Source organism: Myotis myotis, unplaced genomic scaffold, assembly GCF_014108235.1.
Source record: "Myotis myotis isolate mMyoMyo1 unplaced genomic scaffold, mMyoMyo1.p scaffold_m19_p_11, whole genome shotgun sequence".
Lineage (NCBI taxonomy): Eukaryota > Metazoa > Chordata > Mammalia > Chiroptera > Vespertilionidae > Myotis > Myotis myotis.
The window spans coordinates 77,286,844-77,358,932 of NW_023416315.1; the positions used below are offsets into that span (position 1 = coordinate 77,286,844).

The following is a 72,089-nucleotide window of genomic DNA, read 5'->3' on the forward strand; positions in this document are numbered from 1 at the left end:
TCATTCGGTCCCTGTACAGTTTCAGTTACCTTAGACAAATTGGTGGGTTTCTGCACAGCTGCTCGGATTCCCGTCAGCAGAGTCTGGCGATACCGATCGAGAGCTCCTTACCTGGCTCCGTGTTGGGGTCCCATGAGGGGCGGGAGAGTGGGAAGATAGCCTTGAGCTGAGCCATGCTGACTCCAAAGAGGGTTGGCCGTCGGCGCCAAGAACCAATTTCCTTCCCTCCGACCTGACTTGCTCTCTCTCCTCCAAGGTGAAAAGGGTCTGGAGAAGCTGTTGGCAGTCGTCCCAAGTGGGCAGGTGGGTGAAAAAGACAGACTCCAAGAGGGAGATTAATCCCTGCGGATTCTGAGAAAAAGAGGGATTCTGATTCTTCTAGTTGTAGAGGTCACTGGTCAAAAAAGGGACGTAAACCATAAAAGGCTGCTCTCCCCCATTGGGGGCGGCCACCTGGCGCAAAGGCAACATCGGGGATCCAGAGGAGTCCAAAGAGGGGGCTGAATGTGGGGGTTGGTACTCTGCCACACTGCGGGTATGAGATGGACTCAGAGGATCTTCAGGGGGAGCCTCCATTGGGGCCGATGGATATGGGGGTGGCTCTACCAGGATGGGGTCCTCTGGCAGAGGTGGGAGGACAAGGGGCTTCCTCTCAGCCTCCCTGGGAGGTGAAGTGAGGAGGACAGTCGGTCTCTGTCCCAATTTATTTTTCTTTTCTGAGGGTTTTTGGCAATCCTGGAGCCATTTAAGATTTTCAGTTAAGACATCTATCCAAATTTGTATATACACCATTTGGTCTGGGTGCCCAGGGTTTCCAAAAATTATAGCCTGGACCTGATAGGCTAAACCCAAGTCAATCGACCCCTCAGGAGGCCACTAGATCTGTGGGAACGTTGGCCATTCACGCTCACAGAATTTCTGTAAATCAAAAGCGTTAACAGGGGCTCCGTAGCCCTCAGCTCTTCACTTGAAGTCCTGAAAATTTTCAAAAAACATTGAAGGGGGGTACAGACAGTACATGAAGCTGACTGACCAATTCTGACAACAAAAAACAAATTGGATACAACAACAGACACAAACAAGAAGGAAAAAACAACAAGACTCAGAAACACCAGGCACCGAGGTGCACCGGGATCTGGTCTCAACAGAAGTAGTGCTGCATCCAGTCTTCTGGAGACCTCTGACCAGCCCACAGAACCAGAATCAGGACACAAAAGAATTGAGTCTTCTTACCGGTAAGAATCAGATCCTGATGGCTTCAACTGAAGTCAATTAGACAATTTTCGGGCAGACCTGCAAAACTCTATTGATCCCGGGGCTGAGGAACATCTCTCAGAGATCTCCCCCTAGGCCAGGGAGTTTGGATGTCTTCCCTGGACTCTGGTCATGAGACTGGTCAATGGCCAGTTATCTCGTTGAGGGCCTCCAAATGTTGTAGAGCGCGAGTGACAGAATGACCAGAATTCCAGACTGATTAAAATTTAGAGAGCCTTTATTGACTGGCCAGTGTCTGCTCCTCCACTCAGGAAGCCCAAGAGAGAAGCGGCACGACCATCTGCAGAGTCCAATGTTTAAAAGGAACAACTACATCCGAGTTCAGGTTCCCATAGCAAGCAAAGCCTGGTTACCAAAGCTAATTGTGTAGTTTTAGCCAAGCTATTTATCATCCTCCTGTTATTCATTTCTGGGTAACTAAAAGGTCAGGACTATTCTTAAATTTAATTTTTTTCTCCAATTGAAGTACAGTTTGGGTGTGTTTTGCTTCCTTCTCTTCTAATTTACTAATTCGGTCCTCCACTTCTCCTAGTCTACTGTTAGTACTTTCAATGGTGTTTTTTATTGCAGCTATATCACTCTTCATTTCTTCTTGGGTCTTACTTAAGCTGTTGATTTTTTCATCTGTTTCTTCTAGCTTCTTGTATATGTTGTTGATTTTTTCCTCCATCCGGTTTATGCTCTCTAGGACCCTTATTCTGAATTCTTTTTCTGTCATGTTGCATGCCTCTGTATCACTTAGCTGCTTTTCTGGCGAGTCCTCCTTTTCTTTCCTTTGGGGGTTTCTTTGTCTACCCATGTTTGATCTCACCAACATATATAGATATTGAGTCATTCAGTGGCTGCTCCCTGGGTAGCAGTGGCTCCTCGGGCTGTGGTTGCTCCTTGGGTGGTTGTGGTAGCAGCTGCTCCTCCGTTGGTAGCAGGTCTTCTGATGGGTGCTGTTCACAGCTGTGGTGGCTCTTCTGGCTGGTGGAGGGAGGCTTCACACACAGCCACTCTTCGGCAGACAGAGCGTGTGGTGATCAGGAGGCTGCAGTTTCTTGGATCTTCTCTGTTAATTTAAAGGCACAAAATACAACACAACAAGGCACAATGTACCAGGCACTGAACACAAATGTATTTACGGTATTAATAACCCCAAATAAAGGTGGCCACCTGAGCTAAGAGAGTTGGGGGGTAAGGAAGAAAAAACAGAAAAAGATAGAAGAGAAAACAAAAGGGAAAAAAAAGTAAAAGAGAAAAGAGAATGAAGTAGAAGAGGGGAGGAGACTATTCATATGAGGAGAAAACCTCCATAGAACCGCCACTAATCCCAATAATTTCCAGGAATGGATCCCTGGAGATGAATACAAACTACAAACAACCAATAATATCAAGCGAGACAAAGGAAAACAGAAGCACAAAAATAACCGGGGGGGGGGGTGTGGGGGTGGGAGTGGGAAACAGAAAAATAAAAAGAAAAAGCAGAACAACCTCACAAACAATCCTTAAAAAAACCCCAATATACTCAACAATCAAGCAAACAACAACAAAACAATAGAGAAAAGAAGAAGAAAAATTTGGATAGTGGAGAAGATAAGGGAGAGGTGTATAAGGATTTAGAGCAGGTGATTGGAAATAGGATATATAAATAGGGTGAAATTTAGACGGGGTAAAAAGAATAGGGAAAATCTAAAGCAGGAATAGGGTAAGAGAAACAGGACAGCAAATGGGGAAAAGTGGGGAAGAGGGTTTTAGCGCAGAGGCAAAATTGACGTAGAGGAAAATGATGTTAAAGGAATGATGAAAATAGAATGGAGAACACTAGTCCCAAAATAGAATAAAGAGAAAATAAAATGACACTTTAAAAAATGGCAAAATGGTAGCAGTAATAATACTGGTTAAAAATAAAAATGTAGTAATTCAAAGGGAAAAATCAGGTGATGAAAAAAGAAAAACAAAGGTTTCTTAGTTAAAAGGTGAAAAAATAATAATAAAAAGAATAATTAAAAATGTGCAGTAATGAAGGTGCTTCAGATCTTCTACTCTTCTTTTTGGCCCTACAGGTATTCAGGAGAATGCTGAATTTCCCTCTGATATACTGTTCCTCCGTGTTGTAAGCCACAGTCCTTATTTTAAGGCAGGCGGTATTGGTTCCCCAGACTGCCTTTATCTGTATTTACAGAAGAGTCAGTTCGTGGCTCTGCCTCTGGGTGGCAGTGTGTCGGGATTGACCTCTGAGGCTATAAGACCTCTCTGACCAGGTGTTCTCTATTGTCCCTGAAACTGGCTTGGGAAAGTCCTCTGCCTAGAGCTGGTTCCCCAGTCGTCACTCCCCGCTCTGTTTCCCAGGGTCCCCAAAAACCACCTTCCCCTAATGGCTCTGCGAGTGACCCCAACTGGGTAATCCCATGCACTGGGTTCAACAATCAAACACACAGATTTCAGAGGAAGTGTAAAAACAAGAGCCTGGGAAGCTGTGTGAACAGGGCTCCACCTTCCAGATCTGCGCGGAGTCTCTGTGCACGCTCTCTGGCCCCTGGCACCAAGTAGCCAGCAGACTGGCAGAATCTGAGGCTTCCAAATAGCATCCAGTCCAACTGTGGGCTTATTTACAGTGTTCCCTTCTGCCAGGAGCCCTGGGGAGCCCTTCCACACTCGTGGGTCACGCTGGCCCCAACGGCCGCGGACTTTGTGGGGCGCCGATCTCCCCCCTGCGCATCTTCCACTCTCCAACCTAAATTGCAAACCGCACCTTTGGGGGAAGTCTAACCTTTCTGTGAGGAGAACCAGGGCTCCTCTGAGTTCACTTAGTCGCGCTGCTTGAGAGCTGTTGCTTCCCATTAGTAGCTGATCTCTGGATGCTGGTAACAGCCACTCAAGATGGCGTGGTCTCCGCTGCTGAGCCGGCACACCAGGAGAGGTTTCACCCACAGTCTCCAACCATCCTTTTTTTTCTGGGATTTCTCTGTCTTTCCCAGCTGCAGACTGTCTCTCAGCTGAATCTCCTCTGCTTATTCGGGCTGTATGTTACCCGTTTCCGCTGCCCGCCCTTATCTGCTCCGGGACAAGATACCGACACGTCCGTCTAAACCTCTGCCATTTTTTTCTCTCCTTAATTTTGAACTGTCTGTTCTTTGTAGGCTGTTGCTCAGGTGTGTTGATCTGTTTGTTCTTTGTAGGCCATTGCTCAGGTGTGTGAACTCAGTTCCTAAAAACTTTGCACAGGCTGTCAAGCTGCTGAGGTGGCTAGGTAATTAAGCAGGATTAAAAAATTTTTCTACTTTGTAACAAACACAAAGAAAGAACACATTGGAAGGAATACATAGCAGATTAGGGGAAGCTGAGGATTGAATCAGTGAATTAGAAGACAGAGTTGAAAATATCACTCAATCAGAGAACCAAAAAAGAAAAAAAAATTAAAAAGTAGGAGGACAGCTTAAGGGAGCTGTGGAACAATGTTAAATGTAGCAATATTAGAATAGCAGGTGTGCCAGAGAGGCAGGAAGGGAGAAAGGCATAGAGAAGGTGTTTGAAGAAATAATAGCAGAAAACTTCCCTAACCTGATAAAGGAAAAAGCCACACAAATTCAGGAGGCACACGAAACCTCAAAAAGAAAAATACAAACAGGACAATGCCCAGACACATCATAATTAAATTGCCAGCAAGTAAAGACAAAAAGAGAATCTTAAAGACAGTAAAAGAAAAGAAAAAATTTACCTACGAAGGAGTTACCATAGGCTGACACCTGATTTCTCATCAGAAACTCTACAGGCCAGAAAATAATGGCGTGAAATTCTTTGGAAAGTGAGGATCTGAGATCAAAGTCACTATATCTAGCAAGAAAATCATTCAAAATAGATAGCCAAATAAAGAACTTCACAGGCAAAAAAAAAAAAAAAAAAAAAAAAAAAAGGTTAAAGGAGTACATCACCACCAAGCCAGCATTAAAAGAAATGCTAAAGGAATATCTGTAATAATAAGAAGAAACAGAGAGAGAAACCTAGGCATTCAGAATAAAAATGGCAAGAATTACCTATTAATAATAACCTTAAATGTAAATGGGCTAAATGCTCCAACAAAAGGCACAGGGTAGCTGAATGGATATAAAATCATGACCCAACTATATGCTGTCTACAAGAGGCCCACCTCAAAACAAAAGACACGGTATGAAACTAAAGGGATGGAAACAATTTTTCCATGCAAATGGAAAAGAAAAAAAAAGTTGGAGTAGAAATATTCATATCTGAGAAAATAGACTTTAAAATGAAGGCCATCACAAGAGATAACAAAGGTCACTACATAATACTAAAGGATTGATCTAATAAGAGAATGTAACCCTGGTAGACATATATGCACCATATAGAGGTGCACCTAAATATATAAAGAAACTTTTAGAAGACTTTAAAGGAGAGATTGGCAACAATACAGTAAGAGGGGACTTTAACACCCCTCTGACTTCACTGGATAGATCTTCCAGACAAGAACTTAACAAGGATACAGACACTCTAAAGGACACACTGGATCATATGGATTTAATTGACATTTATAGAACATTTCACCCCAATGAAGCAGAATATACATTCTTCTCAAATGCACATGAGTCATTCACAAAGAAAGACCACATGTTAGGACACAAAACAAGCCTCTACAAATTCAAGAAGATTGAAATCATATCAAGCATCTTCGCAGAACACAGTGGAATGAAATTAAAATCAACTAGAGTAAAAACACCCCAAAACATTCAAACACCTGGATGCTAAATAGCATGTTATTAAACAATGAATGGATTAACAATGAGACCAAGAAAGAAATAAAAAACTTCCTGGAAATAAATGAAAATGAACACACAACTCAAAATCTCTGGGACACAGCAAAAGCAGTCCTGAGAGGTAAGTTCATAGCACTAAAGACATGCCTCAAAAAAAGAAAAAAAGAAAAATCAGCAATAAAGTATTTAACCCTACAATTTAAAGAATTAATAGGAGAACAGCAATAAAGCTGAGAGTAAGAAGAAGGAAGTAAATAATAAAGATTAGAGCAGAAATAAATAACATATAGACTAAACAACAACAAAAGAAACAAAAAACAATATAAAAATCAATGAAATCAAAAGTTGGTTCTCCAAAAGGATAAACAAAATTGTTAAGCCATTAGACAGACTCATCAAGAAACAAAGAGAGAGGACCCAAATAAATAGAATCAGAAATTAAAGTGGAGCAGTAACCACTGACACCACAGAAATACAAAGGATTGTAAGAAAATACTATGAACAACTACATGCCAACAAGCTGGACAATGTAGATGAATTAAAAAAATTCCTAGAGAAACCAATCTCCAAAAACTGAATCAAGAAGAATAGAAAAACCTGAATAGGCCAAAAACAACTGATGAAATAGAAGCAGTAATAAAAAACAAGCAAACAAAAACCAAAACAAAAAACCCCAAAATACTCCCACCAAACAAAATACCAGGTCTGGATTGCTTCACAGGGGAGTTTTACCAAACATTCAGAGAAGAATCAACACCTAAACTCCTCAAACTGTTTTGAAAATCTAAGAGGAAGGAACACTTCTAAACTCTTTTTATGAAGCCAGAGTTATCCTAATTCCAAAACCAGATGAAAATTACAAAGAAAGAGAATTACAGGCCAAATCCCTAGTGAACCTACACGCTAAAAACCTCAATAAAATATTAGCAAATTGCATCCAAAATTATAATGAAAAGATCATACACCATTGACAAGTGGGATTTATTTCAGGGATGCAAGGCTGGTATTCACAAATCAATAAACATGATATATTTCATAAACAAATTGAAACACAAAAATCACATGATCATATCAATATTCGCAAAAAAAAGCATTCAACAAAATCCAACACCCATTTTTGATAAAAAAAAAAAAAAAATCTCAGCAAAGTAGGAATACAAGCAGCATATCTAACATAATAAAGGTCCTATAAGACGAGTTTGCTCCGCAACACCGGTCCGCGCCTAGTGGAACACTGCCTTCTGCTTGTGCACTTTGCGGTCATTGCCACACCGCTCCTTTCTCACCTTCCTCAGCGTCGCTGTCACTCACCACCACCACCACCACCATGAACGGGCAGCTCAACGGCTTCCAGGATGCGTTCATCGAGGAGGGCACCTTCCTCTTCACTCAGAGTCCGTGGGCGAAGGACACTCAGATACGATTTGTGACCAGATCAGTGATGCTGACCTTGATGCTCACCTTCTGCAGGATCCTGATGCCAAAGTGGCTTGTGAAACTGTTCCTAAAACTGGAATGATCCTTCTTGCTGGGGAAATTACATCTAGAGCTGCTATTGACTACCAGAAAGTGGTTCGTGAAACCATTAAACACATTAGATATGATGATTTTTCCAAAGGGTTTGACTACAAGACTTGTAATGTGCCAGTGGTCTTGGAGCAACAGTAACCAGATATTGCTCAAGGTGTTCACCTTGACTGAAATGAGGAAGACATTGGTGCAGGAGATCAGGGTTTGATGTTTGGCTATGCCACTGATGAAACTGAGGAATGCATGCCTTTAACCATAGTCTTAGCACACAAGCTCAATGCCAAACTGGCTGAACTGCGCCATAATGGCACTTTACCTTGGTTACGCCCAGATTCTAAGACTCAAGTGACTGTGCAGTATATGCAGGATCAAGGTGCTGTGATTCCCATCAGAGTCCATACAATCGTTATATCTGTTCAACATGATGAAGAAGTTTGTCTTGATGAGATGAGGGATGCCCTGAAGGAGAAAGTCATTAAAGCCATTGTACCTGCAAAATACCTTGATGAGGATACAATCTATCATCTACAGCCAAGTGGCAGATTTGTTATTGGCGGGCCTCAGGGTGATGCTGGTTTGACTGGCCGGAAAATCATTGTGGATACTTATGGCAGTTGGGGAGCTCATGGAGGAGGTGCCTTTTCAGGAAAGGATTATACCAAGGTGGACCTTTCTGGGGCTTATGCTGCTCGTTGGGTGGCAAAACCCTTTGTTAAAGAAGGTCTATGCAGAAGGGTTCTTGTGCAGGTCTCTTGTGCTATTGGAGTTTCTCACCCATTGTCTATCTCCATTTTCCATTATGGCACTTCTCAGAAGAGTAAGAGAGAGCTATTAGAGATTATGGAGAAGAATTTTGACCTCCGCCCTGGGGTCATTGTCAGGGATCTGGATCTGAAGAAGCCAATTTATCAGAGGACTGCAGCCTATGGCCACTTTGGTAGGGACAGCTTCCCATGTGAAGTGCCCAGAAAGCTTAAATATTAAAAGTGTTAGCCTTTTTCCCCCAGACTTGTTGGCTTAGGCTACAGAGAAGCCTTCAAGCTCTGAGTGAAAGGGCCCTTCTTCCTAAAATTTCCTGTCTTCTTTCAGCTCCTGATCAGTTGCAGTCACTTTAGTCAATGACATGAATTTTAGCTTGTGTGGGGGACTGTAAGTTCCCTTGCTATTCTGTCCCTAGGATTTTTTTGTTCACCATTATAATGAATTTAGTTACCATAGGTGATCCATGCAACTGCCTAGAAGCAAACCAACAACACTGTAGTAAATAATGCTTTGAAATTGAACCTTTGTGCCCTATCATCCAACCCCCTAAAATTCTAATTGCATTGACTTTCTCACCAAATGCTGAAAATGTCCTTGTAATGTGCACATAAAGTACTAGTAGTTCCATTATAGCTTCTATCTGGCAATTCCACAGCCCTGTCAGCATGAATTTGTAATGTCTCCAGCTCTATTTTGGATGTGAAGCTTTTCCTTATCCTCCCTATAACATGATCCATTTCTAATTATGTAGCTTTTTGTCAGGGAGTGTTCCCTATTCAATCATTCTTGCATGTAATGCAAGTTCCAGATGGAGCTCTAGCCTGAAGGAAAAAAAAGAAGGCAGTTATGGTTAAACCATCTCCCTGGTGCTTATGCTCTTAATTGCCATCTCTTAAACAGCACCAAATCAAATCTCTCCACTTACTCAGCTGTCTTGGAGGACATACATAATAAGGTTTTATTTAGTAAACCAATCTTATGCATGGTTTCAGCACTAGCCAAACCACCAACTCCTAGCTCTAGAAAAACAGGCACTTGGCAACCTTGTGATATCATACAGAGAAGTCATAGGACAGTACCTGAGGGTCTGTAGGTTTGGTACCAGATAATGGGTTTTTTTTTTTTCTTTATAAGAAAGACTAAGTACTCCACACTGCACAATAATTCCTCCCAAGGTTTTAACTTTGTTTTGTTTTCAAAACCAGGTCCAATGAGCTTTCTGAACAACTAATGAAAGGGCGAGGGCTATGCCCTCCATCTTGCCCCAGATCCTCCATTTTTGGGCAGCAGCCATTAGCCATGTGCTCAGAAAGGAGCTTCTTCCTGGAAGCCCAAGCCTCTGCTAGCCACACCTAGGATTTCTTTAAACTAACCAATGATAATCAAGGGAAGTGCATGCCATAGACACAACCATATCCTGTGACACCGACTTGCACCTGGCCAATCGGCAGGGCCCACAGTCCTCTCTCCTCCCCTTACTCCAACCCCCCTATAAAACCCCTCTCCACACAGAGCTCTCTCTCTCTCTCTCTGCCTCCTGCCGCTGCGTCGGTGAGTGTGGTGGACAGGGAGCTTGAGCTAGCTCGAATAAAGACTCTTTTGCTTTTGCATCGGACTCGGCTGGCTTCCTGGTGGTCTTTTGGGGATCCTGAAATCTGGGCATAACATTGGCGTAGCTACAGAGAAACCAGCTTCCTTCAGACAGCAATGCTTTTGGCAGGGAGGAGGAAAATCCCTTCATACTTGAACATTTTCTAATTGCTTATTTATTGTATTCTGGGGTATGGCATAAGTACAGAGAAGCCATCACCTCAGATGGCAGCTTTTAAAAGATTTTTTTCCCTCAACACCTTGATTCCTTTAATATGTTTCCAGCATTCCCAGGTAGGCCAAGGTGTCCTACAGGAAAACCTTGGGTTAGGACCTACAGGGGTTCTGGCTGGTGCTAACAAGGGAGGGCAGAGCTGGTGTGGCTGGCCATGGAGAAAGCTGACTGGCTGGTGTGGTACAGAGAAGCCAGCTTGTTTACATGCTTATTCCATGACTGCTTGCCCTAAGCAGAAAGTGCTTTTCAGGTTCTATTTTTGGAGGTTTATTATGTATGTCTGGTTCTCAATTCCAACAGTTTAATGAAGATCTAAATAAAACACTAGGTTCTACCTTGAAAAAAAAAAAAAAAAGGTCGTATGGTAGTATATGACAAACCTAAAGCCAACATCATACTTAAGGGGCAAAAACTAAAACCATTTCCCCTAAGAACAGAAACAAGTCAGGGATACCCACTTTCACCACTCCTGTTCAACATAGTACTGGAAATGCTAGCCATACTGATCAGAGAAGTAGAAAAAATAAAAGAAATCCAAATTGAAAAAGAAGTAAAACTGTCATTAGTCACACATGACATGATATTGTACATAGAAAACCCCAAAAACTCCAACAAAACACTGCTGGACTTAATAAATGAATTTGGAAATGTTGCAGAATACAAAATTCACACCCTGAAAACTATGGCTTTTTTTATACACCAATAATGAACTCACAGAAAGAGAAACTAAGAAAAAAAACAAAACAAAATAAAGATCCCATTTACCATTGCACCAAAAAAAAAAAATTAAAATACCTAGGAATAAACTTAACTAAAGATGTAAAAGACTTGTACTCAGAAAACTATAGGATATTGAAAAAAAGAGATATAAACAAATGGAAGAATATATCATGTCCATGGATTGGTAGAATCAGCATAATTAAAATCTCCGTACTACCCAAAACAATCTACAGATTCAATGTAATTCTCACTAAGATACCAACAGAATATTTCACAGACCTAGAACAAACTGTCCAAAAATTCATATAGAATAAAAAAAGACCCTAAATAGCCTCAGCAATCCTGAGAAAGAAGAACAAAGTTGGAGGAATCACAATATCAGATAAGCTGTATTACAAAGCCACTGTTCTCAAAACTGCCTGGTATTGGCACAAGAAAAGACATATAGACCAATGTAACAGTACAGAGAACCCAGAAACCAACCCAAGTCATTATGCTCAATTAATATTTGACAAAGAAGGCAAGAGCATACAATTGAGTCAAGACAGTTGCTTCAATAAATTGTGTTGGGGAAATTGGACTGATACATGCAAAATAATGAAACTAGACCACCAACTTACATCATATACAAAAATAAACTCAAAATGGATAAAGGACTTAAATGTGACCAGAAACTGTAGGGAGCGGCTATAGAGTTAAGCCTCAGACTGACCTGTGGCAGGGCCAAAAACAAGTCCCAGCTTGGAAGGCAGAGCCCTCCTAACATAATTAAGCTTGACCTGTAGCCATGCCTAGTTCCTTCATAGGTAGCTAATGGGCTGTGGGAGGTACAATAAGTGCTGCTAAAACAAGGTGAAACTCACAAGAGTATTGTAAACATATTGACCACTTCCCTTTTTTTGTTTTGTGCGCTCTGAGTATAAAATAAAGCTTTGATTTTCAGGCTGGGTCTTTCTGTGTCCTCATCCAGGCACGGGAGATCCACTGAGCCCCAGATGTATTCTCTTGTCTGTCTTCTTTAATCCTTCACCGCCCCTCCTCAGGCTCACGGAGCCTGGCCCTGCTGGCATGGCACATGTGGTGCCCAAAGTGTGGCCTGAATACGGGGGAACTACAATTGCAAGATGAAAGGATGCTCCAGTGAAGAATGTGCAGAAAGCAAAAAGTAAGGTAATGAGCACAGTTTAGTAATAGCTAGGCGTAAAACATAGGAAATTCAGGATTTCAGGAAAGGGATCTCTAAAACAATGCTCAAAGAAGTGTAGTCAAATTCCTAAATTTCTTAAGGTGTCAAAGGGTACTCTCTTAAATTAGGCTTAAGGAAAACGAGTGCCCTTGTCATCTTTAATTATGTGGGCTCTTGTTTGAACTGCATTATGCCCACTTCATATTGAGGATCAAAAGTATGTAACACCTGTTTCCAAATATTACCTATGGTGAATTGTGCTGCTATGAACATAGGAGTGCCCATCAATAGATGAGTGGATTAAAAAACTGTGGTACATCTACACAATGGAATACTATGCTGCGGTAAAAAAGAAGGAATTCTCACCATTTGCAACAGCATGGATGGAACCGGAGAGCATTATGCTTAGTGAAATAAGCCAGTCAGAGAAAGATAAATATCACATGATCTCACTCATTTGTGGAATATAATGAACAACATAAACTGATGAACAAAAATAGATCCAGATACAGAGAAGCATCGATCAGACAGTCAAACCTCAGAGGGAAGGTAGGGGAGGGTAGGGGTAAGGGGGAGAGATCAACCAAAGGACTTATATGCAAGCAATGGACACAGACAACCAATGGACACGGACAACAGGGGGGGTGAGGGCATGAGTGGGAGGGATGGGGGGTAATGTGGGGATAAAGACATATGTAGCCCTAGCTGGTTTGGCTCAGTGGATAGAGTGTCGGCTTGCAGAATGAAGGGTCCCAGGTTTGATTCCAGTCAAGGGCACATGCCCAGGTTGTGGGTTTGATCCCCAGTAGGGGCCATGCAGGAGGCAGCCAATCAATGATTCTCTTTCATCATTGATGTATCTATCTTTCTCTCTCTTTCCCTTCTTCTGTAAAATCAATAAAAATTCATTAAAAAAAGACACATATGTAATAACTTAATCAATAAAAAAAAGTATGTAACACCTAAGGCCCCGGATCCCCCACCTCTAGTGTGGGAAGGCTCAACAGCTAGAGAAAATGGGGCTAATAGCCATTTTACAAAAGGACTCATTAATACTTTGTGTCTGAACAATAGCATATGATGTCTTGGGACTGGCAGATTTTAGCTAAAACAACTTCAGATGTCAATCAGTGCTATGGAGAGCAGAATATGATAAGATCTGTAAACAACAGGCTGAGATCTAGGCTGCATTCTGGCTGTAAGTCCCAGACAATATAAAAAACATCTGAAAGATCTATGAAAAGAACTCTGATTTATTAAGTCTTGCCTATGTGTTATGGGTGCTTGTCTGTTGATTTTTGTTTTGTCTTTGTTGTTTGGTTTAATTTGTTTATTGTTAGTCTATTAAGCATGCCTTTAATTTAATTTTAAAGAAACAGTAGATGGCCATACCATTACTAAATTTCTCCAGAGCAAACAGAATGTAGGGATGGAGATAAATAATATAAACTGAAAAAGCAGACAGAGGCTGAAAACCAGGACTACAGGCTTTATTAGAGGAGAAGGACCTACCGGGCTGTCTCGCAAGGAGAGAAGAGCAGCCCATGCAGGGGTGGGCACGCCTTTTGAGGGGCGGAATGGGAAGGGGTGGGGGGCTTAGTGTACTCAGTGCACACTGATTGGTGGCTTATTGCATTGTCCACATAGGACAAGGGCTTAGAGTATTTGGCAGGTGTGGATTGGTGGTCCAATGTATAGTCCATATAAGGTACCTGGTTAGTCACTCTGGTATTTCTGGGCTGCAGGTTACGTCATACTCCGCCCACCAGTTGGGGGAAGGGAGGCTCTATCATAAACAATACAGATGGCTGATGACACAGGTTCTAGGAAAATTCTCTAGACAAAGGGAAGTAACTAAAAAAGGCCCCAGCCCATTAATTACTAGGTCTTTGGTGATCCTGTAAAATGGATGCCCACTCTCAGGAGTGTTATTAAAAGTCTCATTTTGGCCATGTTTTTATTTCCCAGTTTTTCATTTGAAATTTGGTTAGATGAGACATTTCTCACAATTTAGCGATGCATCTGGGATTTCTATACCCATGAAGAGAAAAAGACTAGCTTAAGAGAAGGTGCGCCCTGCCTGATTTTGGCTGGCCTCCTGGACTGAGCCCCATCTCTTCACAGATGCTATAGAATAGCCCCCAGACTGCTTTTCTTCAAAAGATGGCAAAGATGACACAAAGAAAATATACAGGCTGGGTTTGGGCAACAAGATTAGTGTTTCCATAATAATGGGTAGTTCTTGAATAATAATGGACCGCATTCCAAGATTGCATCACAGGTCCTGGGGCACTCCTGGTTTTATAAAGGAAAATAAAATAAAATAATACTTTAACATTAAAGCCACTGAAAGTCAGTAAGTTATCTCTGTTACAGAATTTGCCAAAGAAAATGCCTTGGATAATAATAATTTGCTTTAAGATCTCAAAATTGTTAAAACATAAATACATGTAATTAAAATGAACGAATTTGTAATAAAACTTTTTTCAGTAATAATTATAAATATATTAATAATGAAAGTCCAGTCACTCAAGAGGAGACTGACTGCACTGTCTGGACCAGTCACCTTTCTCTCTGTAAAAGCAGAAAAAACACAGCAACAATCTTAGATGTTATCTCTAAGGAAGAATGTGACAGTTTTAAAATTCAAGCAGCTTGGAGGCCTGCTCCCTCTTCCCCCTGCCTTTTTGCCATGCCTATACATAATTTTCCAAAGTCCTTGGTAACTTAAATACTTTAGAACATTGCTAAATTTAATAATAAAACTTATAAATATCTAGGTATTTTAAAATAACAAAATACTGAAATATCAATCTGAGTTTGCCTCATATGAAAAATGTAGAGGATAGAATTGAATCTATTAATTAAATATGCCTTGCATTTTATTTGAAATATATCCTTAAACTATAAATATATTACTAATCTGAGAAATGTTAAGTATTGAACTTGCCAGCTAAAATTTAAGGCTTCTAAGAGTTTAAAGTTCAAATTAAGTTGGGTGAAAATATATAGTTGTGATAACAAGATGAATAAAGTATAGGAATTCATCTTTAAGAAAAATAATTCTTGTATTTTTTCTGGAGAAATTAGTAGTTCAAAATATATTGTAGTCCTTGTGTGTAGTACATGTGGTAAAATTTCAACCTAGGGATATAATTCTATGGTCTGAACCAAATTTTTAAAACCAGTTTAAATTTAATTGATATCTTTTAAAAATAATTTTGAAAAGTGTATAATATAATCTTTGGGTTATGTATTTTTAATAGTCTTTCCAAGTTAAATTTCAAGACTTTAACCAAGAGATAGCTTTGGGACATTTCAAGGGCCCTGGAATGATTCAAGAATTTATTCTCTCTTTTTAAAAGAAATATTTTTAAACTAAATTAGGCCAATCTGCCATAACTGGTTTGGCTCAGTGGATAGAGCATCAGCCTGCGGACTGAAAGGTCCTGAGTTCGATTCTGGTCAAGGGCATGTACCTTGGTTGCGGGCACATCCCCAGTGGGGGGTGTGAAGGAGGCAGCTGATTGATGTTTCTCTCTCATTGATGTTTCTAACTCTCTATCCCTCTCCCTTCCTCTCTGTGAGAAATCAATAGAATATATATTTTTTAAAAAGATTAATCTTTACTCATGTCATTTTATTTTTACTGGAGTGACAAAATGCCCAATTCTGGAAATGGCCTCGTTATTGTCAACATGTGCCTCGGGTAAGTTTCCCGTGCATTTGGGTGCATTCAGCAAACGGACACACTTGATTGCCTTGTTCTTTAGGAGACAGGAGTGGGAGGGTTAGAAGAAAAAGATATACAGTGCAACAGTGCTCGACAGACAAGACATTCTGCGTGTCGGATAATTGATTACAAAACCATATATTTGTTAGTTATACATACTATCTTTGAATTGTTTTGCACCAGGAGTCAGTGCAACAACACTGCAAAAAGTTAATAGGTAAGAAACCTATCAACCTTTTATAAAAAATGCCATGGTTTATATTTATTTATTTTTGCAGCCTTGTGATGGAGAATCAAAAAAATAAAAAAGCAAGATTGAATGATAAAGGATGTGGAAGTAGCAGTAGTCGACCCTTTCAAGACATATGGACCGAGATGTATGGGATTGTCCACGGAAACAACAGATCATTGTGCATACTGTGTAATGAAACAGTAGTAAGCAGAACGTGGAACGTAAAGAGACATTTTGAAACTAATCATTGTCAGCTCTTGAAAAAAGTATCGATGAAAGGAAGGAATACATTTCTAGGCAGCTACACCTCTATAAAAGTCAATCAAATTCTACCATTAAATTTGTAAGATGCTCCAAAAATTTAACATTAGCAAGTTACTGTATTGCTCACTCCATAGTTCAGCATGGAAAAGCCCTCAGTGATGGAGAATTTATTAAGGAAACATTTCTAAGATGTGAACCAGCTCTATTTAACAATATGAAAAATAAAGATGATATTATTAAAAGAATTTCTGAGTTACCACTCAGTAGAAATACTATCAAAGACAGAATAATAGATCTTAACAAAAACATACAACATCAATTAAAAAAAGACTTAAATAGTTGTAAATATTTTTTGATTTCTCTTGATGAAACTACTGATGTCACATCAAATGCTCAGTTGGCCATTATTGCTAGATATTCTGAAGGTCTCACAATGAGAGAAGAGTTGATAAAGTTAGAATCAGTGCCAATAAGTACATCAGGGAATGAAATATGTAAGGTTGTTATAAAAACATTCAGTGACCTAAACATTGATATCCCTAAAATTGTGTCAGTCACGACAGATGGGGTACCAAATATGGTGGGAAAAAATGTGGGGTTCCTGAAATTGTTTACAGAAGCTATTAGACATCCACTTGTACCTTTTCATTGCATTATCCATCAGGAGGTGTTGTTTGCCAAATCAGGATTCTCAGAATTAAATGAATTAATGTCAGTTGTAACAAAATGTGAATTTTATAGCTTCTGGACCCCTTCACAAGCAAGAATTTACTGCACTTTTACAGGAAGTTGATTCAACCTACAGTGGACTACTGATGTTCAATAATGTGAGATGGCTGAGTCGAGGTAAAGTACTTGAGTGATCTGTGGAGTGCTTTGAAGAAATTAAGGTATTTATTGAGAATAAGAATCTGGCAAACTTTCCTCAGATCAATGATCATAAGTGGGTCAGCAATTTGATGTTTTTTACAGATCTCTCTGTTCATATGAATGAACTGAATTTAAAATTACAAGGTTTTGGCAAAAGTATTGACATTATGTTTGTATACATCAAATCTTTTGAAAGTAAACTTAAAATTTTCAAGTGAGATATTGAAACTAAAACTTATAAGTATTTTCCTCAGATAAAAAAAGTATTTTGAGAAGGCCACTACAATGAGCGTAATGGAGTCCATACTTATGTACCAGAATATAGTAAACTCATTATTTGAACAGTTCAACAAAAGATTCAACCAATTTAGAAGCCTAGAACAGACCATTAAAATAATTAAGTATCCAGATGTAGTTTTTTACAGTACTTTGGAATTAAAGGATTTCCAATGGATGCAAATTGACAATTTAGAGATGCAACTTGCAGATTTTCAAGGTAGCATTTGGACTCATGTGTTTGTCGACTTAAGGTCGAAACTTGAAAATATGTAAAGAAATCGTTTGAATAGCCGAAACCGGTTTGGCTCAGTGGATAGAGCATCAGCCTGCGGACTGGGAGGTCCCAGGTTCGATTCCGGTCAAGGGCATGTACCTGGGTTGCGGGCACATCCCCGGTGGGGGGTGTGCAGGAGGCAGCTGATCGATGTTTCTCTCTCATCGATGTTTCTAGCTCTCTATCTCTCTCCCTTTCTCTCTGTAAAAAATCAATAAAATATATTAAAAAAAAAAGAAATCGTTTGAATAATGAAGAAGTGTGCAACTATGAACAAGAAATTTTGAGTGCTTGGAACAGAGTACCTGACACTTAGCGATATAAAAAATCTAGCAATGGCTTTGCTAACAATTTTTTCATCAAAATATTTTTGTGAGACTTTGTTCTCAGCATTAAATTATATTAAAACGAACAAAAGAAACCGGCTAACAGATGAAGTTAGTGGCGCTTGCTTGGCCGTGAAGTGCACCAAATATGAACCTGCAATCGAAGAATTAGCAGACAAACTTCAGCACCAAAAAAGTCACTAATTTCTAGTTTTCATACCATTTGATTATCATTGTTTTTATTTATTTTTTTTTCCTAAATGTACATTGTTTTTCTGTTTTTGTTCATTTTATACATATTTTTGGTTGATTTTCCTTTGTTAAATGGCATTTAAATATATAAAATAAATGTCAAAAATATAAATCTTTTTTTACTATGGTTGCAAATATAAAAAGAAATTATGAATATTTCTATATTCATAGAAAATAGAAAATAGACACGGCACCAGAGTTAAGTTAGGGTTTTTCAAAATTTTGACACTCTGAGCTCAAAAGGTTCACCATCACTGGTTTAAGTCCTTTATTCATTTTGAGTTTATTTTTGTGTTTGGTTTAAGTTGGTGGTCTAGTTTCATTTTTTTGCATGTATCTGTCCAATTTTCCCAACACCATTTATTGAAAGACTTTCTTGACTCCATTGTATGTTCTTGCCTCCTTTGTCAAATATTAATTGAGCATAGATGCCGGAGTCCATTAATTGTCTTCATTAGCTGAGTTTAGACAGTGACCCCCAAAAGCTAGTAGCCCTTGAGAGTCCTGGCAAAAGTCAGGGCTTGAAAGTCCTAGCAAAGGTCAGGGCTGTGCACCACCCAGTTAATTAAGACACCACCCAGTTAATCTAGCTAAAGCATCATCCCCACTTTAGTTCACTTAATTCCTTAGATACTTGTGTAGATCCTTGTTGATTATTGTTGATCAGATAATTCTACCCATTCCTGGAAATCATCTATTGATGAGCTAATCAGATACCCTGCCTATTTCTGGAAATTGTCTACAGATGAGCTAATCCATGTGTCATTGAAATCCCCTTACCTCAGGCTACCCCAACCTCAATAAAAGATCAGAGCAGCCTGAGCATCAGTGGAAGTCCTTTGGGACTTGCCCGCCTGGCCCCACGATATTGCAAAATTATCTTGTGTCTTTTCTTTCATTTGTGTGCGACCCATCTTTCAGATACTGAACCCTACTCCATACAGGACGTGGAGGGAGTCCAACGCAACACATAATGGCTTGGGTCAATTTCTGGGTTCTCTGTTCTCTTCCACCGGTCTATATGTCTCTTGTTGTGCCAGTACTAGCCAGTTTTGAGGACAGTGGCTTTGCAATATAGCTTGATATCTGGTATTGAGATCCCTCTGACTTTGTTCTTCTTTCTCAGGAATGTTGTTGCTATTTAGGGTCTTTTTTTATTCCATACGAATTTTTGGAGAGTTTTTTCTTGGTCTGTGAAATATGTGGTTGGTATTTTAATGAGGATTGCATTGAATATATAGATTGCTTTGGGTAGAATGGACATTTTAATTATGTTGATTCTACCATTCCATGAACATGGTATATTCTTCCATTTGTTTGTATCTTCCTCTGTCTCTTTTTTCAACATCCTATAGTTTTCTGAGTATAGGTCTTTTACCTCCTTCATTAAGTTTACTCCTAGGTGTCTTAAATTTTTGTTGTAATGATAAATAAGATTTGTTTTTAATTTATTTTTCTGTGAGTTCATTATTGCTATATAAAAAAGCCATAGATTTCTGGGCTTCACCTGTTAATTTTGTATCCTGCTATATTGCCGAATTCATTATTAAGTCTAGTAGTTTTTTTAATGGAGTTTTTAGGATTTTATATGTACAATATCATGTCATCTGTGAATAATGGAAGTTTTACTTCTTCTTTTCCAATTTGGAAGCCTTTTATTTCTTTTTCTTGTCCAATCATTATGACAAGCCCTTCCAGTACTATGTAGAACAGGATTGGTGAATGTGGACATCCCTGTCTTATTCCTGTTCTTAGGTGAAATGGCTTTAGTTTTTGCCCATTGAGTATGATGTTGGCTATAGGTATGTAATATAAGGTTTTATTATGTTGAGGTATGATCCCTCTATTCCCACTTTGCTGAGAGTTTTTATCAAGAAAAGGTGCTAGATTTCTGAATCAATTAATATGATCATGTGATTTTTGTCTCTCAATTTGTTCATGTGATGTATCATTTTTTGGTCATGGTGTATGATCTTTCTAATACAATGCTGGATTTGATTTGCTAGAATTTTTTTTGAGGATTTTAGCATCTATGTTCATTAGAGATATTGGCCTGTAATTCTCTTTCTTTGTAGTGCATTTATCTGGTTTTGGGATTAGGGTAATATTGGCCTTATAGAAAGAGCTTGGAAGTGTTCCTTTCTCTCAAATTTTTTAGACTAGTCTGAGGAGAATAGGTTTTAGTTTCTTTGAATGTTTGGTAAAACTCCCCTGTGAAACCGTCTGGCCCAGGGCTTTAGTTTGTTGGAAGTTTTTTTGATTACTGCTTTAATTATCTCCATAGGTATTGGCCTATTCAGATTTTTTTATTCTTCCTGATTGAGTTTTGAAAGGTCGTATTTTACTAGGAATATGTCTATTTCATCTACGTTGACCAGTTTGCTGCAATATAATTTTTAATAGTATTTTTCTTCAATCTTTTGTATTCCTGTGGGGTCTGTTGTTATTTTGCCTCTTTCATTTCTGATTTTGTTTATTTGGGTCCTCTCTCTTTGTTTTTTGGTGAGCCTGGCTAGAGATTCATCAATCTTGTTTATCTTTTCAAAGAACCAGCTCTTGGTTTTATTGATCTTTTTTACTTATTTATTTTTTGTCTCTATGTCATTTATTTCTGCTCTGATCTTTATTATCTCCTTTCTTCAGCTCACTTTGGGCTTTACTTGCTGCTCTCTGTCTCTTTAAGTTATAGAGTTATATAATTTATTACCAGTTTTTCTTGTTTTGTTTTGTTTTTAAATTTTTCCCTTTATTGATTAAGATATTACAAATGTGAAAATGTGTTCTTATCCCCCCAATGTCCCCTCATCCCCCCAATCCTGCCCTCAACCACTGTTGTCTACATCAATTTCTTATGCTTATATGCATGCATACAAGTCTTTTGGTTGATCTCTCCCACTCCTCCCACCCTCCCCTATCTTCCCTCTGAGATTTGAGCATCTGATTGATGGATGCTTCTCTGTCTCTACATCTGCTTATATTCATCGGTTAATGTTGTTCAATATAATCCACAAATGAGTGAGAGGATGTGATATTTATCTTTCTCTTACTGACTTATTTCACTTAGCATAATGCTCTCCAGCTCCATCCATGCTGTTGCAAATGGTAGGAGTTCCTTCCTTTTTACAGCTCTATAGTATTCCATTGTGTAGATGTGCCAAAGTTTTTTAATCCACTCATCTGCTGATGGGCACTTAGGCTGATTCCAAATCTTAGCTATTGTAAACTGTGCTTCTATGAACATAGGGGTGCATATATCCTTTCTGATTGGTGTTTCTGGTTTCTTGGGATATATTCCTAGAAGTGGGATCACTGGGTCAAATGGAAGTTCCATTTTTAGTTTTTTGAGGAAACTCCATACTGTTTTCCACAGTGGTTGCACCAGTCTGCATTCCCACCAGCAGTAAACGAGGGTTTCTTTTTCTCTGCATCCTTGCCAGCATTTGTCATTTGTTGATTTGCTGATGATAGCCATTTTGACAGGTGTGAGGTGGTACCTCATTGTCGTTTTGATTTGCATCTCTCAATGATAGTGACTTTGAGCATGTTTTCATATGTCTCTCAGCCTTATGCATGTCCTTTTTCAAAAAGTGTCTATTTAGGTCCATTGCCCATTTTTTGATTGGGTTGTTTATCTTACTTTTGTTAAATTCTATGAGTCCCCTGTAATGTTGGAGATTAAACCTTTATCAGAGATATCATTGGCAAATATGTTCTCCCATGCAGTGGGTTTTCTTGTTGTTTTGTTGATGGTTTCTTTTGCTGTGCAGAAGCTTTTTATTTTGATATAGTCCCATTTTTTTATTTTCCCTTTAGTTTCCATTTCCCTAGGGCAGGGGTGGGCAAACTTTTTGACTCCAGGGCCACAATGGGTTCTTAAACTGGACCGGAGGGCGGGAACAAAAGCATGGATGGAGTGTGTGAACTAATATAAATTCAAAGTAAACATCATTACATAAAAGGGTATGGTCTTTTTTTCAATAGTTTTATTCATTTCAAATGGGCTGGATCCGGCCCGGGGGCCATAGTTTGCCCACGGCTGCCCTAGGGGTTGTGTTAGTGAAGAAATTCCTTCTGCATATATCTGAGATTTTGCTACCTGTAGATTCCTCTAATATTTTTATGGTTTCCTGTCTTATGTTTAAGTCCTTTATCAATTTTGAGTTTACTTTTGTGTGTGGTATAAGTTTGTGGTCTAGTTTCATTATTTTGCATGGGTCTGACCAAATTTCCCAGCACCGTTTATTGAAGAGACTGTCTCGACTCCATTGTATGTTCTTGCCTCCTTTCTCAAATATTAATTGAGCATAGTGGTTTGGGTCAATTTCTGGGTTCTCTATTTTATTCCATTGGTCTATATGTCTGTTCTTGTGCCTGTACCAGGCAGTTTTGAGAACAGTGGCTTTGTAATACAGTTTGATATCTGGTATTGAGATCCCACCTACTTTGTTCTTTCTCAGGATTGCAGCAGCTATTCAGGGTTATTTTTGTAGTTGTTGTTGTTTTTTTGTTTGTTTGTTTTTTTGTTTTGTTTTTTTTTGTTTTTTTATTCCGGATGAATTTTTGGAGAGTTCTTTCTAGATCTGTGAAATATGCTGTTGGTATTTTAATGGGAACTGCGTTGAATTTATACATTGCCTTGGGTAGTGTGGACATTTTGATGATGTTGATTCTACCAATCCATGAACACAGTATATTCTTACATCTGTTTATGTCTTCCTACATCTCTCTTTTCAATGTCCTGTAGTTTTATGGGTAGAGATCTTTTACCTCCTTAGTTAAGTTTATACCTCGGTACATTAATTTTTTGGGTGCAATGGTAAATGGGATTGTTTTTTAATTTCTCTTTCTGTAAGTTCACTATTGGCGTATAAAAATGCCATAGATTTTTTGGCTTTAATTTTGTATCCTGCTACATTGCCAAATTCATTTATTAGGTCTCATAATTTTTTGATGGAGTCTTTAGGGTTTTCTAAGTACAGTATCATATCATCTGTGAATAATGACAATTTTACTTCTTCTTTTCCAATTTGGATGTCTTTTATTTCTTTTTCTTGTCTGATCACTTTGGCTAGCACTTCTAGTACTATGTCAAACAGGAGTGGTGAAAGTGGGCATCTCTGTCTTGTCCCTGTTCTTAAGGGAAATGGTTTTACTTTTTGCCCATTGAGTATGATGTTGGCTGTAGGTTTGTCATATAAGGGTTTTATTATATTGCGCTATGATCCTTCTATTCCCACTTTGCTGAACGTTTTTATCAGAAAAGTGTGTTGGATTTTGTCAAATGCCTTTTCTTCATTATTCAATATGATTATGTGATTTTTGTTTCTTAATTTGTTTATGTGATGTCTCACGTTTCTTGGCTTGTGGATATTGTACCAGCTTTGCATTCCTGGATTAAATCCCACTTGGTCATGGTGTATGATCTTTCTAATGTAATGCTGGATCCGGTTTGCTAGAATTTTTTTGAGGATTTTCGCATCTATGTTCATCAGGGATATTGGCCTGTAATTCTCTTTCTTTGTGGTATCTTTATCTGGTTTGGGGATTAGGATAATGCTGGTTTCTTAGAAAGAGCTTGGAAGTATGCTTTCCTCTTGAATTTTTTGAAATAGACTGAAAAGGATTGGCTATAGTTCTTCTTTGAATGTTCGGTAAAACTCCCTTGTGAAGCCATCTGCACCAGGGCTTTTGTTTGCTGGAAGCTTTTTGATTAATATTTCAATTTCATCAGTAGTTATTGGCCTATTCAGGTTTGTGTTTCTTCTTGATTGAGTTTTGCATGCTTGTATTTTTCTAGGAATGTGTCCATTTCATTGAGGTTTCCAGTTTGTTGGAATAGAGTTGTTCGTAGTATTTTTTGACAATCCTTTGTATATCAGTAGGGTCAGTTGCTACTTCACCTCTTTCATTACTGATTTTGTTCATTTGGGTCCTCTCTCTTTGCTTCTTGGTGAGCCTGGTGAGAAGTTCATCAATCTTGTTAATCCTTTCAAAGAACCACTTCTTGGTTTCATTGATCTTTTGTATTTTTTTTTTTTTTTGGTCTCTATGTCATTTAATTCTGCTCTGATCTTTATTATTTCCTTCCTTCTGGATACTGTGGGCCTTTCTTGTTGCTCTCTTTCTAACTTTTTGAGTTGTAGGGTTATATCATTTATTACCAGTTTTTCTTGTTTTTTTCATGTAGGCCTTTAGAGCTATGAACTTCCCTCTCAAGACTGCTTTCATTGTGTCCCATAGATTTTGGATTGTTTTGTTTTCATTGTCATTTTTTTCCAGGATGCTTTTAATTTCTTCTTTGATCTCTTTGGTAACCCAGTCATTGTTTAATAGCATGCTATTTAGCCTCCAAGTATTTGATTTTTTTTCAATGTTTTTATTGTAGTTGATTTCTAGTTTTATGCCATTGTGATCTGAGAAGATGCTTGATATGATTTCAATCCTCTTGAATTTGAAGACACTTTGCCTGTGTCCCAATATGTGGTCTATCTTTGAAAATGTCCTATGTGTATTTGAGAAGGATATATATACCGTAGCTTTGGGGTGAAATGTTCTGAAGATGTCAATTAATTTCATAGGATCTGGAGAGTCATTTAGGATTGCTGAATCTTTGTTGATTTTTTTGTCTAGAGGATCTATCCAGTGGTATCAGGGGGGTATTAAAGTCCCCTACTATGACTGCATTGCTATCAATCTCTCCCTTGATATATTCCAGAAGTTGTTTTATATATTTGGGTGCTTCTGTCAATAACTGAATCTATAAATCATAATAAACAAACAAGGAATCTAATGAACAAAATAATCTGATGCATAAAATAGAACCAGAGGCATGGAAACATGGAACAGAGTGAGGAATCTCAGAGTTAAGGGGGGGTGAGGGCCTGGAAGAGATTAATCAAAGATCTTATATACATACTAGAGCCCCGGTGCATGAAAATTCATGCATTCATGCACTGGAGGAGGGGTTCCCTCAGCCCGGCCTGCTCCCTCTCACATTCCAAGAGCCCTCAGGGGCAGGAGTTAACCCAGTGATCAGGGGAAGGTGCCCCATCACACCTCTACTGCTGCCACTGCCGGCAGCACAAGCCTTGGCCAGCCCTGGTTACCTGAGCCTCGGGTGGCCCTGGGCGGCTGGGTAGTTGCCATCTGAGGCTTGCCTACAACTTGGGCTGGCCCTTGGTGTCTGGGGGGCTTAGGGGACAGGGGGACTCTGGAGACAGGCACATGGAGCAGCCGGGCCTGTCTGGGGACGGGCCTGGCCTTGCCACGAGCCTGCTGCCCTGGTGGGTCTGGTGGGATTGGGTGCCGCCATCTTGTGGCTGTGGGCACCATCATATTTGAGGGCAGGGCAGTCAATTAGCATATTCATCTTTATTGGCTGTGGGCACCACCATATTTGCAACAGCATGAGGGTCAATTAGCATATTCCCTCTTTATTAGATAGGATATGCATTCCTATGGATACAGACAATGGGGTGATGAAGGCCTGGGATGGGGAGGGAACCAGGTAGAGGGGGACAGTGGAGGAAGAAAGGGGAACATTTCTAATACTTCGAAAAATAAAGATTTTTTATTAAAAAACAAAAAAAACTAATGCCCAGAGGTTGTTATTAGGAGGTGCTCCATTAGCAGGTTCCTTGTTACTGAGATCTGTGCTCTTGTAAAGAGGCCCCAGAGAGCTGGCTTGTCCCTTCCACTGAGGACACAAATGGAAGTTGTCAGTCTGCAACCCCAGGAGAGCCCTCACCAGTACCGTAGTTTGCCCACAGCTGATCTAGTTTGTTTTCTTCTTCTTTATAAAATGATTTTATACTGCCCTGACCAGTTTGGCTCAGTGGATAGAGCGTCGGCCTCCGGACTGAAGGGTCCCGGGTTCGATTCCGGTCAAGGGCATGTACCTTGGTTGCAGGCACATCCCCAGTAGGGGGTGTGCAGGAGGCAGCTGATCGATGTTTCTCACTCAACCATGTTTCTTACTCTCTATCCCTCTCCCTTCCTCTCTAAAAAATTCAATAAAATATATTAAAAAACTATAAAATGATTTTAGAAAAAAGAAGGAATATGGCTGCCAATGAAAAAACAGGCTGCAAGATAGTGTGTGAGTGAGAGAATGAAAGGAGAGAGTATGGATGTGAGGGGAGTGTCTGTTCATGAATGAGGGACAGCTATATTCCAAGGGACTGTTGGGGACAGCGCGACTGGGCTCCTCTGACCGAGCAGCCTCTATTGCTGCTGAAATCTCTCCGGGTACAGCCAGCTCTACCACAGAGAACGTGCTATCTTGAAGGGGAAAGTGTCTGTGATTGGAAGCCCAGCCTTACCTTCAACCGGGAAGAACTTGGATACCTCCCGGGACCCTACAACCACAACACCCAGGGACCAGCTGCGAACCCACAAGCACTGGGTCCCAAGCAGCATGAATACCCGAACGCAGATGAGCCCTGAACCTTCTCACAGAAAGGTCAGATATCGCCTAGAGAAAGATGAGGGCTGTGATCCAGGCAGGAAGGAGAAATGTGCACAGTGGGATCTAGAGTTTCAGAAGAAGTCTGTACCCCACAAAATCCACGGCCATTCGAGTCAGCATAGTCCTTGAATGTGGAAGGGGGTCCACAGGGCTGCTGGCAGAAGGGAACTCTAGAAATCAACCCATTGCTGGGATGGGCACAGAAAGGAAGCCTGAAGCTTTACTAGTATACCAGCTGCGTTGTGCCAGGGGAAAAAGATGTGCTCAGAGACATGTGTAGAGTTGCACACAGTGCCAGGGAGAAAAAGTCGCAAGTTGCGCTTACTCTGGCTCTTTTTTTCTCTTTAAATCCTTGCTTTTGATTACTAAGTCCAGTAAATATGATCTCCCAATTAAAAAAAAAACCTCTCAGAGACTGTAGAGAAAAGTTGTTTTTGTGGAACATGGGAATCAGAGCTGGGAGAAATGATCAGAAAACCAGCTCTGGGGCAGTCCATTCACCCAACCCAGTATTAAGTGCGGCAGGGAAAACAAAATCTAAATACTTGTAGCCACAGATGTCAATACAGAAACACTTCCACCCAGGGGTTGAATCACAAATTGACTCTTGTGTAAATACAATTAAAGGCTGGCTGAGAAACAAAGAAATACCGACTGCTTGAAAACAGGATTGTGGCTTATGACACAGAGAAGTGGTGGAATACAGGGAACTTCAATACTGTCCTGACTACATGACAGGAAACAGGCCTGCCAGGTAGAACAGTAGTGGAAGTGAATGACCTTCACTACTGCACATTTTTATTTTTTATTCAATAAATTATTTTTTCTTTTTTTTCTCACTTGATTTTATCTTTATAATTATTATACTTTCATTAGTATTATTACTACTATTTTACATTTTTTAAAAGTTACATTTTATTTTATTTTGTGATTAGTGTTCTACATTCTATTTTCATTTTTCCTTTGGCATCATTTTACTCTATCTCAACTTTACCTTTATGCTAACACTCTCTTCCTCAATTTTCCCCCTTTGTTGTCCTGTTTCTCTTACCCTATTCCTGATTTAGATTTTCGCTATTCTTTCTTTTTACCCCCTGTTAAAAATTCATTCTAATTCTATATCTAATTTCCACTCCCCTGCTCCGAGTCCATACAGAGTTCTCTCTTCTCTATCTTTACTATCCAAATTTTTTCTCTCTTCCCATTTTTCTTTTTCTTTTTTGTTTTATTTTGCGCTTTTTTCTCTCTGTCCTATTGTTGTTGTTTGTTTTATTGTTGATTAGTTTAGGTTTTTTTGTTTGTTTGTGTGATTGTTTTTCTATTTTTGCTTCTGTTTTTCCTCTCCTTGCTGGTTATTAGTTGTTTGTAGTTTGCATTCATCTCTGGGTGTTTTTTGTTAGCATTTTTTTGGATTAGTTTTTGGTATGTTGGAGTTTTATCCTCATATAAATTGTTTTTCCCCTCCTTTTTTATTCCCTTTCCTTTTTATCTTAATTTTTTCCTTTTCTCAATATCATTGTTTCGCTATTTTTTTATCCCCTAATTCTCTTTTCTCTGGTGGTCACCTATATTTGCAGTTATTAGTATCATGAATACATTTGTGTGCAGTGCATTGTGTGTTGTGCCTTGTTGTGTTGTATTGTGTGCCTTCAAGTCAACACAGGAGAGGGAGCTACATAATGAGACACCTGGAGAGGAGCTATCATGGGGAGACAAAAAAATAACCCTCATACAAAAGAAAAGGAGGCATCACCAGAAATGGAAGTAAACAAAATGGAGGCAAGCAATATGTCAGAGAAAGAATTAAGAGCAAAGGTTATAAGGTAGCTGAAAATGATGGAAGCAAATTCAACAATATGTGTAAGAACCAAGAGGAATTAAAGAGGAACCAAGAAGAAATGAAAAATGACATCGTTGCAATAGAAAGCATCAACAGTAGACTAGAAGAGGTGGAGGACCACATCAGTGAGCTAGAAGACAAGGTAGGAGACAATAACCAACCAGAGCAGCATCCAGGAAAAAAAACAAAACAAAAAAAAAACCTTAAAAAAACAGGAGCAGAGCCTAAGGGAACTTTGGGACAACACACACAAAAAGAAACAGAATCTGCATAATAGCGGGACCAGAAAGACAGGAAACTGAGCAAGGAATAGAAAACCCTTTTGAAGAAATAATGACAGAAAACTTCCCTGATATAGGGAAGAAAAAACTCACACAAGTCCAAGAAGCTTACAGAGTCCCAAACAAAATGAACCCCAAAAGACTGATGCCAAAGCACATTGTAATTAAATTGGCAAACACCAACGACAAAGTATGAATCTTAAAAGCTGCCAGAGAGACACAGAGTTACCTACAAAGGATGCCCCATCAGACTATCAACTTATTTCTCAACAGAAACACATCAGGCCAGAAGGGAATGGAATGAAATATACAAAATCATGCAAAGAAAGGGTCTGAATCCAAGTACACTGTACCCAGCAAGGCTATCAATCAAAAACTGAGGGTGAAATCAGGAGCTTCACAGACAAAAAAGGACTAAGGGAGTTTATTATCACCAAACCAGCAATGCAAGAAATGCTAAAGGGTCTGTTGTAAACAAGAACTATGAAGTGAAGAAGGAACACAGGCAAAAAGAATAAAAATGATGACAAATAAGTACCTATCAATAATATCTTTAAATGTAAATGGATTAAATGCCTCTATTAAAAGACATAGGGTAGCTGAGTGGATAAGAAAACATGACCCATATACCTGCTATCTACAGGAAACCCACCTCAGAAAAAAAGGACTCACACACAGAATGATGGTGAAGGGATAGATGAAGGTTTTTCAGGTGAACAGAAATAAAAAAAACCCTGTAGTAGCAATACTTATATCTCACAAATTAGATCTCAAAGTGAAAGCCATAACAAGAGTTAAGGAATGCCACTTCATAATACTAAAGGGAGCAATTCAACAAGAACATATAACTCTGGTAAACATATATGCACCCAAGACAGGAGCATCCAAATACATAAGAAAACTTCTGGAGGATATCAAGGGAGAGAGTGACAGCAATACAGTCATAGTAGGGGACTTTAATACCCCACTAACACCACTGGACAAATCCTCTAAGCAAAAAATCAGCAAAGAAACATCAATCCTAAATGACTCACTAGATCAGATAGAATTATTCAACATCTTCAGAATATTAAACCCCAAAGCCACAGAATATACATTCTTCTCAAGTTCATATGGGTCATTTTCAAAGATAGACCACATTTAGGGACACAGGCAAAGTCTCTTCAAATTCAAGAAGTAGAAATCATTCAAGCATCTTCTCAGATCACAGTGGCATAAAACTAGAAATCAACTACAATAAAAGCAATAAAAAAAACCAAACACCTGGAGGCTAAATAACATGCTATTAAACAATGACTGGGTTACCAAGGAGATCAAAGAAGAAATAAAAAAGCATCATGGTTACAAACAACAATGAAAATGCAACAATCCAAAATCTATGGGACACAGTGAAAGGAGTCTTGAGATGAAAGTTCATAGCTCTACAGGCCTATCTCAAAAAACAAGAAAAAATTGTAATAAATAATCTAACCCTACAACTCATAGAGTTAGAAAGAGAGCAGTAAGAAAAGCCCAGTATAAGCAGAAGGAAGGAAATAATAAAGATCAGAGTGAAGATAAATGACATAGAGACCAAAACAAATCAAAACAATACAAAAGATCAACAAAACCAAGAGCTAGTTCTTTTAAAGGATAAACAAGATTGATGAACCTCTAGTCTAGCCAGACTCACCAAGAAGCAAAGAGAGATGACCCAAATAAACAAAATCAGAAATGAAAGGGGCGAAATAACAACTGATCTCACAGAAATACAAATGATTATGAAAAAATACTATGAACAACTCTATTCCAACAAAATGGACAACCTAGGTGAAATGGACATATTTCTAGAAAAATACAAGCTCCCAAAACACAACCAAGAAGAATAAAAAAACCTGAATAGGCCTATAACTACAGAAGAAATTGAAACAGCAATCAAAAAACTTCCAGCAAAAAAAAGCCCTGGTCCAGATGGCTTTACAGGGGAGGTCTACCAAGCATTCCAAGAAGAACTAAAACCTATCCTCCTCAGACTATTCCAAAAAATTAAAGAGGAAAGCATACTTCCAACCTCTTTCTATGAAACAAGCATTACCCTAATCTCAAAATCAGATAAAGACACCACAAAAAAAGAGAACTTGCCCTGACTGGTTAGGCTCAATGGATAGAGCATTGCCCTGGGGACTGAAGGGTCCCAGGTTCGATTCCAGTCAAGGGCATGTAACTTAGTTGCGGGCATATCCCCAGTAGGGACTGTGCAGGAGGCAGCTGATTGATGTTTCTCTCTCATCGATGTTTCTAACACTCTATCTCTCTCCCTTACTCTCTGTAAAAAATCAATAAAATATATTTAAATTAAAAAAAGAGAACTACAGGCCAATATCCTTGATCAACATAGATGCTAAAATCCTCAACAAAATTTTAGCAAATTGGATTCGGCAATACATTAGAAAGATCATACACCATGACCAAGTGAGATTTATCCCAGGGATGCAAGGATGGTACAAAATCCGCAAATCAATAAATGTGATACAACATATAAACAAACTAAGAGACAAAAATCACATAGTCATATCAATTGATGCAGAAAAAGCGTTTGACAAAATCCAACACCCTTTCTTGATAAAAAAAAAAAACAACTCTCAGAAAAGTGAGAATAGAGGAATTATACTTCAACATAATCAAAGCCCTATATGACAAACCTACAGCCTTCATCATTCTCGATGGGCAAAAACTAAACTCATTTCCCCTAATAACAGGAACAAGAAAAGATGCCCACTTTCACCACTCCTGTTGGACATAGTACTAGAAGTACTAGCCATAGTGATCAGAAAAGAAGAAGAAATAAAAGGCATCCATATTGAAAAGGAAGAAGCAAAACTATCTTTATTCACAAATGACATGATACTATACATAGAAAATCCCGAAGACTCCATGAAAAAACTACTAGACTTAATAAGTGAATTTGGTAATGTAGAAGGATACATAATTAGTACCCAGAAATCTATGGCCTTTTTATATACCAATAATGAACTCACAGAAAGAGAAATGAAAAAGACAATCCCATTTACAATTGCACCAAAAAATTTAAGATACCTAGAAATAAACTTAACTAAGGAGATAAAAGGTCTGTACTCAGAAAACTACTGGATATTGAAAAAGAGATAGAAGAAGACATAAACAAATGGAAGAACATACCATGTTCATATATTGGTAGAATCAATATCATTAAAATGTCAATACTACCTAAAGCAATCTATAGACTCAATGCAATATCAATTAAAATACCAACGGCATATTTCAAAGATCTAGAACAAAATCTCCAAGAATACATCTGGAATAAAAAAAGACCCTGAATAGCCACAGCTGTCCTGAGAAATAAGAACAAAGTTGGAGGGATCACAGTACCAGATATCAAGCTATATTACCAAGCCAGGGTTCTCAAAACTGCCTGGTACTGGCACAAGAACAGAAATATACACCAATGGAACAGAACAGAGAACCCAGAAATCAACCGAAGTCATTATGCTCAATTAGTATTTGACAAAGAAGGCAAGAGCATACAATGGAGTCAAAACAGTCTCTTCAATAAGTGATGCTGGGAAATTTGGTCAGATACATGCAAAAAAATGAAACTAGACCACCAACTTACACCATACAAAAAAACATACTCAAAATCGCTAAAGGACTTGAATGTAAGACAGGAAACCATAAAAATCCTACAAGACTCCATAGGCAGCAAAATTGCAGACATACAGTATGTCATAGCAATATCTTTACATACACAGATCCTAGGGCAAGAGAGACTAAGGAAAAAATAAACAAAGGGGACTACATAAAATAAGAAAGCTTCTGCACAGCAAATGAAACCATCAACGAAACAACAAGTAAGCCCACTGCATGGGACAACACATTTGCCAATGTTATCTCCAATAAGGGTTTAATCTCCAATATTACAGGGAACTCATACAACTAACAAAATGAAGATAAAAAATCTAATCAAAAAATGGGCAAAGGACCTAAATAGACACTTTCAAAACAGGACATTCAGAAAGCCAAGAGACATATGAAAACATGCTCAAAGTCACTAATCATCTGAGAGATGCAAATTAAAACAACAATGAGGTACCATCTCACACCTGTCAGACTGGCTATCATCAACAAATCAACAAAGGACAAGTGCTGGAGAAGATCCGGAGAAAAAGGAACACTCGTGCACTGCTGGTGGGAATGCAGACTGGTGCAGTCATTGTGGAAATCAGTCTGGCATTTCCTCAAAAATTTAAAAATGGAACTGCCATTTGACCCAGTAATACCACTTCTAGGAATATATCCCAAGAAAACAGAAACACCAATCAGAAAAGATATATGTGCCCTTATGTTCATAGCAGCACAATTTACAATAGCTAAGATTTGAAAACAGCCTAAATGCCCATCAGCAGATGAATGGATTAGAAAACTATGATACATCTATACAATGGAATACTATCCTGCTATAAAAAGGAATGAATTCTGACCATTTGCAGCAGCATGGATGGAGCTGGAGAGCATTATGCTAAGTGAAATAAGCCAGTCAGTGAAAGATAAATACTACATGATCTCACTCATTTGTGGATTATAATGAACCACATAAACTGATGAACAAAAACAGATCCAGAGACAAATAAGCATGATCAGATGCTCCAACATCAGAAAGAAGGTAGGGGAGAGATCAACCAAAGGATTTGTATGCATGCATATAAGCATAACCAATGGACACAGACACCAGGGCAGGTGAAGGCATGAATGGGTTTGGGATGGGGGTCGATGGTGTGATAAGGACACATATGCAATACCTTAATCAATAAAAAAAAAAATAGAGGCCATTCTTTCATAAAAAATTTGTGTGTGTGTGTGTGTTTTATTCATTTACTAGAGGCCCGGTGCATGAAATTTGTGCATGTCGGGGGTCCCTTCTGCCCAGCCTGTACCCTCTCCAATTCGGGAACCCTCGGGGATGTCCAACTTCCTATTTAGACCCAATTCCAGGGATAGGGCCTAAACTGGCAGTCAGACATCCCTCTCACAATCATGGACCCCTGGCTCCTAATCGCTCACCTGCCTGTCTGCCTGGTCGTCCCTAACTGCCCCCCACTGCCAGCCAGGTCCCTTCAACTACCCCCCTCCTGCTGGCCTGGTTTTCCTCAACTGCCCCCCTCCCCCCCCCCCGCTGGCCTGGTCACCCCACGCAGCCTGCTGTTCAGTCGTTTGGTTGTCTCTCACTAACTCCCCTGCCTGTCTGGTCATAGGCAACCATCTTGTGAGGGTTAATTTGCATATTACTTTTTATTATATAGGATTGTCTAAAGTTTTACATATGTCTCCTTTTGCCTGATTGACCACTCCCAGCCAGTCCCACCACGGGCAAGCCCCCACTGCCCCAGTGTCTGTGTCCATTGGTTATGCTAATATGTATGTATACAAGTCCTTTGTTTGCTCTCCAATCCCCCCTCCCCTGCCATTTGTCTCTGGATCTATTCTTGTTTATCAAATTATATTCATCATTATATCCCACATAGGAGTGAGATCATGTGATATTTATCTTTCTCTGACTGGCTTATTTTGCTTAGCATAATGCTCTCCAGTTCCATCCATGCTGTTGCAAATGCTAAAACTTTCTTTTTTATAGCGGCATAGTATTCCATTCTGTAGAAGTACCACAGTTTTTTAATCCACTCATCTGCTGATGGGCACTTACGCTGTTTCCAAATCTTAGCTATGGTGAATTGTGCTGCTATGAACATAGGAGTGGATATGTCCTTTCTGATGGGTATTTCCAATTTATTTTATTTTTTATTGTCTAAAGTTTTAGGTAAGTCTCCTTTTTCCTCAATTGACCCCCCACCCCCCACCCCAGCCAGTCCCACCTCAGGGGCAAGCCACCACCGCCCCAGTGTCTGTGTCCATTGATTAATGCTAATATGCATACATTCAAGTCCTTTGGTTGCTCTCTACCCCCTCCCCTGCCATTTGTCTCTGGATTTTTCTTTTTTTTTTTAATTTATTTTATTGAATTTTTACAGAGAGGAAGGGAGAGAGATAGAGAGTGAGAAACATCGATGAGAGAGAAACATCGATCAGCTGCCTCCTGCACATCTCCCACTGGGGATGTTCCCACAACCCAGGTACATGCCCTTGACCAGAATCGAACCCGGGACCTTTCAGTCCGCAGGCTGACGCTCTATCCACTGAGCCAAACTGGTTTTGGCTGGATCTATTCTTTTTTTAAAAAAATATTTTATTGATATTTTACAGAGAGAAAGGGAGAGGGACAGAGAGCCAAAAACATCGATGAGAGAGAAATATCGACCAGCCGCCTCTTGTACACCTCCCACTGGGGATGTGCCCGCAACCAAGGTACATGCCTTGACCGGAATCGAACCTGGGACCCTCCTGTCCATAGGCCAATGCTCTATTCACTGAGCCAAACTGGTTTGGCTGGATCTATTCTTGTTTATCAAATTATGTTGATCATTATATCCCACATATGAGTGAGATCATGTGATATTTATCTTTCTCTGACTGGCTTATTTCGCTTTGCATAATGCTCTCCAGCCCCATTCATGCTGTTACAAATGGTAAAAGTTCCTTATTTTTTATAGCAAAATAGTATTCCATTGTGTAGATATACCAAAGTTTTTTTAATCCACACATCTGCTGATGGGCACTGAGGCTGTTTCCAAATCTTGGCTATTATAAATTGTGCTGCTATAAATATAGGGGTGCATATATCCTTTCTGATTGGTGTTTGTTTCTTGGGGTATATTCCTAGAAATAGCATTTCTGTGTCAAATGGGAGTTCCATTTTTAACATTTTGAGGAAACTCCATGCTGTCTTCCACAGTAGCTGCACCAGTCTGCATTCCCACCAGCAGTGCACGAGTGTTCCTTTTTCTCCACATACTCTCCAGCACTTGTTGTTTGTTGATTTGTTGATGATAGCCATTCTGACAGGTGTGAGATGGTACCTCATTGTTGTTTTCATTTGTATCTCTTGGATGATTAGTGACTTTGAGCATGTTTTCATATGTCTCTGGGCCTTCTGTATGTCCTCTTTTGAAAAATGTCTATTTGGGTCCTTTGTCCATTTTTTTATTGGATTGTTTATCTTCCTTTTAAGTTGTATAAGTTCTCTGTACATTTTGGAGTTTAAGCCCTTTTCGGAAATATCATTGACAAATATCTTCTCCCATGTAGTGGGCTTTCTTGTTTTGTTGATGGTTTCTTATGCTGTGCAGAAGCTTTTTATTTTGATGTAATCCCATTTGATAATTTTCTCCTTAGTTTCCATTGACCTAGGATCTGTGTCTGTAAAGATATTGCTACGATATATGTCTGCTATTTTGCTGCCTATGGAGTCTTGTAGGACGTTTATGGTTTCCCATCTTACCTTTAAGTCTGTTAGCCATTTTGAGTTTGTTTTTTGTATGATGTAAGTTGGTGGTCTAGTTTCTTTCTTTTTTCTTTTTTTCTTTTTCTTTTTTTTTTTTTTTGCATCTATCTGACCAAATTTTCCAGCACCATTAATTGAAGAGACTGTTTTGACTCCACTGTATGCTCTTGCCTTCTTTGTCAAATACTAATTGAGCATAATGGCTTGGGTTGACTTCTGGGTTCTCTATTCAGTTCCATTGGTGTATATGTCTGTTCTTGTGCCAATACCAGGAAGTTTTGAGAACCTTGGCTTGGTAATGTAAGTTGGTATTGTGATCCCTTCCACTTTGTTCTTCTTTCTCAGAATTGCTGTGACTATTCGGGGTCTATTTTTCTTCCAGATGAATTTTGGAGAGTTTGTTCTAGATCTATGAAATATGCCATTGGTATTTTAATGGGGATTGCATTGAATCTATAGATTGCTTTGGGTACTATGGACATTTTAATGATTTTGATTCTACCAATCCATGAACATTTTATGTTCTTCCATTTGTTTATGTCTTTTTTCAATGTCCTGAAGTTTCTGAGTACAGATCTTTTACCTCCTTATTTAAGTTTATTCCTAGGTATCTTAGGATTTTTTGTTGTTTTTCTTTCTGTGAGTTCATTATTGGTGTATAAAAAGGCCATAGATTTCTGGGTGTTAAATTTGTATCCTACTACATTGCCGAATTCATTTATTAGGCCTAGTAGTTTTTAGATGGAGTCTTCGCGGTTTTCTATGTATAGTATCATGTCATCTGCGAATGAGGACAATTTTACTTGTTTTCCAGTATGGATGCCTTTTATTTCTTCTTCTTGTCTGATCACTATGACTAGTACTTTCAGTACTATATCGGACAGGAGTGGTGACACTGGGAATCCCTGTCTTGTTCCCATTTTTAGGGGAAATTAGTTTAGTTTTTGCCCACTGAGTATGATGTTGGTTTGTAAGTTTGTCATATAAGGCTTTGATTATGTTGAGGTATGATCCCTCTATTCCCACTTCCTGAGAGTTTTTTATCAAGAAAGGGTGCTGCATTTTGTCAAATACTTTTTCTGCATTAATTGATATGATTATATGATTTTTGTCTCTCAGTTTATGTGATTTATCATTTTTATTGATTTCCATATATTGTAACATCCTTGCATACCCAGAATAAATCCCACTTGGTCATGGTGCATGATCTTTTTAATGTAATGCTGAATCCAATTTGCTAGAATTTTGTTGAGGATTTTAGCATCTATGTTGGTCAAGGATATTGGCCTGTAGTTCTCTTTTTTTGTTGTGTCTTTATCTGATTTTGGATTTAGGGTAATGCAGCTTCATAGAATGAGCTTGAAAGTGTGCCTTCCTTTCTAATTTTTTGGAATAGTCTGAGGAAAATAGGTTTTAGTTCTTTTTTTAAAGCTTTGTAGAACTTCCATGTAAAGCCATCTGGTCCAGGGCTTTTGTTTGCTGGAAGATGTTTGATCACTGCTTCAATTTATTCAGTAGTTATCATCCTATTCAAGTTTAAATTTGTGTTTAAACATCCCCAAGCTTTTTTAAAAATATATATATTTTTTTTATTTCAGAGATGAAGAGAGAGGGAGAAAGAAGTAGAAACATCAATGATGAGAGGGAATCATTGATTGTTGCCTCCTGTTGGCCTCCAATTGGGACCAAGTATGCAAGAAGCAAACCCAGGACCCTTCAGTCAGCAGGCTGAAGCTCTATCCATTGAGAAAAACAAACTAGGTCCCTCCCTGCATTTTAAATTTAGAATCACAAAGCATGTAGTAACAATGGAATTGTTGCCTTGAGAAGAGTTCGGCTAAAAGGCCAAACTCATCATAAATGGGGTCATTTTGGGGTAATTGCACTAAAGAACTTTATCTGTTGCAAGTAAAAGAATGTTCATTGTCTACAGCTGGAAACTGTTGTTTTGTTGCAATCTGTACTAGCTATTGTTAACTCATCATAAGTCTTAGATCCTGTATCTCTGAATCTGTCTTGGCCTGTGACACTTTTGTGGCTAAAGTTTCATGCTGTTACTGAATGAACTCCAGAGAGTGTTCTATTCAAGAACAAGATGTGGTTGTCCCAAGATAGTTTTATTTCCTTCAGAAAGTAAAGGAGTTGGAGGATTCACATCCAAAGCTCTGTCTCCACAAAAGGAGGCTTAGCCATTGCTTTTCTACTGTATTTGGTCTATTACATTTTGATTTCTTCCTTGCAATTGGCTACACTGGTGGGGTTGTGTTGTGTTCCTGTCAAGTTCATCTTGTTTAGATCTATGCTTGCAAAATACTGCACTACATTTAACATTTAGCAAAAATGCATTTAGCCCTGAATAGGTAGCTCAGTTGGTTAGAACATAACACCAATATGCCAAGGTTGTAGGGTCTATCCCCTATCAGGGCACACACAAGAATCCCTCAATAAACGCATAAATAAGTCGATCAACAAATCGATGTTTCTCTCTCTCTCTCTCCCTCAAAATGCATTTACTAAGAGCTTCCAAGACCTTGAGACACTTGTCCTAAAAATTATATCCACCAAAATAAGGTTCAGGTTTACTCTAATAAAAGGGGGCACACCCATATTTAAAACCTACTTGATTTTGGGGTATGATCCTTTTAATGTGTTGGTGAGCTCAGTTTGCCAATATTTTGTTGAGGATTTTTGCATTTATATTCATCAGGGAGATTGTAGTTTTCTTTTCTTGTAGTGCTCTTGTCTGGTTTTGATATCATGGATATTTTGGCTTCATAAAATGGGTTTGGAAATATTCCTTCCTCTTCAATTTTTGGGAGAGTTTGAGAAGAATAGTTATTATTTGTTCTTAAAATGTTTGCTAGAATTTACTTGTGAAAGTATATAGTACTAGAGGCCCAGTGCATGAATTTATGCACTGGTAGGGTCCCTTGGTGTAGATAAGGCCAAAACCAACAGTCCAATGCTGCTCCTGCCTGCTGCTCCTGTTTATCCTGGCCCCACTGCACCTGCTTTCTCCGCTGCTCAGTAGGCTGGCTGCCACTCCACTGCAGTCTCCAAGCTGGGGCAGCCAGCTATGAGCCCTGCGTCTGGTGCCTGTTGGTCAGCTGAGCGGTGTTCCCACTGTGGGAGCTCATGGACTACCAGGGGAAGGTTCCTGCATTGAGCGTCTGACCCTGGTGATCAGTGTGCATCATAGTGACCAGTTGTTCAGTTGTTCTGTCGTTCGGTTGCTTAGGCTTTTATATATATACTAGAGGCCCAGTGCACAAAAATTTGTGCACTCGGGGGGGAGGGGGAGTCCCTCAGCCGAGCCTGTGCCCTCTCGCAGTCTGGGACCCCTCAGGAGATAATGACCTGCTGGCTTAGGCCTGCTCCTGGGGGCAGAGGGCAGGCCCAATCCCTAGGTGCAGCCCCTGGTCGGGCTCAGAGCAGGGCCAATTGGGGAGTTGGGGCGCTGCCCCCTGTCATGCACAGAGCAGGGCGGATTGGGAGGTTGTGATGCCACCCTCAGTCACGATCAGGGTAGGGCTGATAGGGGGGTTGGGGCACCGCCCCCTGTCACACTCAAGGCAGGGTCGATGGGGAGGTTGCGGCGCCACCCCCTGTCATGCACAGAGGAGGGCCAATCAGGGGGTTGGGGCACTGCCCCCTGTCACTCACAGAGCAGGGCCCATCAGGGGGGTTGGTGCTCTGTACCCTGTCACTCACAGAGCAGGGCCAATCAGGGGGTTGGGGCACCGCCCTCTATCACCCACAGAGCAGGGCCTATCAGGGGGTTGGGGTGCCTCCACTCTCACACTCAGGGCAGGGCCGATGGGGAGGTTATGGCTCTACCCCGTCACACACAGAGCAGGGCCCGGGGGGGGGGGGTTGGGGAGCTCCCCCTATCAGGCACAGAGCAGGGCTGATCAGGGGGTTGGGGCGCCTTCCCCTGTCATGAACAGAGCAGGGTGGATAGGGAGGTTGTGGCCCCACACCCTGTCACACACAGAGCTGCAGGGCGATCAGGGGGTTTGGGCACTGCCCCCTGTCACACTGATCCCAGTGCCGGGAGGCCTTGTGGCTCCGCTGATCCCGGTGCTGGGAGGCATATTACCCTTTTACTATATAGGGTAGAGGCCAGGTGCATGGGTGGGTGCCGGCTGTTTTGCCCTGAAGGGTGCCCTGGATCAGGGTGGGGGTCCCCACTGGGGTGCCTGGCCAGCCTGGGTGAGGGGATGATGGCTGTTTGCAGCTGGTCACACACCCTTCAGGGTAGGGGTCTCCCCTGGGGTGCCTGGCCAGTCTGGGTGAGGGGCTGAGGGCTGTTTTCAGGCTGGGGGTGACTGAAGCTCCCAACTTCTCCTTTTTTTCTTTTTTCTTTTTTTATTCTGGGCCAGCTTTAGCTTTGAGGCTTGCCTCCAGCTCTTGGGCCTCCACTGCTGAAAGTAGGTTTCTGGCCTTTGCTTACAATGTTGCAATCCTGCTGGCTGAAGTCCGGTGGTATTTGTTATGGAGTTTCTTAAACTTCAGGCTCAGAGGCCTGCAAGGCAGGCAGGGAACGTTGGTTTCCTCCGTCACTGAGGCAACCAAGCCTCATGTTAGTTTCAAGCTGCCTGGCTGCCGGCCGCCATCTTGGCTGACAGTTAATTTGCATATCTCCCTGATTAGCCAATGAAAAGGGTAGCGGTTGTACGCCAATTACCATGTTTCTCTTTTATTAGTGTAGACTAGAGGCCAGGTTCATGAAAATTCATGCACTGGAGGGGGGTCCCTCCACCAGGCCTGCCCCCTCTCACAGTCCTGGAGCCCTCAGGGGCGGGAGGTGGCCCAGCAATCAGGGGAAGATGATGCTCCATCACACCTCTGCTGCTGCCATTGCTGACAGTGCAAGCCTCGGCTGGCCCTGGTTACCTGAGCTTTGAGCCAGCCCTAGGCAGCTTGGGGGCTGAGGGATTGGGGGACTCTGGAGGCAGGTGTGCAGCAAGGCTGGGTCCACATGGGAGCGGGCCCGGCCTTACAGCGCATCTGCCGACCCAGTGGGGCTGATGGGACTGGACGCTGCCATCTTGTAGCTGTGGGCACCACCATCTCTGAGGGTGTGGCAGCAATTAGCATATTCCCTCCTTATTAGATAGGATAGATGGGCTTTTATTTGACTTCTGCTTCAATCTCTTTATTCATTATTGGTCCTTCAAATTCTGTTTCTTTATGACTCAGCCTTGGTAAGTAGTATGTTTCTAGAAATTTTATCCATTTCTTCTAGTTTATCCATTTGTTGGCACATGATTGTTCATAGCTGTCTCTTATGACCCTTTTTTATTTTTGTGATATAAGTTGTAATGTCTCCTCTTTCATTTATGATATTATTTATTTGAGTCTTCTCTCTTTTCAAAATAATAATTAGTCTAACTAAATGTCTTTACATTTTGTTTATTTAAAAACAAGCTTAGCTTTGTATATCTTTTCTATCGTTTTCTGTTCTCTATTTCATTCCTCTGCTGACTTTGGATTAGTTTCTTCTTTTTTTCCTGGTTCCTCGATGTAAAGTTAAGTTGTTTATATGAGATCTTTCTTCTTTCTTTATGTAGCATCTATCATTATACCCTTCCTCTTAGAATTGCTTCTGCTGTATCCGTATGTGTTTGCATGTTGTGTTTCCATTTCAGTTTATTGAAAAATATTTTTTATTTCCTTTTTTTATCCTCATCTGAGTATATTTTTTCCATTACTTTTTGAGAGAGTAGAAGGGAGGGAGGGAGGTAGAAAGGGAGGGAGAGAGAGAGGAAGAGAGAGAGAGAGAGAGAAAAAAACATCTATGTGAGAGAGACACATCTACTGGTTGTATCCCACATGGGCCCTGACAAGACTGGGAACCAAACTTGTGACACTTCAGTACAAGGGCCAATGCTCAAACCACTGAGCGATAGTGGCCAGAGTTTTATTTCCTTTACACTTCTTCCTTAGCCCATTGATTGTTCAGGAGTGTATTGTTTAATTTTCATTTTTTTTTTTGTGAGGTTTTCAGTTTCCCCCTTTTAGTGACTTCTCTACTTGCATAGTACTGTAGTGAGACAAGATACTTGGTGTTTTTTCAATATTTTTAAATTTGCTAAGACTTGTTTATATATACAACAAGCTACTCAGGACTGATCTAGAGATGAGTCAGGTGTGCAGAAAATGAAAATGAGTGACAGCTGGCACCTCCACAAAGGATTGGGCCTCCTAAAATAGTGAATAGGTGGATGAACACAAAAGATTCCTTTTATCATTTAAAAATTTCTTCAAAAGACAATTGATTCTTAAGGAAACTCCATACTGTCTTCCATAGTGGCTGCACCAGTCTGCATTCCCACCAGCAGTGCACAAGTGTTCCTTTTTCTCCACATCCTCTCCAGCACTTGTCGTTTGTTGATTTGTTGATGATAGCCAGTCTGACAGGTGTGAGATGGTACCTCATTGTTGTTTTGATTTGCATCTCTCGGATGATTAGTGACTTTGAGCATGTTTTCATATGTCTCTTGGCTTTCTGAATGTCCTCTTTTGAAAGGTGTCTATTTAGGTCCTTTGCCCATTTTTTGATTGGATTGTTTATCTTCCTTTTGTTAAGTTGTATGAGTTCCCTATAAATTTTGGAGATTAGGCCCTTATCGGATATGACATTGGCAAATATGTTTTCCCACACAGTGGGTTTTCTCGTTGTTTTGTTGATGGTTTCTTTTGCTGTGCAGAAGCTTTTTATTTTGATGTAGTCCCATTTGTTCATTTTCTCTTTAGTTTCAAGTGCCCTAGGAGCTGTATCAGTGAAGAAATTGCTTCGGCATATGTCTGAGATTTTGTTGCCTTTGGATTCTTCTAGAATTTTTATAGTTTCCTGTCGTACATTTAAGTCCTTTATCCATTTTGAGTTTATTTTTGTGTATGGTGTAAGTTGGTGGTCTAGTTTCATTTTCTTGCATATATCTGTCCAATTTTCCCAGCACCATTTATTGAAGAGACTATCTTGGCTCCATTGTATGTTCTTGCCTCCTTTGTCAAATATTAATTGAGCATATTGGTTCGGGCCGATTTCTGGGCTCTCTATTCTATTCCATTGATCTATATGCCTATTCTTGTGCCAGTACCAGGCAGTTTTGAGAACAGTGGCTTTGTAATACATCTTGATATCTGGTATTGAGATCCCACCTACTTTGTTCTTTTTCAGGATTGCTGCAGCTATTCGAGGTCTTTTTTTATTCCAGATGAATTTTTGGAGAGTTCGTTCTAGATCTCTGAAGTATGCCGTTGGTATTTTAATGGGAAGTGCGTTGAATTTATAGATTGCTTTGGGTAGTATGGACATTTTAATGATGTTGATTCTACCAATCCATGAACACGGTATGTTCTTCCATCTGTTTATGTCTTCCTCTATATCTTTTTTCAACGTCCTGTAGTTTTCTGAGTAGAGGTCTTTTACCTCTTTAGTTAAGTTTATTCCTAGGTAGCTTAATTTTTTTGGTGCGATGGTAAACGGGATTGTTTTTATAATCTCTCTTTCTGAAAGTTCACTATTGGTGTATAGAAATGCCTCGGATTTCTTGGGGTTAATTTTGTATCCTGCTACATTGCCAAATTCATGTATTAAGTCCAGTAGCTTTTTGATGGAGTCTCTAGGGTTTTGTATGTATAATATCATGTCGTCTGCAAATAAGGACAGTTTTACTTCCTCTTTTCCAATTTGGATGCCTTTTATTTCTTCTTCTTGCCGAATTGCAATGGCTAACACTTCCAGTACTATGTTGAACAGGAGTGGTGAGAGGGGGCATCCCTGTCTTGTTCCTGTTCTTAGGGGAAATGGTGTTAGTTTTTGTCCATTGAGTATGATGTTGGCTGTGGGCCTGTCATATATGGCTTTTATTATGTTGAGGTATGATCCTTCTACTCCCACCTTGCTGAGAGCTTTTATCAAAAATGGGTGTTGAATTTTGTCAAATGCTTTTTCTGCATCAATTGATATGACCATGTGGTTTTTTTCTTTCAATTTGTTTATGTGATGTATCACGTTTATTGATTTGCGGATATTGTACCATCCTTGCATCCCTGGGATAAATCCTACTTGGTCATGGTGTATGATCTTTCTGATGTACTGCTGGATCCGATTTGCTAAGATTTTGTTGAGGATTTTGGCATCTATGTTCATGAGGGATATTGGCCTGTAATTCTCTTTCATTGTGTTGTCTTTACCTGGTTTTGGTATTAGGGTGATGCTGGCTTCATAGAATGAGCTTGGAAGTGTTCCTTCCTCTTGAATTTTTTGTAGTAGTCTGAGGAGGATAGGTTTTAGTTCTTCCTTGAATGTTTGGTAAAACTCCCCTGTGAAGCCGTCTGGTCCTGGGCTTTTGTTTGCTGGAAGCTTTTTGATGACTGCTTCAATTTCTTCCATAGTTATTGGCCTGTTGAGATTTTTAGATTCTTCCTGATTGAGTTTTGGAATGTTGTATTTTTCTAGGAATTTGTCCATTTCCTCCAGGTTGTCTAGTTTGTTGGAGTAGAGCTGTCCATAGTATTTTTTAACAATCATTTGTATTTCTGTGGGGTCTGTTGTTATTTCGCCTCTATCGTTTCTGATTTTGTTTATTTGGGTCCTCTCTCTTTGCTTCTTGGTGAGTCTGGCTAGAGGTTTGTCAATCTTGTTTATCCTTTCAAAGAACCAGCTCTTGGTTTCATTGATTTTCTGTATTGTTTTTTTGGTCTCTATGTCATTTATTTCTGCTCTAATCTTTATTATCTCCTTCCTTCTGCTCACTCTGGGGTTTTCTTGTTGCTCTCTTTCTAATTCTTTGAGTTGTAGAGTTAGATGATTTACTACCATTTTTTCTTGTTTGTTGAGATAGGCCTGTAGAGCTATAAACTTCCCTCTCAGGACTGCTTTCATTGTGTCCCATAGGTTTTGGATTGTTGTGTTTTCATTGTCATTAGTTTCCAGGATGTTTCGAATTTCTTCTTTGATTTCATTGGTAACCCAATCAATATTTAATAGCATGCTATTCAGCTTCCAGGTGTTTGAGTATTTTGGGTTGTTTTTATTGTAGTTTATTTCTAATATTATGCCATCGTGGTCTGCGAAGACGCTTTTTATGATTTCAATTTTCTTGAATTTGGGGATACTTTGCTTGTGACCCAATATATGGTCTATTTTTGAATATGTCCTATGAGCATTTGAGTAGAATGTATATTCCCTGGCTTTCGGGTGAAGTGTTCTGAAGATGTCTATTAAGTCCATCTGATCTAGTGAGTCATTTAGGATTGCTGTATCTTTGCTGATTATTTGTCTAGAGGACTTATCCAGTGCTGTCAGTGGTGTATTAAAGTCCCCTACTATGATTGTATTGTTGTCGATGTCTCCTGAAACTGAAAATGGAACTCCCATTTGACCCTGTGATCCCACTTCTAGGAATATATCCCAAGAAACCAGAAACACCAATCAGAAAGGATATATGCACCCCTATGTTCATAGCAGCACAATTCACCATAGCTAAGATCTGGAAACAGCCTAAGTGCCCATCAGTAGATGAATGGATTAGAAAACTGTGGTACATCTACACGATGGAATACTATGCTGCTCTAAAAAGGAAGGAACTCTTACCATTTGCAACGTCATGGATGGAACTGGAGAGCATTATGCTAAGTGAAATAAGCCAGTCAATGAAGGAAAAATACCACATGATCTCACTCATTCATGGATAATAGAGACCATTATAAACTTTTGAACAATAATAGATACAGAGGCAGAGCTCCCTCAAACAGATTGTCAAACTGCAGCAGGAAGGCCGGGGAGGGTTGGGGGGCAGGAGGTAGGGGGGTAAGAGATCAACTAAAGGACTTGTATGCATGCATAGAAGCATAACCAGTGGACATAAGACATGGGGGGATAGGGGAGGCTAGGGGACTGTCTAGGGCGGGGGGATAAAATGGACACATATGTAATACCCTTTGTAATACTTTAAGCAATAAAAAAAAAAAAAGAAGAAAAAAAAAAAAAAAAAAAAAAAAAAAAAGACAATTGATTCTTAAACGCAAAATAATAGCAATATATGGTTGTGTTGATATTGTTACAGAGTAGGAAAATTTTTAGTCCTGCTTAATTACCTTGCCACCTCAGCAGCTTGACAGCCTGTGCAAAGTTTCTAGGAACTGAGCTCCTATACCTGAGCAAGGGCCTATAAAGAACAAACAGATCAACACACCTGAGCAATGGCCTACAAAGAACGGACAGTTCAAAATTAAGAATAGTCCTGACCTTTAAGTTACCCAGAAATGAATAACAGGAGGATTATGAATAGCTTGGCTAAAACTACACAATTAGCTTTTGTAGCCTGGCTTTGCTTGCTATGGGAACCTGAACACAGATGTAGTTGTCCCCTTTTAATATTGAACTCTGAAGATGGTCATGGCCGCTTCTCTCTTGGGCTTCCCGAGTGGAGGAGTGGACACTGGCCAGGCAATAAAGGCTCTGTAAATTTTAATCAGTTTGGAGTTCTGGTCATTCTGTCACTCGCACTCCACAACAATATTATACATACATGTTTAATGTATAACAAGAATAATTTACAAAGTGGGAGGGGAAATGAATAATATAATGTTATAGAGATATTACAGTATTTGTGATGTGATATAATATTCACTGAAGGTAGATTATGGCTATTAAAGGAGCATATTGTAAACTGTGGAGCAACCATTAAGAAAATAAAATGAGATACAGCTAATAAAGCAATATTTGAAGTGAAATGGAATTTAAAAATTCACCAAAAAAGCAGAAAAAAGGGACAAAAGTACAAATAAGTAGCAAGATTATGAACTTAAACACAACCATATCAATAATCATATTATATATAAATTGTCTAAATGCTCCAATTGTGAGACAGTCAAATTGGATAAAAAAGCAAGATTCCCCCTAGCTGGTTTGGCTCAGTGGATAGAGCATCAGCCTGTGGACTGAAGGATCCCAAGTTTGATTCATGTCAAGGACACATGCCTGGGTTTCAGCCTCAATCCCCAGTAAGGGGTGTGCAGGAGGCAGCCTATCAATGATTCTCTCTCATCATTGATGTTTCTATCTCACTCTCCCTCTCCCTTCCTCTCTGAAATCAATAAAAATATATTTAAAAAAAATGCAAGACTTAACTATATGCTGTCTAAAGTAAATCTCACTTTATGTATAAGGACACAGAGGGTCAAAAAAGAAGAACTTAAAAAGATACCCTCTAGCCCTAGCTGGTTTGGCACAGTGGATAGAGTGTCGGCCTGCAAACTGAAGGGTCATGGGTTTGATTCTTGTCAAGGGCACATGCCTGGGTTGCTGGATCTATCCCCAGTAGGGGGCATGCAGGAGGCAGCCCATCAATGATTCCCTCTAATCATTGATGTTTCTATCTCTGTCTCCCTTTCCCTTACTCTCTGAAATCAATAATATATATATATATATATATTTTTAAAGATATTTTATTGATTTTTTTTCAGAGAGGAAGGGAGAGGGATAGAGACTTAGAAACATCGATGATAGAGAAACATCAATCAGCTGCCTCCTGCACACCCCCTACTGGGGATGTGCCCGCAACCCAGGTCCATGCCCTTGACTGGAATCGAACCCGGGAACCTTCAGTCCGCAGGCCGATGCTCTATCCACTGAGCCAAACCGGTTAGGGCAAAAATATTTTTTTTAAAAAAAAAGATGTACCATAAAAAGATATACTAGCCCTAGCCAGTTTGGGTCAGTGGATAGAGTGTTGGCCTGCGGACTGAAGGGTCCCAGGTTCGATTCTGGTAAAGGGCACATGCCTGGGTTGCAGGCTTTATTCCCAGTAGGGGTCGTTTAGGAGGCAGCTGATCAGTGATTCTCTCTCATCATAGATGTTTATATCTCTCTCTCCCTCTCCCTTTCTCTCTGAAGTAAATAAAAAAATATATATATATTTAAAAGCAGATATACCATGAACAATTAAACACTTGAAATCTGCAGTGTTTGAATTAATATCAGCCAGAATGGGCTTCAGAGCAGTACCACCTTTATACCCTGAGCTATCCATATTTGATGATGTCAAGGGCCTCTGCCATACTTCAGATTTCAGCCCTTGGAAGATGGGCAAGAGGGGGCAATAGGCCTGGGGTGAAGGGCTGTCTGGAGTCCCAGACACCTTGGGCTTGACTCACAGCCCTGCCATGGGACAGCTGTGCCACCTTGGAAGTTATGTAATCTGAGTGTTAAACCTTTGTGCAAAAATGGGAATAATAGTTTAGAGTTGTTTCTCCTGGGGCTATTGAGAAGATCATATTGGATCAACTCTTTTCTTCTCTCCCTTGCTCCTTCCTGCTCGATCCCCTCCTTCTCAAACCTGCTGCCAGCTAATAAGGCACCTGTTTAACCCTCCTTCCTGGTTCTCTAACATTCTACCTGGTGAATCTCATTCCCTCTAGTGTATGACCCGATACCCTCTACATCCTCTTCTGTGGAGATCAGAGTAGGTTTATTATCCTCATTTTACACTTGGGGAATGGAAGTGTAGGCTAGTCAAAGAAGTTCATATCTCACAGCATGGCAGGGGCAGAGACCCAGATAAAATGCACATCACTGTAGTAGAGGTTGGGAAGTATGTCTCAGCACTGCGGCTGATGCAATGGTGTGAGCACACTCCACCATGGCCTGCAGTGGGGATGTCCATGCTTCTGTGTTCCTTTTTACCAGCCCTGTTGTTCTGTCTGCCACCCCCGCCGGAGGGAGGGTGCGGCCGGCAGGGGATGAGCCCGCCCAGGGCCCACGGGAACCTGCCTGCAGCCCCTCCCTCCACCTCCCGGGCAGATTGGCCCGAGAGAGCGCCCGGCTCCAAGTGCCCAGGCCCTACCTGTCCCCGGTCTCTGAGCTGCCTGCTGGTTTGTGGCCGCGCGCTCTCTCTGTGTCCCTCCCTCCCCAGTCACTCATGTTCTGTGCTACCCACGGGGATACTTCTCGTTCTCCTCCCTCAGCTCTGTGCGCCTCTGGCTGCCAGGCAGCGGGGCCTACACGCCTGAGCCCAGGCCAGGCCCCGAGCGCTGAGTCAGCTCTCCCGTGGCGTGTGCCTGCTCGCGGCCATGCCTGCAAAGTCCCACCTGCCACGCAGGCTCACGCGCAGCTCACGGGAAGGCCTGGAGGAGCCGGGCTCCCTGCTCAGCACTCGGAAGCTTGCGGGTCAAGCGTCCACAGCCCCTGACCTCGCAGGAGGCCAGGCCGGCGAGCCCCCCTGTAGGACAGAGGTCAGGAGTCCCCCCTTTTATAGGCACCCACACCCCTGGATGTTAATGAGGTTGTATGTAGCATGAACACTTTGTAATACTGATCGATTAAATGTAAGACAACTCAAAAAAAAAAAAAAAAAAAAAAAAAAAAAAAAACAAAAACACCAGGAAGTAGCAACGCCCGCCTGAACTAACTCCTAGAGCTACGTGCACAGTACCCCAGCCTTTCAGCCATTGGTCGCCTATAGCAACGTGTCTCCCTCTGATTGGTCGCCTATAGCAATGTGTCTCCCTCTGATTGGTCCCCTCATGCTATATATACCCCTGTAGTTCCACAATAAAACAGATCTGCGTCACTGAACCTGGTCCCCGGAGTCGTGCATGCAGACGCCCTAGCGCGTTGGGGCTCCGTCGTCCTCACCCCCGAGGGACACCCTGCTTCACATCACGGTTCTTACTGTTTCACCCCAGACACCTTTGGGGTTGTCTGTTCAGTCCCGAGTTGGCCCATTTCCTTCATTACCTACAGTTTACATCTGGGAGCAAGTATGAAGTTCACATGTCCTTCCCACAGGCACTTCCTTCATCTCTTGCCATCTTTAATCCTGCCTACCTGAAACCATCCCCAACACAATTCGTTCATTCATTCATTCACCAAATAGGTATAACTGCCTACAATGTGTCTGGCCAAATGCAAAGTGACACCACAGTGACAAAGTCATGGCTCCTGCTTCCCTGAACATCAGAATAGAGGCAAGAACATTAGAAGGGCCTGGGCTGGAGTTGGAATGATACTGTGAGAGGGTTTGCTGAGTGTGATTTTGTCTTTTCAGGGACATTAAATGCAAAAGGCAAAGGAGAGATTGTAACACTCTATGTCAGTGAGAACACTTTAGATATTAATTTTTCCCAGGTAATTTCTATGTTGGTGACCTAAATTGTAGATAAGCAGTTTTCCCAGGAGATTCAGCAACCAGGGGAGACTTTGGAAAACCATGAGAACTATAAAATTTGCTCAGTGACAAGGGAAGCACTTGTGGTGGTTGGCTTGGGAGACAGATAAGATCACTGAAATTTTTTTTTGGAAATTGGAAAAGAAACTTGTCTCAGGTGATCTGGAGCCTCTGACTCGGCTCTCAGGAAATCACCTCACTGTCCATTCTCAATGTGTTTAAATATGATCAGTGTCCTGGAGAGACTGGGACACTCCCCTCCAACTCCTGACATCCTGCCCCAAAGCTGAGACTTATCCAAGTAAAGTGGCTCCAGCCAATCAATCATCGTTTAACACAATCAAACACTCTGTGCTCACCGAGTCCCTGTGCACAGTGCAGTCTGTCCTCAGTCTGCCTCTCCAGCCTCAGGACAATGAAGCCCCTCACTCACATGCTCCCCAGAGCAGAATCCAGCCTTTGCCAGTTGCCTTGTGCTCTCAGGTCTGTAACTGTTCCAGCTTCCCTCACACACTGTCTGAGTCCTGTCTGCGCTTCTCCTTCCATTTCTCATTCAAACTCTTCACGTTGCCCACCTGGTCACCACAGGTGACTGTTCTCTCCTGTTAGCACTGCACAAGGAGAAGCCAAGGGAGAGGCAGACTGAATACCTTGGGCAAAGTCCTTAGATGACAGCTGGGCCTGCTCCTTAATCCATAGATGTTCATGTCTCTGCAGGAACTTCCTTTCCCCACAAAAGCCTTCAGTAATGTTCACACCACCCCCTCCCCATCATTATGTGATTAGTTGTTTTGTGTGTCAAAATCAATAAGCTCTCAAGACTGACACCAGAGCAGAAATGGAGAAAGAGCCACAGATGCAGAACAAAGACCAGGAATTTAGCTAAAGTGAGGTGTCCTGGGCAAAGGTGGAGATGAGAAGGTACAGGGAACTCATAGTACCCATGGGTAAGCCCTCTAGAATTTCCCACAGAGTTTGGAGTTTGGAGTGGGATTCAGAAAGTTCTGGTAAAGGTCCAGAGGGCTGAAATCTGGGGTTACAAGCAGTGTCAATGAGGAATGGACAGTATGTAGGATCCTATATGTTAAACCTTCAAAGAACCAAGTCTATTCACTGAGTCCAGGGTGTCCTGAACCTCCTGTCTATGGGAATTATCTAGGGCAGTGGTCGGCAAACTGCGGTTCCCGAGCCACACGTGGCTCTTTGGCCCCTTGAGTGTGGCTCTTCCACAAAATACCACGTGTGGTCGCGCATGTACAGTGCAATTGAAACTTCGTGGCCCATGCGCAGAAGTCAGTATTTTGTGGAAGAGCCACACTCAAGGGGCCAAAGAGCCTTGTGTGGCTCACAAGCCGCAGTTTGCAGACCACTGATCTAGGGGATTATGTAACTGTCTCTTTCCTTAATCCCTTTGTTAATCTGTGTGTCTCCATTGTTAGTACACACAGTTGTTAGGCCTATTAATGGCCAACTGATTGCTCTCTTGTTTTATGACAATGTTTTGGGGCATAAATTTCTCCAGTCTGATATAATTAAATTTGGTTTCCTTTACAGGGGTGGTTTTTGTGGCCAGTCTTCCAGGTTTTCTCTGACCCTAGAAGTACCCTTGGTACCTGTCTCTTTTCCTATTCCTCTCTGGTAAACTTTCAGGCCTATTGCTTCTTTTATAACTCCTATAGGATTACCAGTCTCCTCTACATTACCTACCATTAAAATATTCACTGTTTTCAAGATAACCCTTTGTTCTCCCCACACTCTGTTTCAAATAAAGTCATTTTCCTTTGAGGAGAGCTTTGGAATTATCTGTAATTATGGACTTTATTTTCTCTTGAACAAAATCACTGACCCACAGCTCTGGACTCTGGCAGGGGATGGTAGTCTATGGTTTTCTCTACCTGCCTCTCCTAGCATGGACCCTCCATAATATGAGGGAGCTGGAGTGTGGGAAGCTGGGTTCCAATTTTACTGACAACATCTGCACAGAATGGAATTTATTTCAAGCTGAGCTGAAGGTGAGTTGAGAAGGGAGGAATGGGAGGAATGAAGTCATGACTTAAGCACTATACAGAATCTCAGTCTGCTTACTAAGAATTAGTAGAATTTAAAACGAATTAACATTTCTTCATTTTGAATATGAACTTATGGCAGCTCTTTCAGATTTTAATTTAAAAAAATTAAACCAGTTGTTGTTGTTCTACCATCCATAAGTCTGCAGGGTTCCTCACGATGCTATCTGGAAGTGAAAACCCTGGCTCTATTTTAGACTGAACCTGTTAGCTCCCCTCATTAACCTCCACACTGAGTGCATGGATTTTGTATAATTTAGTTTTCCCTTTTTGTTGTTCTTTAGTGGAGTTGAATGAACTACAGTGGGGCCTTGACTTATGAATGTCCCGACTAACGAGTTTTTTGAGATACCAGCTGTCTCTCGGCCGATTTTTTGCATTGAGTTGATAGAGTAATTTGAGGTAACGAGCCCCTTAACGAGCTCGGTCTCGGAACAAATTAAACTCGTAAGTCAAGGCCCCACTGTATTGCTAAATGGGGCCTAGGTGACAGCTACTCTAGTTTTCCAGGTTGCTATGTTTATCTGGAGTCCTTGGCTTTCAAATCAATGCAGATGTGTTATACTTGCAGAGGGTAAGAGAAATACTGGTGTCTCCTTATATTTCCAAATAGTCATCTGTGGTTTTTCACAGCTCAGAAACAAATCCCCTAATTCAAACTTTTAAATGACATTTTAAAGTGATATTTCTTCAAGAAATATTCAAAAACAATGAGGCTGCATCAGCTGTTTATGCACCAATTAAGCTTTTACACTGTCATTTTAGAATTTGAAATATGGCAACATCAATGAACACCGGTTCCAATTTATAGCAGTGTTTATTTTATTTGGCTCATGTGAGCATCAAAGTGCTAAGTGTTGTGCCTGCTCTGGAGGAGGAACAGGTGGGGTTTTGGATACTCAAAGGAGAATTCCTCCATTTCATCCTTAGGCCAGCACCAGCCTAGGAGGGGTCTGAATAGATCCTAAACACTGTTCAGGGCGATCTCCATGATGAGGTTTCTTCTTGACCCAGCTTTCTCCTCTCACCCCTCTGAACACTTAAGCAGGTACAAATAAGGGCACATGGGCCCCTGTAACCTAACCTTTTTAGTCTGTGCTGTGACCAAAACTTTAAGTGATGAGTTAAACAGAATAAGGACGATGTGAGGCAGTGCTGTGGTGGAGGCAGGATGCATGCTGTCCTGTGCACAAGTGAATTTACTATACATCATCCTATAGCTCATTTCTTGGAAATAGAGATTAGGAGACATAAAAAAAATATTGTGCTGTGATATGCTGAGATATACTGTACATTAAAATAGTCCCTTTGTCCCTTGATAAGTTGTACCTACAGCATTTATGAGTAGTAATAAAGCACTTAAGAACATATCTTTATGGGAGGATTGAATTGAATCAGCAAAAGACGTCAAACTAAAACTGAAAGAAAGAAATGCAGATAACAGCAGAGATTGTGCAAAGTTAATTGAAAATCCCAGGAAGAGGGCAAGTGACTGAATCCTACCAGATGAATCTGGCATCATCTGAATTATTTCCCTAGTTCCTGTTGTAAGCAGCCTCTTCTTCTGCCCCTGGTCTCATGGAATGGCTAGAATCAGGGGGCTTATAAGGTGTCATGTGCATTTTGGAAAGAGGGGACTGAAAAGTGCAGATGAATAAGGAAGGGAGCAGAGGGTGTGCCGAGAGTGGCAGAGAACTGTGGGAGAAGCACACTTGTTTCCCTGATTCCTGCCTGTCTTGTCTGTTGGTGCCACATGGTAATGGGGCTGGGATCTGTCACTGTCTGTAACTATACATGACTCTGATGACCCTCAGGAGTCAAAGCATGGGAGCGGAGGCCCTCAGTGATATTGCTCCTTCACACAGAGCCCTCAAGCCAAGAGTTCCAGGACTGATCCCTCCATGTGCTCTCCCATGAGGACCCCTGTTCGCTGACACAGGTTTATCACTACAACCAATCAACATCTGAGAGGAAGTGTGGGTAAGCAGCCAGAGTTCAGGATTCAAACCAGTGGGGGAATCTGAGGACTTGTTCTCATGGGGTAAGGTCCAGATATTGGTGTATGGTGTAATTCCTTGGAGGCATCAGACTTGGATGATATGACACTTACCTATCTTTTTCTCTGTAGAAATCCTAGACCTCAGAGGGGTTATTACTTTGTCCAAAACCATAGATGCTGCTAGTGGCAGAACCAGACCCACATAGCTTTCCTGACTGCATTTCACGTGTTAATGGCAGACACTAGTGCTGATGTGCTGATGTGACAATCTGCTCTGTCGCTCATGGAACAAAACCAGTGTCACTGATGTTAACACAGGGGACACACTGTCAGACACATTAGCATTGTGTGCTGCCGGCTGAGGAAGGTGGCTCCTGTGTATTTAAATGCATGAACACTCTTTTTGTTTTACTTTGCAAGGGATGAGGCCCTACTCTATTTTTTAGATAAAACTATGTATACTTTTTTAAAATAAAATTTATTGGAGTGACATTGGTTATTATTAGTATGTGTATTTCTAGTGTGAAATCATATGTTACATTATCTGTATATTACATGGTGTTCCCACCACCAAAATTCTGATCTCCTTCCATCACCATATATTTGGCTCCATTTACCCCTTACAAACCCCTAACATCCTTTTCGTTATTAACCACCATACTGTTGTCTTTGTCTCTAGGTTTTTGTAAAACTATTATTTTGTGTCAATTTGTTTTTCTGTTGGAGTGTAAGGTCGACTCTTGCCAGTGGGCCTGGAGCATGCTCTCAGGCAGAGGTGGTCTCAGGACCTGCTGTGCTCACACCAGCCTGGTAGTCTGCCCACTCCCTTAAGAGTCCAGGAGCTCTTCATTTCCCCTTTCTCTCTCAAAAAGAAAGAATTTGGGGGTTTGTTTTGTTGCTTCATATATTGTTGACAACCACTAAATTCTTCAGTAAGGGGCCTGAGTTCAGAAACTGTAAAAGTAAGGAGAATGGGGTGGTGCTGGTTATAGGGAGTGGGAGCCCTGGACAGCGAGGCGTTGCTGAGAGACAGGGTCAGGCAGAGTTTAAAGGCCTTTGTGAGAAAGCCAGATCTTCCCTCATTAGCAGCCTCTGTGGTCCACCTGGGCCAGATGTGCGGGTGGTTGTGGGAAGGACTACTGTAGTAAACACGAGCTCATGCAGAAGGGGAAATCTCTGGGATGCTGAGCGCACGGAACATGAGGAGGGAAGGAGAAAGGTGTTGTATGAGATTCTTAGGGCTGATGTAACACAGTACCCCTAACTGTGTAGCTTAAAGCCACAGAAACTTATGGTCCCATAGTTCTAGGGGTCCAGCACCAAAAGGTTGGCAGAGCCACACTTTCTCTAAAGGTGCTGGGGAGGATCCTTGCTGGTTCCCAGCTCCTTGTGGCTGCTGGAAACACTTGGAGGTCCTTGGCTTATAGATGCATTGCTCTCATTTCTTGACTTTTGCATATATTACACGGAGGAACAAGGCTGTACCCCCCAAACTGTCCTTGGAAACTTAAGTATATTGCTTTCAAGCTCTTCTTTCCACCCAGCAGTAGAACATAACTCAGTGACTTCTCTCCCACATTGTATTAAGTATCACTCTTCTTCCAGTGTCCAACACCACAGTCCTCACTTTGAACTGAGATCTCACCTTTAATATTCAAGTTCCCAGCAACAGACTCTTCAAGGATATCTAGGTATTTTCTATCAGGTGCCTCAGAATGCTCCCAGCATCTGTGCATTACCCAATTTCACAACCCCTTCCATATTTTAAACATTTCTTTTACAGCAGAACCCCATTTCCTGGTATAAACACTGACCCTATGAAGTCAATACTCTATTTTAAAGATCAGTAAAGGGTGTTACAGAGAGGTTGACTTATCCACATGTGGTAGGCTGAAAATTACACCCCCCCTAACCACAAGATAAGCATTCTTAATCCCCAGGACATACAAATGTTACCTTATTGCAGATGTGATGAAGTTAATGATTTTGAGATGGGGAGATTGACTTGGATTATCTGAGTGGGTCCTACATGTGATCACAAAGGCCCTCAGAAGAGGGAGGCAAGATCAAAGGAGGAAGAAGGCAATGTGATGATGGCAGCAGAGACTGGAGTGAAGTCATCACAAAACAAGGGATTCTGGAAGTTTCTAGAAGCTAGAAGAGGCTAGTGATAGATACCCTGCAGGCAATACCTTCAGCCACAGGGATACCTTCATTTTATCTCCATAAGACTAATTCCAGGCTTTTGACCTGAAGAACTCTAAGAAAATTAATTTGCATTGTCTCAAAACTCTAAATTTTTGACAATTTGTATGGTAGCAATAGGTAACTGATATACCAAGTTAAATTGTTCATTATGGAAGTGTCGTGATAGTTTAAGAAACCATTCCTTTCACCTCCTGTTATTATTTTTGCAAAGTGGTAATAATTTTGAGCTTTGAATTTATCTAGAACATTTCAGCAGAAAAAGCCCTGAACTCTACAAAACAGACTTTTATAGAAGTTTAAAAAATGTATTTTAATAACTCCCAATCTTTGGAAAAATTCATATATTTTGACACTGCCATGTATGTCTATGATGTAAAGCATAAAGGGGGAAAAAGAATAATAGGAAAATGTAAAATAGGAAGGCATGTCTTTCTCTACATTCATCTCTTTCCTTCTGACTATGTGGAAGGAGCAGCATCCTGGGAGGGAGGAGGGCACCTTCATTAACTTGCAGGTGGGGACCAGCAGCAGAGAGACAGGTGGCTCACAGCAGAGCTGGACTTGGAAAGGAGCTCCTAATAATGAGGAGCATGGCCAACTGAACATCACAGGAGAGACATGAGGCAAAATTCCCTCTATCAAAAGTCTCCTAGAGGGATGTTACTCCAAAGACAGGGTTCAGGGGTGGGAGCCATGCTCCAAATGTTCCTCCATGGCCAATGACCTCAGGGCTATGATCACTCAAGACTGACATCCTTTTCCCTGTAGCATCTATGGATTCTATTTCAACCACTTCCCTCTTCCCTTTTGGGGACGTATGAGTGTGAATTAGTTGTCCAAGAAAATGTAAAAGGCAGCTTCTGGCAGGACAAGTTTCATTCAGGAAATACAGAGAATGAAGTGAAACTGGGCAGTGATGGAAATATTTTGAGCAAGAGGTGCAGTTTTGGCTCTGCTCTTAACTCATATACTAGTATATGCAGCCTGTCAAGGTGAGCTTCCTCTGTGTGTGACTTGTAGGTTTGTTCAAGGTCCTGTGCTTAGTGTTTAAAGCTCTGTAATGTCATCTTGAAATTCCTCATGATTTTTAAACAATGGGCCTGGTATTTTCCTTTTGTGCTAGACCTTGTGAATTATATAGCTGGTCCTGATCTGTGTCTTTATTGGAAATAGTAAAAGCTGTTACCTGTATTCCTGCAAGGTGACCAAAATCATCAATACCAATAATTGGTCCAATAATATGGCCATTTACACCACCATTTCCAAATCTATCTGCTTCCTTCCATGGGTAGCAACTCCATTGTCTACTACTTCTGCCACATTTGGTCCTCTTAGTACCTACCCTCAAGCTTAAGCATTGACTGATCCACTTTCTCAATCTAGTGAAGCATATCCTATACAATAAAGAGGTAATATGCAAATTGTCCATCACCTCTCACACAAGATGGCTGCCCCCATGTCATCACAAGATGGCCACCCCCATGTGGTCACAAGATGGCCAACCCCACATCATTACAAGATGGCCGTCACAAGATGGCTGGTAGGGAAGGGCAGTTGGGGGCAACCAGGCTGGCAAGGGAGAGCAGTTGGGGGTGACTAGGACTGCAGAGGAGGAAGTTGGGATGACCAGGCCTGCAGGGGAGGACAGTTAGGGGTGACCAGGCCTGCAGTGGAGGACAGTTAAGGGTGACCAGGCTGGCAGGGGAGGGCAGTTAGGGGCAATCAGGACAGCAGGGGAGCAGTTAGGAGTCAATCAGGCTGGCAGGGGAGTGGTTAGGGTGATAAGGCTGGCAGGCAGAAGCAGTTAGTGGCAATTAGGCAGGCAGTCAGGTGAGCTGTTGGGACCCAGCATTCCTGGGTTGTGAGAGGGATGTCTGACTGCCCATTTATGCCTGATCCCAGTCCCTTAAGGGGTCCCAGATTGGAGAGGGTGCAAGCTGGGCTGAGGTACACACTCCACCCCATGCACGAATTTCATGCATTGGGCCTCTAGTATATAATAAAGCCTAATACGCTAAGTGTTTGGTCAACTGGTTGGTAGTTCAACCAATCAAAGTGAAATATGCTAATGATATGCTCAGGCCTCTCAACCGCTTGCTATTATGTGCACTGACCACAAGGGGGCAGACAGTCAACCAGTGGATCAGTCGCTATGACACGCACTGACAATCAGTGAGCAGTCAACTGGTTGACTAATCACTATGAGGTGCACTGACCACCAGGGGGCAGAATCTCCAAGTGGTAGGTTAGCTTGCTGCTGGGGTCTGGCTGATTGGGACTGAGCAAGATGTGCCGGACATGTCCTGTAGCCCTCCTGCAGTCCTGAAGCATCTATCTTATATAAAAACTGCTGTTTGAAATTATAACCCTGCTATTTTGGCTTCTGTAAATGCTTGCTTGCCTAAATAATAAGAAAAATAAGACTACTCCCATTCTAGAGAGGCCATGGACTATGCCCCAGACAGAGTTGTCAGTGCTGACACCAGGCCAGGCCTTGAGATATGGTTTCATGGCCCCTTCCCAGCACATAGGCTTTTTTTCCCAGAAGGCCCGGAAGTCTCATTCCAAATTTGGGAGACAAAAGAGCTAGAAAATATATAAATAGAAAAGTTTCCTCTATATTGGGGGGCTCAGAATTTGAAAGACACATTTTTCTCTGGGCCTGCACATAATAAAATGTAAGTCCCTTTCTCTAAGCATGATTTGGTTTTTCTCTGGTCTTCTGTAACAGTCCCTCCCTTGCTGGCCAACCTCCTGTGTCCATCCCTGGCCCCGATCATGCACTGGTGGGGTCCCTCGGCCTGGCCTGCACCTTCTCGCAATATGGGACCCCTCAGGAGATGGTAGAGAGCCAGTTTTGGCACACCATGGGACACCACTGGTTCAAGAATTTGTGCACTGGGCCTCTAGTATCCTATATAATAAAGAGGAAGTATGCAAATTGACCATCACACACTCACACAAGATGGATGCACCCATGTGGTCACAAAATGGCCACCACCAGATGGCCAGCAAGGGATGGCAGTTGGGGGTGAACAGGCCAGCAGGGGAGGGCAGTTGGGGGGGATTGGACCAGCAGGGGAGGGCAGTTGGGAGCATCTGGGCCTGCAGGAGAGGGCAGTTGGGAGCATCCGGGACTGCACAAGAGGGAAGTTAGGGATGACCAAGCCTTCAGGGCAGGGCAGTTGGGGGCTCCCAGGCCTGCAAGGGAGGGCAGTTGAGGGTGTCTGGGCCTGCACAAGAAGGAAGTTGGGGGTGACTAGGCCTGCAGGGGCAGGCAGTTAGGGGCGAGCAGGCTGGCAAAGGAGGCCAATTAGGGGTGAACAGGCCTGCAGGGGAGGGCAGTTAAGGGCCATCAGGCCAGCAGGTGAGGGCTGTTGGGGGCAATCAGGCTGGCAGGGTAGCAGTTAGGCATCTATCAGGCTGACAGGGGAGTGTTTAGGGGACAATCAGCCTGGCAGGCAGAAGCAGTTAGGAGCAATCAGGCAGGCCGGCAGGCCAGCCGTTGGGAACCAGCAGTCCCAGATTGTGAGAGGGATGTCCAACTGCCAGTTTAGGCCTGATCTTGTGGGATTGGGCCTAAACTGGCAGTTGGACATCCCCCGAGGGGTCCCAGATTGGAGAGGGTGCAGGCTGGGCTGAGGGCCCCTCCAGTGCATGGATTTTGTGCACTGGGCTTCTAGAATATATATAAAAGCCTAATATGCTAAGTGTCTGACCATTCAACTGTTTGACTGGTTGCTATGATGTGCACTGACCACCAGGGGGCAGACACTGTGTCTGTTAGGTTAGCTTCCTGCTGAGGTCTGGCCAATTGGGACTGGGTGAGATGGCCAGACATGCCCTGAAGCCCTACCACAGTCCTACCTGTCTGGCCAATCTCCCGTGTCCCTCCCTGGCCTCTAAAATATTTCTTCTAATTAATTTCCTTTCAACATGCACAAATCTATGCACCAGGTCTCTAGTGTATAATAAAAAAAACTCAATGTGTTTTTGGTGATGCAACAGACAACTAGAACATCTTGTCAACCATGAGAGATTCAACAGTCTGCCTCTCACCTGAAAACAATTTCTAGATCCTTTTGGATCCATCTGCTGGTAAATCTAGGATAAGCTGCCTCTGTCCAGGCTGGAGTGGGAGAAGGTAGAAAGGCTGGGAGGGAAGGTTGCATCTACTCCCTGGGTGCATCTTTATGCATCATGTAATGTAGACTTTTAGCCATGCAAGAACCATATGAAACAAACAAACAAACAAAAACAGAGATTGTGATCATTGGAAGACTTTTATCAGACCTCTCCTTCTTATTTTCCACTTGGTTCCCAATGGTTTATACCACTTTGTTTTTGTACCTGAGTTTTGTTAATTTCTGAATGAGTAACTTGAGACCCTTGTGAAAGAGTAGGGTCAAAACCCATATTGGACCATCACTAGCAAGACCAGAGAATATTCCAAGTCCCATGTTCAACTTTTTTCTTCCAGAATGACCCCACAGTCTCCCACTGCACCAGGAAAGTTGACAGACACTTGTACCTGGTTTTTTGTGTGTTTTTTTTTTTTATTTTGTTTTGTTTTGTTTTTGTTTTTTGGCAAGATTTATGTAATTTAATAAGTGCCTTTGGATACACTGCTATAACCAAAAACACCAAATATAGCTTTGGTAATTTTGGTACAAGAGCAAGCATATGGAGGAAAAGGTTTCAAGTTGGCAAACTAAAGCACCCTCCAAATTAGGGACAATATTACTGTCTCTCTAAAGGCAAAGAGTTCCTCCACTGGCTTCACCCAATCTAAGCTTCCTACCTCCATGGTTTCAGTGGAGTTGTGTACACTTTTTCTTCACAGTCAAAACAAAAGCACCAGCTGGAAGGGTGTCTTTGGAGAAAATTTGAGAACTCATCAACTGGTTGAAAAGAAGGTGAGTCTGGCTGAGAAGCAGCCCTGAGCACTAGAGTTCTTTGGACAGTAGGTCCATGGAGTGTGCATGGTGTGGGTTCTGGGCCCAGGAAGGACCAAATACTGTGACAGAAGCACAGCAGGGGGTATGCTGTCTGAGGGTAGTGAAGGAGGGTAGGGAGGGGAGTCAGGAGTGTTATTAGCACAATGACACATGTCTCATATTGAACAGGACACATTTGTGCTGACTGGTGCACCTTCATGCATTTGCTGCTGTGATAGACACTGAGGGTTGACAGTCCTTCCTTTTCCCTGGATAGGATATGAGTGTCCCCAAGGCAGGTCTTTAGAGCTCAAAGGAAATCTAGAGACTAACCTGTCTAACTCCTTCTTTTTACTGAAAATGAAGCAGGATCCCAGGGAGTGTGGTGACCCTAGGGGTTGTCCATGTCACTAAGGTCAGAGGAAATCTGCACTGCAGTTTGCTGAATTTTTTCCATCATTTAGCAGAAGGAAGCACTGACCTGAGTAGCGTGACATATGATGTGAGGACAGGGTGTCATGGGTAGAGATTTGGCTATTCTTCAGGAACAATGTATGTGAATCCCTCCAATTAATGTCCCCAGTTGCAGGCTTCCTAAAAGTGTTCTGTCTGGAAAGAGTATGGACTCTCCTCCCTGCCCTCTCTTGATATAGCTCTTATTCGATGTTATTTTAGAATCCTGGGTCTGAGAAGACACTGAGAGGAGGCCATTGTGTGCAGTGGTTAGGAGGGAAGGCGGTAGTCAGACAGACTTTGAATTTGATCTCTACTCTGCCCAATACCTGTTAGCACTGACCTTGGGCAAATGTCTTAGCATTTTCAAGCCACATCAATGTCTTTACTTAAAAAGTTACAATAATAAAATTAGCTTTTTGCAGGCTATCATAGGGAAGTAGGTGAGATAATGTATGAAAAATTATCAGGGTGTTCGGTATAGAGTGTCAGCAGTGGTTATATTACACACATATCAAATTTTTTTGTTGTTGAAAAATGTTAATTTACTCAAATATGAATGAACAATACAAGGAGCGTCCATGTACCTAGACCAAGCTTCCACAATTATTAAGTGCTGCCAATCTGGTTTCATCTATATACTCACCACTCTCCAGCCACACCACATTATTTTGAAGCAAATATCAAACATTGTTTCATTTTATCAGTAAATATTTGAAACCATTTAAAAATATGACCATAATCAAACTTTAAAAATAAAATAGACTTTTTTTTACAAAGTTACCAGTTGCCTTCAGATTTCTTGATTTTCTCATATTTAAAAAAAACTGAAGTTGGATCCAATTTAAGATTCATAAATTTTCCCAACACCATTTATTGGAGAGACTGTCTGGACTCCACTGTATGTTCTTGCCTCCTTTGTCAAATATTAATTGAGTATATTGGTTTGGGTTGATTTCTGGATTCTCTATTCCATTTCACTGTTCTTGTGCCAGTACCAGGTAGTTTTGAGAACAGTGGCTTTGTAATACAACCTGATATCTGGTATTGAGATCACACCTACTTTGTTTTTCTTTCTCAGGATTGCTGCAGCTATTCAGGGTCTTTTTTTACTCCAGATTAATTTTTGGAGAGTTCGTTTTAGGTCTGTGAAATATGTCATTGATATTTTAATGGGAAGTGTGTTGAATTTATAGACTGCTTTGGGTAGTATGGACATTTTAATGATGTTGATTCTACCAGTCCATGAACACGGTATGTTCTTCCATCTGTTTATGTCTTCCTCTATCTCTTTTTTCAATGTCCTGTAGTTTTCTGAGTAGAGGTCTTTTACCTCTTTTGTTACGTTTATTCCTAGGTATCTTAATTTTTTTGGTGTGATGGTAAATGGGATTGCTTTTTTAGTCTCTCTTTCTGTAAGTTCACTATTGGTGTATAGAAATGCCATAGATTTCTTGGTGTTAATTTTGTATCCTGCTACATTGCCAAATTCATTTATTAAGTCTAATAGTTTTTTGATGGAGTCTTTAGGGTTTTTTATGTACAATATCATGTCATCTGAGAATAAGGACAGTTTTACTTCTTTTCCAATTTGGATGCCTTTTATTTCTTCTTGTCTAATTGCAATGGCTAACAATTCCACTACTATGTAGAACAGGAGTGGTGAGAGTGGGCATCCCTGTCTTGTTCCTGTTCTTAAAGGAAATGGTTTTAGTTTTTACCCATTGAGTATGATGTTGGCTGTGGCTTTGTTATATATAGCTTTTATTATGTTGAGGTATGATCCTTCTATTCCCACCTTGCTGAGAATTTTTTCAAAAATGGGTGTTGGATTTTGTCAAATGCTTTTTCTGTATCAATTGATATGACTATGTAGTTTTTTCCCCTCGATTTGTTTATGTGATGTATCATGTTTATTGATTTGCATATATTGTACCATCCTTGCATCCCTAGACCACCAACTTACATCATACACAAAAATAAACTCAAAATGGATAAAGGACTTAAATGTAAGTCAGGAAACCATAAAAATACTAGAGGAATCCAAAGGCAACAAAATCTCAGACATATGCCAAAGCAATTTCTTCACCAATACAACTCCTAGGGCATTTGAAACTAAAGAAAAAATAAACAAATGGGACTACATCAAAATAAAAAGCTTCTGCACAGGAAAAGAAACCATCAACAAAACAACAAGAAAGCCCACTGCATGGGAGAACTTATTTTCCAATGTTATTACTGATAACGGTTTCATCTTCAACATTTATAGGGAACTCATAGGACTTAACAAAAGGAAGATAAACAATCCAATCAAAAAATGGGCAAAGGACCTAAATAGATACCTTTCAAAAGAGGACATTCAGAAAGATGAAATGAAAACATGCTCAAAGTCACTAATCATCTGAGAGATGCAAATCAAAACAACAATGAAGTATCATCTCACACCCGTCAGAATGACTATCATCAAGTGTCGTAAGTGTTTCCCTCCACGTCCTGCGTGGTTCAGGGTTCGGGTCTGGAAGAGGAGCCGCACAACAAATGAAAAATAAAAGACAGGAGATAACTTGGGAATATTGGGGGACCAGGTGGGCGAGTCCAACTCAAGAGGAAGGACTTCCACTGTGCTCAGGCCTCACCAAGCTTTTTATAGTGAGCGGTAAACAAGGTAGTGGTTACCAAAGCTACACTGTTTTTGTGAGTTTCACTTGTTTACACCATGGTTATACTTCCTGCACTTCCTCAGCCCATTAGATTCCCAGATAAGATCTAGGGAGTGTTATAAGGTCAAGCCTAATTATGCTAAGAGGACTGTGCCCTCTAAGCTAGGACTTGTTTGTGACTTTGCCAGCAGGTCAGTCCCAGGCTTAACCCTATATCAGTTTCCCACATCTCACCCTTTTTTTTATTATTATTAAGCTACTATAACTTACACATCAAGAACAAAACTCTGGCTATTAAAACAATAACAATGCCAATCCGTAACCCAAAACATTTTAAAACTTAAGCATAACATTTCAAGAACAAAAAATGTTTTAAGTCCCAATTTCAATGTCCAACAGTTCTGAGTCCAAGTTTCAATGTCCAACAGTTCCTTATGTGTACATGTCAGCAATGATATTTCAGTTCTGGATGGTGGACAAATGGTGGCAATGCAGGTCCGACCCTCTCTGGTTTGATCCTGGGCAACCTGCAGCGATGCACAGCTGGTGACTGCTAGCATGGCAAAGCTTCCTCAGCGTCTCCATCTCTGAACTGTCTCTCCTTTTGTCTTTATGGCTGGAGCATTCCTGAGAATTCCTCTCTGTTGCAGAAATCCACATGGTCTTGAAGTTGTTTTCTGAAAATATACAAACATATTCTCGACCGAAGGTTAATAAAGAAATTTTTACTTAGGGTACTTTTTATATTTGCCCAAATGATTTTCCGTTGGCTTATTTTGACACCATGTGTGTTTTCCTGGGTGTCTCGCTGTTAGCATTATACATGAAAAAATTTTTCTAGATGTAATTTAGTTACAGGATATTTTTCCTTACATGGTATTCTTCTACTATCCCCCCTTTTTTTTGGTTTAATTATTAGAAGGCTGTTTGGAAAATTTATAATGCAGTCTAGATAACTCTAAATTTTATTTTTTTGCACAAAAATATGACTGCTGTAGGATCACTGCATGTTAAGCAAATTTACTATGAAATGAAAATGTTGGTTAATACTTCTTGAGCCAATTTTAATCTGAAAACCTGACTGCTATTGTACTGTCAAATTTAATACTTTAACAACAATCTTAGTTTACACTGTAAATATTAATAGAAAGGATTATTTTTGCATCCTTGAGAAAGCCCTCAGCATTGCTGGTGTTAGGCTGGATGTAGATATAGGGTAGCTGTTGTCAGCCAAGTCTCTGTTGTCTGGGTACTGATCTCGGCAGGGCCAAGTCTCTTTCTGTTACCTGGGTCCCGATCTGGGCTGAGTGTGGGAAGCGAGAAGCAGCCATGGGGGCAGGAGACCTCCCTCAGAAGGGGTGAGTGTTCAAGCCCCTGCACAATTGGGGGGGTGAGGATCTGTGCCCCGCCTCTGTTGAACCCCAAGTTCTCTCTTACTGGCCCCCGCTGTGCCTGTCTTAGGTTGTCCCACCCTGTGGGGTCTTACCCATCTTTGACTACCAGCCATCTCTGGGCCAAGTAGGGTGATGTGAGGTTCAGTTCTGTCTCCTTGGTAGCCTATGCCCCTGTGGCCTCCATGCCCAGCAACTGCCTTGGGATCCTCCTTGCCTGCTGGCGGGGCCCCGGCATTGCACATATCTTGGGGAACCCAGGTTTCTTCTCCAGGGAGGGCCCAGCTCATGCCATTGGGCGAGAGACAGATCCATGGCACCAGTTACTACGAGGCTTCAACCTCAGCATGAACAGAGCTCAGGCAACAGTTGTAGGCAATTGAATTGTAAGAAGAGGGACCCTCTTTTTTCAATTAGACAAATGTTTAAATTTTACTATAATTATATGATTTCTCCCAATTTATTTAACCAGAACTTTAAACTCTTAGCTGGTAAGTCAAATGTTTAGCATTTCTTTAGATTAATAACATTTTTAAGAATAAACTTCAAAAATGCAAGACATAATCAACCAACAGAATTAATTCTGTCCTCTAGATTTTTCATGAGGCAGATTTAGCAATTTAGCAAACTCCCAAAGCCCTAGGCTGCCATTGCTCCCAAGGATGGGAAACTGGGAAGCAAGCCTGTCTTTAGAAGCTGCCACTGGCAGGAAATTTTTTGTCTATCTGCTTGTTCTGTTGGGGGAAGGGAGGCTAGCCCTTCCTCCATTAGAAATTGCCTTGGGAAGCCAGCCTTAATTAAAGAGCGTAGCCGTCCTTTTACTGGGCTACTTAGATTTTTATAATTAATACTAGAGGCCCGGTGCACAAACATTTTTGCACTCGGGGGGGGGGGGGGGGGCCCCTCAGCCCGGCCTGTGTCCTCTCGCAGTCTGGGACCCCTCGGGAGATAACGACCTGCTGGCTTAGGCCTGCTCCTGGGTGGCAGAAGGCAGGCCCAATCCCTAGGTGCAGCCCCTGGTCGGGCTCAGAGCAGGGCCGACTGGGGAGTTGGGGCACCGCCCCCTGTCATGCACAGAGCAGGGCGATCGGGAGGTTGTGATGCCACCCTCAGTCACGCTCAGGGTAGGGCCGATTGGGAGGTTGGGGCACCGCCCCCATCACACTCAAGGCAGGGTCGATGGGGAGGTTGCGGCACCACCCCCTGTCATGCACAGAGCAGGGCCAATCAGGGGGTTGGGGCACTGCCCCCTGTCACTCACAGAGCAGGGCCCATCAGGGGGGTTGGGGCTCTGTACCCTGTCACGCACAGAGCAGGGCCAATCAGGGGGTTGGGGCGCTGCCCCCATCACACACAGAGCAGGGCCCATCAGGGGGGTTGGGGCACTGCCCTCTATCACCCACAGAGCAGGGCCGATCAGGGGGTTGGGGGCGCCGCCACTCTCACACTCAGGGCAGGGCTGATGGGGAGGTTATGGCTCTACCCCGTCACACACAGAGCAGGGCCCGTGGGGGGAGGGGGATTGGGGAGCTCCCCCTATCAGGCACAGAGCAGGGCTGATCAGGGGGTTGGGGCGCCTTCCCCTGTCACGAACAGAGCAGGGTGGATAGGGAGGTTGTGGCCCCACACCCTGTCACACACAGAGCTGCAGGGCGATCAGGGGGTTTGGGCACTGCCCCCTGTCACACTGATCCCAGTGCCGGGAGGCCTTGTGGCTCCGCTGATCCCGGTGCTGGGAGGCATATTACCCTTTTACTATATAGGGTAGAGGCCAGGTGCATGGGTGGGTGCCGGCTGTTTTGCCCTGAAGGGTGCCCTGGATCAGGGTGGGGGTCCCCACTGTGGTGCCTGGCCAGCCGGGGTGAGGGGATGATGGCTGTTTGCTGCTGGTCACACACCCTTCAGGGTGGGGGTCCCAACTGGGGTGCCTGGCCAGTCTGGGTGAGGGGCTGAGGGCTGTTTTCAGGCTGGGACTGAAGCTCCCAACCTCTCCTTTTTTCCTTTTTTTTTTTAATTCTGGGCCAGCTTTAGCTTTGAGGCTTGGCTCCAGCTCTTAGGCCTCCGAGGCTGAAATTAGGTTTCTGGCCTTTGCTTACAATGTTGCAATCCTGCTGGCTGAAGTCCGGTGGTATTTGTTACAGTTTCTTAAACTGCAGGCTCAGAGGCCTGCAGCCGCAGGCGGGGAACGTTGGTTTCCTCCGACACTGAGGCAAGCAAGCCTCATGTTAGTTTCAAGCTGCCTGGCTGCCGGCCGCCATCTTGGCTGACAGTTAATTTGCATATCTCGCTGATTAGCCAATGAAAAGGGTAGTGGTTGTACGCCAATTACCATGTTTCTCTTTCATTAGTGTAGATAGTTCAATAATTCTTGAGATTCAAATCCAAATTATTATTTTAAGGCATACTATTTAGCCAATTTTTGTAACAGAGACAATTTTACTGAATTTCTTTGAGGTTTTAAGGTTAACTTTGGAACAGGCTTCATTAACATTTCAAAAATCACTCTTTATTATGGAAATATACCAATCTTGTTGCTAGAATCTAGCCAGCACCTTTTTTCCTTTGGGTAAAATTTGCCATTTTTCTTAGGAAATAATCAGTCTTGGGTTTTATTCTGTACATTTGGAGAGAGATTTCAGCTCACAACTCTATCTAAATGTCCAGAATAGGAGGATGCGCGTGGTAGTTCCAAGCCAGTTTCTCTTTACACGTGCACAGAAATCCCAGACGCATTTTTAAATTTTGTAAAACTTTTCATTTAGAATAGTTGGGGAGGGGGCGCCCATATTGGATCGCCATGTGCTCCCTTCCCGTCCCCCACATCCTGCTTTGGGGGAAGTTTCTGCAAATGACTCAGATGGCATATTTTTCCCAAAGTCATGCTTAATAGAAAAATACATTTTAAATTTTTTCCTATTTCGCTTTCTAAAATCATGGCTAGCACCCAAGGTTATCTTAGCTAAAGTTTGGTTGTCATAAGATGTTCTCCAGTAATTTTTAAATAAAACATTGAGTAATCTCATTGTGGGAGAGCTTATAGCTCTGCTTTTTCCTGCCACCTTTGAATCTCTCCACACCAGAGGCGGACTCAGCAGCGGGGTTTCATTTCTTATTACAGATTTTAGATTCCAAATACAAATTAAGATTTTAATTTGAACAAGAAACCACATTAAGATGACCATGGCACTCTTTTTTCTTTCAGCCTGATTTTAAAAAGTACCTTTTAATATTCCAATTTCTTTATAATTTGGCGTTTTAGCACAGGTGATTCTATTAACAGAGAAGTAAATATTTCAGGATTAGGACTCTGAGGTGGAGAGAGCCATGAAGGCCATTCCTCCCATTTTTTCTTTTCTTTCTGCTCCTCTTTAGGAGCGGAGGGTGTAAGGGGAGGAGATTTATCCCCCTTGGCCTCTCCTAAAGGCTCTAGTAAATGAAATACTGTGTTTCACAAGGAAAAAAAGTTTTTGGAGGCAAGTTTTTCCCTGCTGCTGACCTTTTTTTCAAGTTCTAACTTTTTTGCAAGCATTCAAGATCTAATGTGCCTTTTTCAAGAAAACAAAAGTTATGTTCTGTAACAACATGCAAAAACTATAAGAGATTACCTTCTGAAACTTTTAACTCCTTAAACATACAACTCAAAAGTCTATAATAAAGTTTCTTACTTTTTTTAAAAAAGCCCAATCTACTTTTTTAAAGCCGAATCCTGCCCCGTTAGCCTGGTTGAGAAAACGTTCCCACACCGCCTACAGCTCTGGATCACTGTAGCTGATTGTGGGTGTTTGTGTGCGGTGAAATAACCCCTCACCTTTACGATGAATTTTCCTACCTTTATGGTGAATTCTTTGTTCCTCACTTTGCCTTCACTTCCAGAGTCCCCGTCGGGCGCCAGATGTCATAAGTGTTTCCCTCCACGTCCTGTGTGGTTCAGGGTTGGGGTCTGGAAGAGGAGCCGCACAACAAATGAAAAAGAAAAGACAGGAGATAATTTGGGAATATTGGGGGACCAGGCGGGCGAGTCCAACTCAAGAGGAAGGACTTCCACTGTGCTCAGGCCTCACCAAGCTTTTTATAGTGAGCGGTAAACAAGGTAGTGGTTACCAAAGCTACACTGTTTTTGTGAATTTCACTTGTTTACACCATGGTTATACTTCCTGCACTTCCTCAGCCCATTAGATTCCCAGATAAGATCTAGGGAGTGTTATAAGGTCAAGCCTAATTATGCTAAGAGGACTGTGCCCTCTAAGCTAGGACTTGTTTGTGACTTTGCCAGCAGGTCAGTCCCAGGCTCAACCCTATATCAGTTTCCCACAATCAAGTAATCAACAAACAACAAGTTCTGGAGAGGATGGGGGGGGGGGGGAAGGGAATCCTTGTGCACTGCTAGTGAAAATGCAGACTTGTGCAGCCACTATGGAAGACACTATGGAGTTTCCTCAAATGTTAAAAATGGAACTCCCATTTGACCCAGTGATCCCACTTCTAGGAATATATCACAAGAAACCAGAAACACCAATCAGAAAGGATATATGCATCCCTATGTTCATAGCAGCACAATTTACCATAGCTAAGATTTGGAAACAGCCTAAGTGCCCATCTGCAGATGAATGGATTAGAAAACTGTGGTATATCTACACAATGGAATACTATGCTGCTGTAAAAAAGAAGGAATTCTTACCATTTGCAACTGAATGCATGGAAGTAGAGAACATTATGCTAAGTGAAATAAGCCAGCCAATGAAAGAAAAATACCACATGATCTCACTCCTTTGTGGATAAAAAATACCATTATAAACTGATGAACAAAAATAGATACAAAGGCAGAGCAGCATTGAACCGACTGTCAAACTATAGCAGGTAGGCCGGGGAGGGTTGGGGGTGGGGGGCGTAAGAGATCAACTGAAGGACTTGTATGCATGCATATAAGCATAACCAATGGACACAAGACACTGGGGGCTAGGGGAGGCCGGGGGAAAGTCAAGGGGAAAAAAAAAAGGAGACATATGTAATACTCTTTGTAATACCTTAAGCAATAAAAGAACATTTTTTAAAAAATCATAAATTACAATTGTTTGGTTTCTCTTATATTTAATTTAATATATAGCTTTTTCACCATCCCTGTTTCTTTCTGGAAAATTTCTCTGTGTAAGAAGGAGGAAGTCTTTTGTCCAAAAGAACTGTGAAATTTACATTTTGTTGATTAACATTCCCACAGTTTCATTTCACCTGCTCTTCTAGTTCCAGTGTTTTGTGTGAAGTTATATTTAAGGAGAAGATTGATCTGACTCAGGTTTGACTATTTGGTGGAAATACATCATAGGTTCAGCTGTAAACTTCCCTCAGAAAGCACATAATGTTTGGTTGTCTCTCTTTCTTTGACATTGATAGATGTTAATGATGGCCTAAATTTCATTAAGGGTCAGAAGTAATGACATCAAATTCTATCATTCTTCCCTTATTTATTAGATGGAAAAATCCTATAAAAAGGAAGTTCCCTCCAACCATTCTCTCATTTCTACGATGTTCAGTTGTATCTGAAAGACAAGATGAATGCTCAATTTTTTCCTTTTATTTGTCAATGTTCATAACAATGAAATGCTTTCCTAGCACAATCCCAAGGGAGCGATTGACTATTTTAAGCAGAAGGCTTTGTTATGAACTCATGTATTTTAAGATATCTGATATATTTTGATTCATTGGAGTTATTATCGATGCTCACATTGCCCCATCCATGTCCACTTGCATTTTCTTGAGGTTGGCTCTTTAGTCCTTTCCATAAGATCCCAGTGATTTTTTAGAGCATCCTGGCTTTCTTATTTACAGCTCTGCCTATTCCTAGAATCAGTAGTTTATTTATAAAACCCTATTTTTTTGGTGGGAAATGGCATTTGGAAACCACACTCTAGGTACT

General features: G+C 41.3%; 1 pseudogene; it reads left to right on the forward strand.

Moving 5' to 3' along the window:
• The first annotated feature begins 7,317 nt into the window (after positions 1-7,317).
• Positions 7,318-9,157, forward strand: LOC118666500 (annotated as a pseudogene).
• Positions 9,158-72,089: the final 62,932 nt, after the last annotated feature.